This window comes from Strix uralensis, chromosome 4 (assembly GCF_047716275.1).
Source record: "Strix uralensis isolate ZFMK-TIS-50842 chromosome 4, bStrUra1, whole genome shotgun sequence".
In the NCBI taxonomy this organism is placed as follows: domain Eukaryota; kingdom Metazoa; phylum Chordata; class Aves; order Strigiformes; family Strigidae; genus Strix; species Strix uralensis.
The window spans coordinates 123,160,529-123,232,139 of NC_133975.1; the positions used below are offsets into that span (position 1 = coordinate 123,160,529).

The window sequence follows — 71,611 nt, forward strand, 5'->3', positions numbered from 1 at the left end:
CTGACAGAGCTGGAAACATTTCCAAGCTCTGGCAGACTTAGAAATCTACGCCATCTGGATAAGAGATAGGGGCAGGGAGCCACACATTACCTGTACCCCCAGTTTGGCTCACAGACGTGTATCCCACCACTGAATGGGATACCTGGATGAATATTCCTTCCTGAGTTTGTAACCAGTTCCTTATCCATGGCAAGTGCCAGCAAGCATGGCTTTGCTGTGTACCTGGAAGAGTACCAGGCAGACCGAGGAGTAAGAGATTTATAGGAAAGCCAGAGCACTGAATCAGTACAAAATTATGTCCTGTTAGTTCATGCTTTGAGTGTGCCTGAATACATCAGCGCCAGAACTACAGTGCCTTAAAAATCCATTACATGGGAAACACGGCCATTAATCCTAAATGGCAATCACGTGTATTAGGTACAAATTTGGGGGTGAGGGGATGGAGACTTTAGCCTCTTCTTTAACTGCAGTGGACGATTGCTCTGGAAGCTCTTAACCTCTTTGAAATCATGTTTGATAGCAATCATTGTTGCTGGGGAAATAAACATGATGGCACATGAAGAAAACACCTCTCTCAAATGGGAGTAGGCAAGAGGAGCAGATAAGCCCTTATGTAACAAAGGACTCTCTCGCTCTCCAAGTGTCATCTCTAACAAAACAAAATGTAAGGCAGAGTGACTGAAAACACCTTAGAAAAATTGACTGTGCTTAGCTACATTATATAATAGGACATCAGCAAGTCTTTATCTAAATTATAGTCTGAGGCATTTCACCCATTCTGTGTCTCTAGGCTTCATAAGTTGGTTTTTTTTTTTTCTTCTTCCCTTTACAACTGAAAATGTGTGTCTAAATCCTCGTGTGTGTATGCACCATTATTGACTTACAAACACTAGATTGCTCCCCAGTGTTCTTTCTTAATCTCCTGTGGTTCAGGGAACACTAAAACACAAAGATTATCGTGCATTTGATATTACAGATAATATCTTCATCTTTGAGGTTCTTAACTCTCCCGGGGCCCCTTCCTCAGGAAAATTCAACCGCTGCCACCGCTTTGCGACTCAAAACCAAAAAGCACTTTTCTTCTTACAGCGTTCTGACCTTCGCTGTAAGCATTGCAAAGGGTTGAAGCGAAGAAACAAAAGATCAGGAATCCTTCTGCACAGTACATGCTCTTAACCTCCACCATTGCTGGCAACAAGTCCTGCTTTAATCCAAGCAAGGACAAACACCAGCTCTCGTCATCAGACCTTGGGACAACAATTCCCGCAGCTGTGCAGTAATGACATTCTCAGCATGGCAGATCTCTATCTAAAGCTCTGCTAATTGGTAGGAAGAGGAATGTCTGCACAAACATTCGTGTCTCAGACATTCCCGAGCTCTACTGCAGCCCTGACTTCATGTCATAAGCCCCAAATAAATGTTTCAGTCCTCCTGAGGGACAGGGCACAACCATAGGTAAAATATCAGAAACCTGACATGGATCCCAGGACAGCAAGAAAAAAGAGACCAGATGAGAAAGACTTTGATCCAAATATTTGGACTAGATAGTCATCATAGATCCCTTCCAACTGAAATATTCGATTCGATTAGATTAGATATTAGTGTAGGTAGTAAGAACACAGAGCAATACAAGCTAAGAGTGATTTGGAAGTAGCCTGTTCCACTGAAAAAGTTGCTTTTTAAGCACAATCCAGCCAGGGCAACAATTCCCCTAAGCTTCAAAGCCCCATCTTCCAGCTGCAGTGATGTTTCTTTCCATCCCTTTTACTGTGGGACTGAGCAACCAAGGACAAGCATAAAGGTGCTGTTGAACAAAAAATAGACTTGCCATCAGCAATTCTGCCTGAACCAAAGCGAAGAAGTGGCCAGCTGTGGATTACAAGAGAAAAAGTGGCTCATGGTGTAACCAAAGAAGCTAGTCCATGTGGTGGACTTCTATTTACACATTTCTGATCTAATTGACAGTGACAGCACCAAACAGAAATGGCAATTCAGACAGACATTGAACAGCACCTTCAGTGATCACACCCCCTCCAGGCAGGCAGATGAAGAACCCAGGGAGAGTTCAGCCTGCTTTTCAAGGTTGCAAGGTTTAAAGGTGCAAAGCACACTGCAGATACAGGTCCAGAGAAGAAAATCAGCTCCTGCATCCCCTCAGCCACATCATGTGTGCTTCCAGCTCTGGACACACATGCACAATGTGGCTTTATCCCAACAAAGAAGCATTTGTGTGTTCACTGTTCACCCCCGCACTCATATCTACTTTGGTCAAAAGGATTTTGGTGAAAATGTGGGGCATTTACACAGAATTTCATTTTCTCTTCTCGTCTTGTCTTTGCTGAGCTTTGCTCCTCACTTCTACATGATGGTGAGAGCCTTTATAGCCCAGCAGTTATAATTTATCTTCCGTAAGTAACTTTTAGGGTTACGTGTACTGCCCCACTCATGTTCAGGTCAGAAAGCATGATTGACAAGTTTCAAGCATTAGGGTAAAGATGAGTAAAACAGTGACACGAAGAGGAAGAGGGAGAGCTGCAGGTAACATATCTCCCCAGCCTCCCTGCTACCCATGTTTATATGGACATAGCTGATAAATGGGTTAAAGGATCCACTGGACAACTGCCCCAGCACACACAGTCACCATGTGGAAGAGAGGTCACAAACCTGATGCTGAAAATACCCAAAATGGGCTTATGCATGAGGCAGCATGAGGGGAAGCCCCACAGGTCCCATCATGGCCAGGAGCAAGGTGTCTTGCCTGCCTTCTGCACGGCCAACCCTGCTCATGTGCCAGGGCTGCCCCAGGATGAAAAGGGAACAGACAAAGGCAAAGAAGAAGAAAAATGAACTCAAGTATAAAAGATTTGTTTTTCCTGTTCCTCTTCACACACCGAAGTAGCAAAAACTTGCAGAGAAGGGAAAAAGTCTAAACTAAAAACAGCAGCAGCAGCAGCAAAAGACAATTACTATCTCCTAAATAACAAATAGCTCTTTCAAAATCAGGTTTATACCCTCAGAGAAAGATTCCAGGGGACACATCCGTTTTTCCTGCTGTGTAGATTTGTAAAACAAATTAGGTACCCACCTGAGTATTGCATAAGACACCAATTATAAACATTTATTTTGAGTAAAAGAAAAACTGATGAGCCATGCTGTGCCATCCCTGAACGATGCAGGCTTCTTCCATTTCTCTCCTCTTCCACTAAAAACAGAGGAGTGTTTTATGAGCAAACAGTAAAACCTCAGGTCTCATTTTCCAATTTGAAGTCTCAGAGATGCTCAGCACTGTGTTCTTACCCTGTAACTATCCTCCAGTCTCCTGTAATCACACTCAATGGTCTAAGCTCAGCTTTCACTGGCTTGCAGCAGCCCTTTGCAAAACATTTTAGCATGATTTTTATATCGGCTATCCCCGTCTCCCCCACCCGTGATTTTCTCTGCCAGGTTTTCTCTCTGGATGGTGAAGCTGAGTGGCTCTGCCTGAAACCAGAACCAAGTCTGGCCCCTAACACCTATAGGGGACAGCACTTCTGACCCACGAAGGGAAACAAACTTTTCCACCAAACTCTCCCCACTTGGCTGATATTTAGCTTAACCCCGGTTTCAGTGCTCATCTATAGAGCTGACGTGTTTTACCAAAGGAACAGGCATCCCTCCCCTCCTTTCACAGATGTTGATGGTGAAGCACTTAAATTGCTGAGACCGAGGCGCAGGGTCCCTTGGGTCTCTGGCCGCCTGGGCAGCCTGTCCCCAGCGTCCGCGATTCCCCACTCCCTTCCCAGCCCCGGGCCGTGCGTTCAAGCCCCCGTGGCTGGGCGGAGAGGGACCCCACCGGGGCAAGGAGCAGCTCGGGCTGTAAAACGCCTCTCGCCGGGGCGGGAGGCAGCGCTTGGCTCCAGGATGCTCACAGGCGACAGGAAGAAGGGGGCACCCTGGGGGACACCTCCCGGGGGGTCGGATCAGGACCCCTCGGTGCGGGGGGGGACGCAGCAGGTTGGCGCCGGGGAGGCTCTGCCCGGACCTCGGCCAGAGCGAGCCCGGGGGAGGGCAGCGGGGCCGCCGTCGGGGATACCCCCGGCTGGGCAGGACCTCCCTCCCGGCCGGGAGAAACTTCCCCGGCGGGGCCGGGCTGGACCCCCCGCCCCGCCGCCCCGCCCGCGCTCCGCCCCGGAACCGGGCGCGGCTCCCGCGGGCGGGCAGAGGCCGGCGGCTGCGGGCGCCGGCGGAGGGTCCCTGCCCGCCCCGCCGCAGGGTCCCTGCCCGCCGCGCCGCCCCCCGCCCGCAGGAGGCCGCCGCGGTAAGGCCGAGCCCCGCCGGGGGCGATCGCGGGAACGGGGGGGGCGCCTCTCGGTGGGGAGAAGTTGGGCGGAATCACCACCACCACCTTCCTCCGCCCCTCCCGGGGTTGCAGCCCGGCTGGGCATCCCCCCCCCGGCTCTCCCCCGGTCCCGGCCGGTGAGACGAGGCTGGTGGCGAGGGAGGAAAGACCGCGGCTGGCTCCGCGGGCTGCTCGGAGCGGCGGGGGGATTGCAGGTGCAGCGGGGGGGGGGGGGAGGCGTAGGTGGGACCTGGGCTGGGCTGCAGGTGTGACAGTGACCCCCGCTGCCGGTTGGAACTACGTCGGATCGGCGGGAGCCGGCCCGGACTGCAGCTGGTGCAACAGTGCAGGGCAGAGGTGGGACGAGGGCCAGGCGGCGAGGGCATCCCTGGAACGGCCAGGTGGGAGCTGGCCCGGACGGCAGCTGCGAAGATGCCGCTTACGGGCTGGACGCGGCTCGGATCGCAGGTGCGGCGACGCGCGTGGAGGTGCGACCTGGTCCAGATTGCCAGCGCGACGGTGTGACGCGTAGGGGCGACGTGGTCCAGATGGCAGGTGTGACGGTGCGATGTGCAGGCAGACCGTGGTCCGGCTGTGCCTGGGTGTGACAGCGCATCTGCTAGCGTATAGCGTACGGCTGCTGCGTCTGCGCGCGGCGCTGGGCCGGTTTCAGGCTTTTATTTTGAAAGATGCTGTTATCCAGTGGTTTTTGGACGAGGTCTTCCAAGTTCTGCTTGGGTTTATTCACATACTTCTCTTGTGCCTCGTCCTCCCTTTTGCTCAATAGCTCTGCGATGATGAAGTGGCTTCTTGCAACATCAGCACCAGGAGCTGAATTCCAGAGCTTGGGGGTGGGGAAGGGGTGCTCGCGTACACTGATCTTAGAAGTACCCCCAGACGGTGTTCATGGTCCTTCCTCCCTGTACTAGATCAGCATTGTGAACTGTTGGTCGTTTTTCCCAGATTCCTAAGACTGAGGAATTTCTCTGAGTAAACATGCTGCAGGCTGCGAAACACGTCAGGCTGCAAGGAAACTTCTGGCCTAAGTCAGTTGAAAAGAAAATTTGGAGTCAGCAGAGTTACAGTAAGGTTGCAATCGTCCTACTGAACTTGCTCAGAATTTGGGCTGTCTGGCTACTATCTCATTTATCTTCGATCCACTTAAGCTTGTTTTTCCACTACACACAGGGACAGTGGCTGCCAAAACTGGAGGGTGAGGGGGGATTGCAGGAACCTATGAGGATATGTGATTTTTTTTTTGTCCTGTTATAAGTTAATAATCCCATTCTAGGCTATCATCCAAGATTTTTGCTTCAAAAATGCAAGCAGTGTACAAGACCCATTGTATAAAAGATAATCTAAATGTAGGACAGGAAGGGACCTGGCAGGTCAGCAAATCTAAACTCTGAATGATATTACGCCTTACTGCACACCACTGTAATTCATTTGTTCCCAGTCTCCCGGGAAGGGGAAGTTTCAGAACTTTGTTGAACTGATATTAGAAATTTATTTTCCTAGTATATGCATGTCTCTTACTTTGTCCCAGTATATCCATGTCTCTTACTTTGTATGTGCATTATGATTGCTTAGTTCTCCCAGTCTGATGCTTTTCTCTCTTATCAGTATAGAAGTAGGAGTTGCATGCTTTTCTCTTCACTGTGCAATGCCAAACAAGCTAGAACTTGCTGTCTGCTTTCATGAAGCAGACTCCAGCTTCTGCTGATCCCCAGCAGTCCTGCACTGGGCTTCTCACTCTTTGACTTCCCCGTGGATGAGCAGAGCTTCAAGGCTCAGAGGTCCATCTGGTGCCTCTCGTTCTTTGACACCTCATCTAGAAATAAATACCTCACCTGGTAGGTACTGCAATTAACCTCCTCCTCAGGCTCCTCCTGTCCTGTAATGGGGGTGGGAAACTGGGATTTTCATCTCCAGGTGTCCATCTGACTTCTGTTTTCTGTTCTCAGCTCTGATCTTATTCCGGCCCTTTTATTAATCCCATTTTTATCACATATCCCCATGCTCTGTGTTGGTGTGGTGTTCTCCCAGCTTTCCCCTACTCGCTCTGTCGTGAAGGGAGATGTTAAGTAGGATGGAGTCTCCCTCGCTTTCAGTAGTGACCCCTGCCAAACTCAGACTGACTCCTTCCATGAGACTGGCTGTCAGATCCTTTTAGGTCTGTGCCCTATTTATTACAAAATTTCGTCTTTTGTGTCTTAACTCCTGGTTTCACTGACCTGCGTAGCAAGTGGCTGCACTTCAGATGTGTTGGAAGCTGAACTCTACTCCTTTCTTGTGCGCTAGGTGTGCCGGATAGGTTTCCCAGAGCAACTGAGTAGAAAATTGTTCTTATCAAAGCAAAGTAAGTTGCATTTTGTCCCTCCTTCCCCCCGTTTACTTCCATGTCTTCAATAATATTTTTTTTTCTGCGACAATTATTCTGTTGATGAGGGATTCTTAATCCCACCATTGTACCATAACCAGTCATGAGTAGAAGATGGGTGTAATTCGGCAATGGGTAGCAACACAATGCCACAGATTAGGCAGCGAACAATGTTCATAGAGCTGAAACAGTTGGGGGAACTTCAGACAAACTCAGTGCTCGTATCTGAGCTCAGATTTAACTCCCAGTTGAATATCCTTGCTCTTAATATTTGCTATAAGGTCTATCAATAATGATTCAGAGGAAATACCACCCACTGAATCAACAAAGTCAACTCATAGGATCACACAGTGGCACTGAACTAATCCAGCTCTGCTCGATGCAAAATACCGCAGTCGATAGGTGCAAACAAACATATCACAAGGAGTTATCCCTGTTCCAGTCGTTAACATTGTAATTGCTTTTTATCTAACTAGGTGAAAAATAGCCAAACATATTGCAGAAGCTAGATAGAGCCCTGTAGTGTGATACGCCCAGCGTTCAGTGCAGGAGGGAGGCTCGAGAATGCCTGTGTGCTTCTGACCTAATATATTATAATCCCTTTGGTATTATCCACCAAACTCAAGTTTATTCCAGTGTTTCTCAGCATTGCGTGTGCAGCAGTTTATCATACAGTGCTTGTAAGCGTTGTGCTGCAGAGGCTGCCTTCATCTCCCAGTGGCCAGAAAAAGCATTGAGAGCGCCTAGTGCTGCAACAGAGCGGGCAAACAATCTGTATTTTAATTATAAAGAGGGCTCTTGGGTCCCATGCTGTCAACCGAGATGCTAAGACCAAATTGGGAGAAGGGAAAAAGTTATGTCAGATTTTGAGCCTTGGCTTTCTCCTTCTAACAGAGGGCAGCATCGTGCTGGTAGGTCTGGTGTGGAGTTGTCATGGCATTCCAGTGGTTCCAGTTCTGCAAGCATGCTGTATGAAGTGGAGCAAAGCGCAAGACAGGAATGCTTCAAAAAAGGGTTTATGCTACATTTGTGTGACTTCTCAGTACCACTTAGATCCTTGTCAAGGGCAAGTATTGTCTAGTTCCTTTTTCCTAGGAAAAAATAACTAGTGAGCAACGGCCAAGCCTTATGATTGCTACTAGATTTCATCAATGGTAGACTAGAAGCTGATTTTATGGAACTGAATGTGGAAAAAAATAGGAAGAGGGTGTGTGGGGTTCATGAGCCCCTGAGTCATAGCCTGACATCTACAAGAGTGGCTGCAGTTAAAAGTAAGCAGTTGTATGATGTGGCAAATGAACATTTGTTGCTGTTTTGTCAACCTAGCCTTTCACATCTGTGGAAAGCATCAGGAGAGGGTCTAACAGCATGATGGTTTTTCTGTTTGATGTAATGAACAGGAATTGTTCACAGATTCAGCTGTTTCTACTAGTTTGATACCTGAGCTGACATTTCGAAGTGCCGGGAATGCTGAAGCCACAGATCAATGAAAATCTGAAGCAAGCGTTTGCAAAAAGCTCTGTAGCATTGATGGTGTATTTCAAGGTGCTCTGAGAAACCTCCTGAGCTGATAAAGGAGACAGGACAAAGCCAGAAGGAGGAGTGAGAGCCAGTGGATGAAGTCCTCATCCCAGCATTGGAGTCACTCAGCCGATTCTCCAAAATGTTTAAATACCCTAAAAGTAACAGCTCACTTCAGAGGAGACATTGCTCCAGCACTACGTCCAGTAAAAAAAGTAAAGGCAAATGAAGAGCTGCCAAATTTTGTAGTTGGTAGGGCGCAATGTTGAACTTGGCATTGTTATAGTAGGTGTCACCAGGTGGTGCTATTTTGCATTGACTTTGCATTTGTTTTTCTTTCCATGACCATTATTTTGCCTTGGCTGAGATGTATATGGTATTAATTTGGGGGAATGTTTAAGGGCAGAGAGGGAATTTGCTCTTTGTGTTGCTGCTCCATTAGAGTCTGTTGTGCAGGTGTCCTTGGTCAATCCTTGGTGCTGGGAGAACTTTCCCAAAAGGGACATGAGAGAAACTCCAGTTGATAGGTTTCATAGCTGCTCACAGGATACTCACAGGTTCAGTAACACTGATTTCTCCCCAAATCTGACTTACAAAGCCTTCTGTTGCCACTGCTGCTCCCAAGTTTATGGTTAATGCCGATGCAGGACATCACTAATGGCAGCAGGCCACCTCGGGACTGCGTGGGTCTCCAGTTTTCCAGCTGGGAGAGCTGAGTCATGTTTTAATGAGCGAGGACAGGAGAGGAATTTGGAGATCACTCCAGGAAAGTGTGGGAAAGGAGGCACACTGCAACCATAAAACCTCTAAATTTAGTTGTAGTTTAAAATGGAAAATATTGGTGATTTTGCCCCTGTGGAGGTCAAATGAATTTGGAGACTCACAGGTCTGCTCCGCTCCTGCCTGCTCTCCTCGGGGAGTCGGAGCTGCCTGACCCCCCTTGCCCCCCAGCAGGGCCAGTGCCCCACAGGGGGATGTGCCAGCCCCTCCCCATCCTAGTGGCTGCACAGGGAGCTGGTCCCTTGCTGGATACACAGCTTGTCCCCAGCCTGCCCCAGCAGGCGAAGGGGATGAAGGAGGGAAGCGGCAGTAGCAGAGCCCTTTCCTCTCTCCAGATTGATGAATGAGGATGGCATCACTTCTATTTATTTATTTATAACCGTGGTGAGCAGCTCTGTTTGTGTCAGTGTAGCTAAGGAATAACTTTGTTACCCTCCACTCTGTCAGTTAAATTGCATTATCTTTAATAAGGCAGCTATCTCCATGCTGCTTCTGTTGTGCTGGTTTCCCCTATCTGGGAACTGTCTACTCCTCGTCTGTTCTGCTTTTCTGTTAAGTCATTGCACGGCGTTCGCTGAAAGCAGTGAGCTAAGCGTTAGTGTTATTTTCTGACAGAGGCCCCAGGTGGAAACAAGTTCCCATAGTACAAGGTAGCAGCTTTTTGCGAGCGATGGTTTTCTTCCCACAGCCTGCCAAGAAACCAAGCCGTGGCACATCAGCTCTCTCCACCACCTGGCCCAGGTGAAGGTAGTTCACCTAAATAAAAGGATGGTCCCTGCTGCCAAAGAGTTTACTCTGAGGAGTGGGTGCAGCCCCTCACGGGCTGGGTGTGCAACCCAGGGGGGCTGCGGGAGGAGAGGCAAAGCCACACAGCCCCCCTGTACCATTAGTTTTGCACTGGCCTGACTTCCAGCCGCAGTGCTGCCCAACACCAGGCTCATCCCCTCCAGTGCAGCTGGTCCCTCAGGGGCATGGGGTGGCGCGGGGGGGTTCCAGGGTCTGGCTTTGGGGGTTTGGCCCCTTTGCTGCTCACAGCTGTGTACCCTGGGCGGCTGCCTCTACTGTGTTGGCTGTGTGAGTAAGCCTCCCTCCCGCCCCAGAAACAGCCACAATCTCCTCCTTTGTGAGTTTGTAGCTCAGAAAAGGCTGATTCATTCTCTGAAGCAGATTAATTACTTCTGCTATTTTAAAAAAAAAAAAAAAAAAAAAGAAGAAGAAGAATCCTTTAGAGTTCGTCGGCTTAACTTTCAGCTGCGTGTACAATGCAGTAAAGCAAATGTGCTCTGAGCCAGAGCAAAAAAGTTTGCATGGAAAAAAGAAACTATGGGTTGCAATATTTACCTGGTGCTTCAGCAGTGGGCTCTGCAATATAGGAAGTATTCATGAACATGTCTTGTTCTTGACTTCTATGACAAGTGGTGCAAATTTGAGCCTGTCATGAAGGTGAATTGGGAAACAAATATTTTTATTCCCTGATATGTTTTATAACTTGTTTCCCTTCTGGTTTACATCATGCTGATGTGGCACCCTGCTCCCCGATTAGCTTGCATCCGAAGCCTGGCTGAGCTGCTCCATTTCTTCCTCGGAAGGCTGCTTTCCAGCCTGCTTGGCTCTGTTCGCTTGTTTATGCACTGATGGGCTGTAGTTCCACATTTCAGAACAAGCTGTCCAATATTCATGAGTTATTTTGTATTTACCAAGTCCTGAGGCTTCTTTTATAAGCTGGGGGATAAATTCTGGGTTTTGTTATTTCCATTGCTGGAAATGGACTGAATCTCCACAACCATTACCAAGCCCTTAAATATGGCCTCTATTTATCTAGAAGAAAGGTAGGGGAAAGAACTATCACAAAGCTAAATTGATTTACAAGTCTGTAATCCCCAAACCCCTGTTCTGGTAGGCAAGTGCTGAAGCAAGCCATATGTGTAGAGATGAATCACTTATAAAATTATATCCTAATATTGGTTGTATATTTATTTATCAGATAAATATAGTGATTTTCCTCTTGAAGATCAATGACAGCCACATGCTCAGCTGGTATAAAGCACTGCAGCTCTTTGGACTATGAAAACCTGAGGATATGACTGAACAACTCATTTCTTTGCAAAGAGAAAAACAATACCAACTACCTGTTTCTAAAGTAATTTAAATTATTATGCAGGAAAAACTAAGAGATGAAAGTGATGGTGTAAGATATCCTGCATGTAAGTTAGGCCTATATATAGTGAGGCCATTTTGCCCCAGCATGAAAATTTCCCATCATAAGCCTCCAAAGCACTGAGCTATATTAAAATCCCTTCACATTAATTCCACAACTGAGTTAGAACTGAAAAGATAATATCTAGGAGGACAACTTTAGGTCTTCTCGAAACAGCTGGACCAAGTACTGTGGCAAAGTGAAGGGTTAAGCCAGTCAGTGTTGTAGGATTACTGTGTTATAAAATAAGGACTTCAAACTTTTTCATCCAACAGTAGAGAAAATATTCAGAAGACGTCTTTGGAGTGGATTAGTTTTGAAATCATGCTAAGCCACTCTTCAGCAAGAATTTATTTTAAACAGCTCAAATGCTTAACTTCTTGAATTAGCAGCTGAGCACGTTCTCTAGTTACTCTTAGTAATGTTCATATTCAGACAAACTCACAGAAGAGTATCTGGCAGTATCTGGGTCTGTTCTTAACATGTGCAGTATGTACTTTGCCTGGGCCATTAGGAATCCTAGCTATGGTCAGCCTTATCTGAACAAAAATGTTCGGGATGTTTGGTTTTGGGCTGTTCACCAGGTGAGATGCCAGCCACCATGATTCATCAGCAGTTGAATGGAAAAGCTGATCTCGACAGGAGGGAGTCACGTTTGCACCCTATTTGGAGAACAGCTGGAAAAACGCTGCTTCCTTATGCACTATTCTGGTGTCTCAGTAGCTGTTTTCAGTGGGAATGTCCATAAGTGTTAATATGGATCTGGGTAGCTCTTTGGCTTTAGTGGTGATGACAGCCCTTTCCCCTGTGATCCTCCTGCATCATACTGGTTTTTAGGGAAGAGCTATTCCCTGCCTGAAGATCTTAATCCTTGTGCAAGTGGGAAGAGTGTGTGCCTGTGCCAGAGGAGCATGACTAAAACCTGCACAGGACCTGCCTGCCTCTCTCCCTCTGGGGCAGGGCTTGAAAGGTCTTTTTTTTGTAATTACATCTTCTCACTACTGCAGCACCAGTGTGTGTGCAAGGGAGCAGAGTTCAGCCGCCTTGGTAGCCTTCATCCTGGCAATTCCTAAGCGGTTCCCCTGCAGCCCTTAGCATGGGTGTAATATATGTATGGAGGATAAATAAACTAAATAAGTATCAGGCTCTTTACTCAGCCTGTGCTTAGGAGCACATACATCCTTTAGAGACCCTTGCATGGGTCTATGCCCTTTGCTTTGGGTAGAAGTCCTGGTGCAGTTTGGGATTTGGGCAGAAAATTTTTGTCATTGCCTGTCCAAAGAAAACACCAAGTTCCCCAGGGTTAATGGTTTAATCTCCCGGGGTGGAAGCACCCTCCCCAAAACAGGATGTTTTTTTGTTGCAGAAGCTTCCTAAAAGAGCTGTGGAGCAAATATTTCGGATGTTTAAAGCAGATCGACCCCATTAAATACAAAGTTCCCGGAAATACGCATGTGCTGGCAGTAGCAGAGTCCTTTATTTTCATTATCTGAAGTATCCATCAGATAAAGAGTACTTCAGAAGGCTTTTTTTTTTTCTCCTTACAGCATCATCTAAAGTGAATGTATTCAGCAGAAAAGCAGTCAGAGAGTTGGTCTGTGACAAGAGGGCTGGAGGGGTGTCAGTCTCCAAGAAGGGCAGAGAAATTCAGTGACCAGAAGGGCCAGCAGTCAGCTTTGCAGCTCCTGTCTTGCTCCCATGACTTCCTGAGGATGCTCAGATGTCTCTGCTCCCCAAGGAGGGAGCAAACTGGCTGCTTTCACTGTGCTCTCCCAGTACTTGTGAAGGTCATCACTGGCCCACCTCACCTGCTCCCCAGCAGCTCCTCTGGCATCTCCTGCTGTTTCCATGGCACAGGGTCAGCCTGCAAAAGCCAGACGCCTTCCCTTCCTTGTGGGCTGCGGGAAGAATGGGCTCTTCTCCTAAATTTGTATGTCTTCACCTGGCTAACCCCCTTTTCAGTGCCCTTTCAGCACTTTCTTTGACATTGGTTCTTCTGGTTGCTTAACACAGAGTTCAGTTCTCAAATGGATGAAGGTGTGTTGTTGAATTATCCATATTTCTTTCCGGTACCCTATTTTTTCCCCTATAAACATGGTTGTCTTCACTGTCTCCATAGGAGCCGCAGTACCCAACAAGCCAGTCACAGAGATGCAGAGGCAAATATTACACCTGTAATTCTTGAATGCTGTCTGTGCTGATGTTTAGTAATTTAGTAGCGGGTGATGCTAGGCATTTTAGGCAAGATCACCTAAAAAGAGCCATTGCAGCAGACCTCTGGCTGGCATCTCTCCCTGCCAGCAAAAATGAGCTGGGTGTCTCCTTTCCAAAATCCTTGACACAACTTAGAAGAAAAGCCACTGGCACAGGAGCTGATTTGTCACATAAACATAGAGCAGCAAGAAGACACTGATTGCTGTAATTAGGAATAATCTAATTCCTAAGGGCAAATGGGGTGTATTTATTTCTGTTTAATTGGATTCCTGCATTTTGTGGACCCACCATGTGGGCAGGGGAGCCACCGTACCACGATCCGGAGGCAGCAGAGCGATACTGGAGCTGGAGAGGGTCTTGGCTCTTCTTTACCTAATGTGGGACTAAACTCTTAGTTCTTGATTTAATCTGTCTGGTTTTGATGTAATTACTATTCAGAGGCCCACCAAATCATCTGCTAGAAAATCAGGGTAAAATTGGATTGATTTGCTAGGGGGAAACCATTAGCCCTCTCCCTGAGCAACCTGAAGGCAAAGTTGCTGGGATCAAAGCTCGGACGTGAGGGGATGGATCCATTAAAGGTTTTATGTCCTTAACACCCTACATCCTTGTGGTTTGGGGGCAAATCTTTGCTCCCCAGGACAGCACTCTGCTCTCCTGGGAGATAAGCCTTCAAACTCCCAACCAGCACCGCTCTCCAAGCACATCAGCGTGGGGCTGCTGCTGCTTCCTCCAGAGGAAGAGGAGGCCAGTGGTGCCGAGGAAACCCTCAGTCCCCAGGCAGTGCCCAGAGCGTTCAGTCAGAGACACAACCCCACGCATGGACTCTTTCTGGATGTGCCATGAAAAGCAAACGCCTTTGCTGGGGCTGAGTTACGGACATTCGGGTGGATGGACCTTGGCTGGGGGCTGAGCTTGGCGGGGTGCAGAAGCATCTGTCTGTCCATGAGCTGCTCCCACACAGGCTGGTGTTAGAGCGCGGCGAGGGCGCGGGCAGCTGCCTGCAGCAGCCGGGCAGGGTTGCAAACACCTGGAAGCAGCACAAGTGATGCATGAGCTGGGAGCAGGAGCTGGCATCCAAACCCCCTCATTTTTCTCAGTTACTGCCCATTGCTGCTGCTGTTCACGTGCCGTGGGGCCTGCAGAGGGACACTGCAGCCCTAGAGCTGGGTTTTGCACTTTTTAGCTCATTTTCTCTGCTTCTGCTTATTTTTTATGTGGACACAAACATTTCTGGCATATCTCATAGGTCCAGGCTTCAGATGAAGCCTGATGGGAGCTGATAGCCCTTTAAATTTCTTCATGGTTGCAAGGACAAGATTTTGCAACACCAACAATCCTTTCTTTGCATGATTTTTTTTTTCTCATAACTTCTTATTTTTTCCCTGAAACCTGCTGTGAGCCCCATCCTGCTCCCAAGAACCAGATTAGTGACTAATCTTTTGAGGACTTGCAGATTACACTTCAGGAGTGCATGTACTGTAAAGTGACATTCATTTGCAGTTGTAAAACCCATCGTGAATTAACATTTGTCTTGAATTGTATAAACATACCCTCAGAGTGCTTCCTACGGCAGGATGGGGAGCTGTGCAGAGTCATTTCCCTGGATGTTGAATTGTTATGATGAAACTGCCTTAATTAGAAAGCACGTGGACAAGTTCATCTTGTAAAGGCTAGCTGAATTTGGACCAAAGAGACAACAGATCAGTGTATTTCTGATATTGGTGAAGCTGTGCTTGTGGGTTGAGTTTCCCCACTAAGGCAGGAAAACTCTTGTGGGCTCCAGCTTTTGATCTAGGGCGTTCGACTCAGTGTAGAGACCACACAAAGTAAGAAAAAAACAGCATTTGAAGCCTAACCGCTACCCTGAGCCAGGCAGGAGGTCTCTGCTAAAATGGGCCATGTTGAAATATTCACAATTTAATAATAACTGGCTTTCAGTTAACACCTCCCAAGAGGCGAAATGGATGCATTTTACAACTGTGGCTCACAAACTAGTTTCCATGTGAAATCTCAACTAGAAAGGCACAGAGACATTTTCTGTTAAAAAGAGTCTTTAAAGTCTTCAGAACCTGCTCAGCCCATAAATGTTGGGCTGGACCGAAGCTCAGCGGGACCTTAGGGGTGCCGTGGTGAGAGCAGGATTCTTGTCATTGAGCCCCTGACCAAAGGGACACCGCCTGAGCCTCTGACCTTTGCTGTGCCGCCCCTCTCCTAGCTGCCCATCCTGGGGTGGGCAGCCTTGGGTCAGACTTCCTTGTATATCCAGCTGTCCTGGCTCTCCCAGCATTTCAGAGACCTCTGAGATCTTGCAGTGTTTAAAGCCCCAGTGCTACAAAGACAGAAGACCCTGCGCAGCTGATGCAAAGTGCACAGGACTGTCCCTGCCGCCTGCCACCCCCACGCTCTCCATCCCACCCAGCCTGGCTATACTTCTTCCTCTTTTTTTCTTTTCTTTTTTTTTTTTTTTTTTTTCCCTTTCCTTTGCCAGATCATTTCCCTGCTTTGATCATTTCCCTGCTCTGAGTCACCCCATGCCAGGACTGCTTTCTCGTGCTGACGGATGGAAGTGCATGGAGACATGTGCAGTTCGGTGCAAGCCTTCCTCCTTCCCTGGAGCCCATGGAGAAGTGTCACCCAGCATAGAGTGAATGAGGCGGATGAGAAATGACACGCAAATGCCTTCCCTGGAGGCTACAGAAAAGTCACTTCCTTGCACCTTTCGGAAGACTGGCATTTACATACTATTAGACACCGATATTCTGTTGAACTTTCTTAGAGCGTGTGATTTGCAGACACGCTCGTTTGGGGATTTAGACTTTATTGACTGAAGGTTTCTTGGCAGAGAAGGGGAAATGAGCTGGCTGGGGAAGCGAGGGCTCGCACAGCCAGTCAAGAAGGATCCTTCCGTGTGAGAGAGACAAGGGAATAATTTGGCTTCAGCTCTGAGGTAGGAATTCTTCCCTCTGCCTGTTTTCTCTGTCCTCTTGGCATCTTGTGGAGGTGTTTAAAAACAAAACAAAAAAGCAGTAAAGGTTTTTGGCTCTCATAATATCTGTTTGTGTGACAGCTTCCCACTGAACAGGAGCTGGGAGAGTCTTAGAAAGTTACCACTGTACTGTCCATGTTGCTGGGTAACAGTTTCTGCTTCTCACATGACCCCCAAATTTTAATAATAAATTGCATCCCAAAATGCTGAATGATGCTGGAATCACTGGTAGGTGGAGGTGCTGCCTCTACCCAAGCACTGGGGCAGGGAGCGTGGGGAGCCTCCAGACCCACCTTACACCCTGTCAGGACTTTTGTGGGATTCCCGACCTGAGTCCAGTTCACTTCTGGCTGGGGTTGGGACACCTCGCTGGCTCCCATGGGTCTGCTAACGTCAGCAGGGAGGAAGCGCTGGTGAGACCAGGGTGAAGTGTTTGCAGCCCCACCACCTGGCATCCCTCCAACCTGAAATCTGCCGTGCCTCCGAGGGCCTGTGGTAGCATACGAGGCTGCTTCAGGGCTCACATTCGCTGTGGAAAGCTTTTGAATTGGGTCGGCTGACTTGGCACTCAAACAGGGAAGGCTGGTGCCTTGCTCCTGGCCAGGTCTCCCCAGTGGCAGTGGCCATTTCCAAAGCAAAGGTCTGACAGCTGCACCAACCTGGTTTAAATCTGGTTTACCAAGTTAAGGTAAATTGGTTACTGAGTGTCTTCAGACAGTGTTACTGTTGTAACGAAGAGTGTTTTTAAACCCATTTAAAGCTAAGCTAGTGCAACCTTTAAATATAAATAAGGCTTTAGATGCCACTGAAGATCCTAACATAAACATTCTTGAGCATCTTGCTTGAGCTCGATTTGTATGTGGTACCTGTAGCAGCCTGATGATTGATTTACTTACTTATTTACTGGCCAGGAAGAAGGCACTGGTGATTATTTTTGCTGGTGTGGTTAATCCTGGTGTAACCCCACCACTATGAATACATATTGAACGGACACATTTACCCCTTGTACAAGACATCACACGAGATCATAGTTTATATTTGCCCAGGAGAGAGAATGTGCTGGCACACAGCATCCTAATAGTGGTGGATGGGACTGAATCAGGACAATGTGTTTTTCCTTTCTTTGTAAAAGAATAAGCTAATAAGCTATACTGGCAAAATACATATACATTTATACCAGTATGGCCATGGTCCTTCTTGTCTATGCACTGAAGTCCTTTTCTGGGAGTTTGCTGCCAGAAGAAGCTGTTGCCAGCCCTGTGCCACCCCCAGCCAGTGCGGGGATGGCACAGCTGCTGCCCGCCAGCCGCAGCGGGCTGCGTGGCCGTGCTCCCTCATTTGCTAAAGACAAAACCCTCCCTGTATCGGTGCGGTGCCTCTGAAGACACGGCCGACTCGGGCTGCTTTGTGAGAGCTCCTGCTTGCCTCACACATGGGCTGTGCCAAAGCAAAGCATAGTATGCCAGAGACTTCATTAACTTCTTCAGTAATGCAGAGCAAGATTGGGCACTCATTCCAAGACCTTTTAATTTTTTAAGCATAAATCACTCATTCTGCCCTCTGATACAGGTGAGAATCAAGAATACATAGATCTAAAGTTGACTGAGACGACTGGTTATGGCAGAAAAAGGATGAAGCAGCAGTTGGTTTGCATGCTGAGGCAGTCTGTTGGGCAAACTATGTTTGCACCCCTCCATTTCCCACCATACCCTTACCATCAGCTCCTCTGGGAGACTAAGTATGCTGCCGGTTCCTACTGATGCTAATGGGCCCACACCAAGGGGTCAGGTTGGTTTCTAAAAGAGAGATTTGTGGGCCCCCCCCCCGCTTCTTTTGGTGCATGGGAGGGCGATTTCGTTAGCCTGTACATACACAAGCTGTTCAGACGCTGCACAGGCACACACAGTAGTACAAATGAAAGCAAGAGGAGAGGAGGAACAAACCCATCATGCTTCTTGAAGTGGTTTTAGAAAGCAGAAAGCCAGGATGTTGTTTCTTTTTAGTGACTGAGCAGTCTGACATGTTTCAAAATACAAAGGCTCGACATATTCCCAGCGGCAGAGTGAAAACTGGAACTATCCAGAAGCAAAACCTATCATTAGCAGTCAGCCATGCAGAACAGGCTCCTGAGCGCCAGGAACAGGCACGGAAGGGAGGAGGGGCTGAGCAGCAAAAAAGAGCTTTTCTTGAGGGCCGGTGGTGTGCTCCAGCAGCCTTGTGGAGGGAAGTGGAGGGCTGTAAGGGCAGCACGTGGGGTTGGGATGCTCTCAGACTTCTTCAAAGGGCAGCAAGGGGCTGCTGTTCCCCCTCACACCCCCCATCCTGCAGCATGGGCAGGAGGTCTGCTCTCAAAAAATCGGAATGGTTTTGACCTGTAATTTTTCTCCCTTTTGTTTTCAATCAATTTTACTTAGCTGCCCTGATAAATCTGATTTTACATGTCCTCCCAGGTCCTTGCTGTGATCCATGTCATCCTGGTGGCATGCAATAATTTAGACTGAAAGCTGTGCTGTGCAGCTCTGTTCTCCACAACTTTACACGATGGAGAAAGTATTGACATGCCCTGATTTATCTCCCACAGATGTCATCTCCCTAGGAGCTGACTTGAAGGACAGAGGGGGACAGAAAACTGAATCTGGGAAGCAGCTGATTCAAAAAGAAAGGAGGAAATTTTATGAGCTGGGTTGGATGGATGCAAGGAACATCACAGCTTTACAAACGCAATGATCCAAAAAGTTAGCACCATGAACCGCGATGTTGCTGTGGCTGGATGCAAGAAAACAAGCCTTTATGATGCCTTTATGTTTCCCAAAGGAATCTCTTCAAATTAAGAGTATATTTGCATTGATGTTTCTTTAGTTGTCATTCCCCATCAGGCCTAACCAACCTCTGAGGGTGAGAAGCAAGATGAGGAGAGGATTGCATTTATCACGGTGAATGCCGTGGGTGTCCCCACGGCAGCATGCACAGATGTGCCATCAGAATGTGCCCTAGGGAGCAGCACACAGCACTGATGCCGAGCCTATAGCTGGGGAGGGTAGACCATGGGTGCTGCAGGCATGGTCGGACACAGAGGCTGGGGACCTTGCTTCCACCATTGCATCCTCCTCTATGGCCCGTGCAGCAAAAAGCAAAGCTCCCCATGCCCTTCTACTGGCAGGAGGTGAGAGGTGAGATGTATTCAGCCTTTTAAGTCTAGTGCCTTGTCTCTTTTTGTCAGGGAACTTTCCTTCCCTCAGCCAGCACAGTCTAAATGGCCTCTGTGAGACAGCCAGATAGATATGTTCCATTCTAATCCCTTATCTGTCTCATTCTGCTGAGATCATTTACCTGCTAATAAGCTCCTGTGGTCAGAGATAAAGGGCAAAACTACCAGCCCTTTAAGGATGTTTCTGCGTGGCTTTGGAACACTGTGCTTCATGGAAAATATGGAAAGATGTTGCATTCATAATATATCACTCATATCTGTGTTTGTAAACAGATTTATCACACCATCTGCAGAATCGTACTGCAGTCTCCTCCATAGTTATTTCCTTTCCATTTATATAGTATAGCTCCTCTTTATTTTATTCCCTTTTTACAATTAGATATATTAGCCGTCTTTTTTAATTCCCTACGAAAAGAGTGCATATTCTGTGGGAAAGAATATTTAATCAATCCAATTTGTTCAGTTTAGTGCATAAAAACACAAGTCGGTACTGTTTAGAGAGGTACCTGCCTGGGTTTGTTTCTCATCTCTTCACATCTGTGCGGAGCAGGTGGGGAGGAAAGGATAATTCAGAACAAATCCGCTGGTAAACAGGATACTCTGTCGGTATTTCCTGCCTCCTGTTGTACTGATTGAGCTTAATTTTCAGAAATCAGCTAAACCTAAGGTCAATAATGCTATTATAATTTCTCTGACTTTCTGTAGCCGATACGATATATAACGAAGTATTTGTACAACTGGGAGCAAAAAGCCAGCCCACTTATCTGGTTTGATAAGAAACATTCAGTCATATGCAAATTTAAAAAATTATTTGCTGAGTATGAAAAGAAGTCACACTGAGAGAGAGGGAAGCTTGCGGTTGGCAGCCACTTCTGCAGCCCCTTCTACAGCACGAGCCTCAGCACAGCTCTGGGCAGGGCAGAGCCCGGGCATGAGCCGGCAGGGCCATCCTCCTCCAACAGCTGCTCCTGCAGGCTTTCCCACCCGGTGGGACCACGAGGCTCTTCCGTGCACACACAGGGCCCAAAACCGGATCCTCTGCTTGGTGCACACTTTCATTTTGGGGAGAAGAAAGAGTCTGGGTTACAGCAGAGCCCAGAGGAGGGAGTCCCACCCAGTGAGCCAGGGCTCGGCCCCCACTGCCAGCACTTGGGTTTGTGCCCATCCCCTGTGCAGAAGGAAAAAATCCAGGACAGTTGATTCCTCCTCCCAGGTAGGAGGCTGAGGGATCTTGGGTCTTTGGGGGAGCCACCAAAGAACGGGGATGGGCAGGATGAGCTGTGCTCCACTCCAATTGGATGGTCCTCAGCACTGCCCCAGGCTGAAGGTCTGGCCTTGACCCCAGGCACTGGAAGAGGTCTGATGGGCTTGATGCACAGCACAGGGCAGGATTTGACCGCAGCTCCTTAGGAGCGCCTCTCCAGCCCCATGCATGTAAATTTGATTCCACGAGAGGTGTAGGACGCTGCCCTATCAACAGGGCTGTGACCCTGAGGCAGGACACTTTCACTTCTTTCCCTCCAGGGAGGGAGGATTTCTTTTCTCCTTTACATTGAGCCTAACCCAAATTCCTGGGCTTGGGTACAGAGGAGTGACTGGGGATGACTAACTCCAACAAGAATTTTACCAAGAGTGAGTCAGGGCTCTGGGCTGCAGACAGTGATGACAAGTCTTAGAAACTCAAGCCTTTACTTTGGCAAGAAGGTTTGTTTTTGGGGTTTTCAGTTTTTTTATATGGTCCTTTTTTCAGCTGTACAGTGTGTTTTCAGATGGTATATTCGCAACTTCACGTTTTTCGATCATGACCATCAGTTTTTCAGATAAGAGCTGTGAACAACTGGGCACTTGGCCAGCTCTTTTCCCAGTGAAGCAAAGGGAAACTCTGTAAGAGAGTTTCTCCAGAGCTCTCTGAAAGGATTTTCTGTGACCATATCCTGCTAATTCCACCACCCCCCTAACCCTTACTCAACACAGCCTTTGATGCTGTGAGCTGAGTGCCCCGCCAGAGAGTCCCATCAGCACCTTTTCCCAGGGGAGCTGTTCAAGCTCTCTCGAATATCTCATCCCATCACACTTTGCATCTTTCCAAGAGGCATGTTTAGACCTATAATGCCATGCCTACAACAAATTAGTGAGCAAACTTTTTGGCTGTGTATTTGCCAAGGGGTGACTGCCAAAATGAGATTTTGGGGTAAAGCAGAAGCCATGCGGCTCAGCTGCAGCGAAGCAGCCAGGACCTTTCTCAACAGTGCAGTCCCCAGGAGAAATCACAAGGCAGGCTTTAAAATAATGAGGTTATTACTAACTGTGGTAAATGGTCCATCCTTTATCTTGGCTTTCTGGAAAATAAGGCCTTTCAGAGATTTCTCGGGTTAGATTTTTCAAGCCTTTTCCTACACGCTGCAGGGCTAGAAACCCTTGTGCTGGAGCTGATAAGGGAAACCAAGACTCTCCTATAATCCCTTCAGTTCCCCAAGTGCTGGGTTTTGGGTGCCAAGTGCCCCCAGGTTATTTTGAGCCCCATGCAGGCTCACCAGCCCAGGGTAACAGAGGTCCCAGTGGCACGACAGGGAGGGGAGGTAGTGTTAGTGGCTGGCTTTGGATCCAGCAGGTTTATCCCCCTTTTGTGGGACAAACTGTCCTCTGTGGGAGCAATTCAGCTTTAAAACGATTGCATTCAGCTTTAAAATGATTGCATTCAGCTTTAAAAAAGGACTTGTATTGTATAACTTAATTGATGTGAGTCTGAAAAATAATAATCCTGCCTAAAAACATAAAATTGGGCACCAAGAGTTAATTAGACTTGGTTTTGCTGTCTCTCTGTGCTGAATAATCTCCTCACCCTCCTTGCTGCTAACAGCGTGGCTGAGACAAGCCATGTCCTCCAGGGAGATGGGCCTTGAAGAGATGCTCCCCATCTCCGAAAAGACACACTGCTGTTTTCACAGCCTCCCGCTGCCATCCCTTTGCTTGCAACCTGTTGGGCTCTCACATTATCACATGCAAGCACCATGTTTTGCAAACATATTTGCTATTACAGCAGACAGGAAGAGATTAAGTGAGTGCTATGAAACTAACCTCCGCATCAGTCAAAAGAAACAAAAGCAAAAAATAACAGGGTAATCGGATGCTCTTATGAGCAGGATATGCTCAAAATTATTTCTCCATCCCATTACAAATGCTTAGAAACTGCACAGCCTCTCCAGCGCAGTGAGATTTTAAAGTGGTTTAATGGGAATAAGGAGTTCAGAGCTGATAATGCCGCCTCCAACCTTATCCTTTTGCTGCATGAAAATAGGTAGTGGCTGTTGACTGGTGTAAATTGGCTAATTTTAAATCTGTATTTGCTGACTTAGATGTGCTAAGAGTGTCTCTACAGAGTTTTCAGGGCCTGAATGTAATGTATGTGGTTAAGGAGGGGATATATTGAGTTTCTTCAGCAGAGGACTGGTTCCAGTGTGTGCTCTATGTGCTGGAGAGCTGGAGACCTGCTGCAGTTGAGCTTTACATCCTGATCACTAGGAGAAAAAACAGGGCTGCCGGAGAGTTGTTGGTCAGTCCAGACAAACTTCTCACTTTGTTTTTTCTTTTCCTTCAGGACAAACTGTTCACGATGTCAATCAAAAAGGAGGGTGCCCACAAGAAGTGGGCTGCCCTGAAGGAGAAACTTGGACCCCAGGAGACCGACCACTCGGAGGCCAACCTGGAAAATGCAGAGCCGGAGCTGTGCATCCGTCTCCTGCAAATGCCATCGGTGGTGAACTACTCCGGGCTGAAGAAGCGGCTGGAGAACAGCGATGATGCCTGGATGGTCCAGTTCCTGGAGCTGTGTGGGCTGGACCTCCTCCTGGAGGCTCTGGACAGGCTGTCCGGGCGAGGAGTGGCCAGGATTTCTGATGCCTTGCTTCAGCTCACCTGCATTAACTGTGTGCGAGCGGTCATGAACTCCCACAAAGGCATCGAATACATTGTGAGCAATGAGGGCTACGTCAGAAAACTCTTCCAAGGTGAGAAAACGTCTTCCTGCATCATCCATCACAGACAGCATGGCGGGGGGGACTTTCCTGTTGATTATCCTCCTGTCCTGCACCAGGTTTCTTGCAACTTGTTGGTCACAACTGATTAATGAGATTGTTTTCTTCTTTAAAATGATAATACTGCTTTGAAATCACATTGCCTTTGCCACCCAATGCTATTTCCACACAAATATCTTCATAGTTTACTGAAAAGTCAGGGATAAACCCAGCCTTAGCTGTACACAGGCATGAGAAGTCCTTGACCCTTCAGTTGTCAGCAGACATTTGCTATTTAGCCTTTGTGAGCCCCAAGGGCAGAGGGAGAGGAATTGACAGGGCCTGAAGACTTGTAGCCTGTTAAAAGGAGGAAAGGTGGCATGGTTTAGGCTCGAGAGAGCCTGTTCTCTGCCCTGCTCAGTCTGTTCCTTCTAGAAAATGATATGTAATACCACTCACTTTCTTCTGCCATTCACTTGGCTTGGCGTTAGGTATGAAACTTGTCAGGGCATCTCCTAGGTCTTATTGTATAGCACCTAATGATGGTGATGCTGAGAGGATAACTTCTGTGCTGCTTCACAGAACTGAGATCACAGCTGTGCCCAGAAACCCTTATCAATAGCTCTTTAAAATATATTTAGTCTGAAAGGTAGCTTGGTCCCCTCTTCAGTTTTGACGATCTCTTCCTTCCTCTCCACCCTATATTTTCTTAACCAGTGTGAAATATAGAGCTGGCGTTTTTGTGCTGTGAAAAACACGGGGGTTCCCTGGACTTTTCAGCAGTCAAGCTTCTTTGTGCACTAGTAAAGGAAAAATAAGATGGACTAATCCTCCCAACTCCAAGGGCTCACAAAGAAAGAATAGTGGTAAAAAGGGAATACGTGGGGACTCGTTAGAACAATTTGCCTGCTTGATATGCATACTGGGTGTTTCTGCACTAAAAATAAGACTCATTAATTGAGGAAAATGGTTCATCTGCTGTTCTAGAAAATACCCATATGTGAAAATGGGAAATAAAATATGTGATTACGGGTGCTGAGATCTTGGCTGCTGTTGCAGTGCACCACTGGTACATGGGAGAACTGAACACCTACAAGAAGCACCAAAATACCAATAGTGTACCTGAACTAGCATTTACTGTTCTCACTAGAAGTTACTATCAGATATTGCTATTGGGATATTTTTCTTCCCATCTTCCACGTACTGTATCCACTCCTTCAGTCTTTTTTCTACTACTGGTCATAAGCCATGTAGCAGAAGACACTGAGATTCAGAAATTAATTTCATCATAAATTCTTTTTTGTTTTGTTTTGGTTTTTCTCCAGCACTTGACACAACTAATGTCATGGTCAAAAAGCAAGTATTTGAGCTCTTGGCTGCACTGTGCATTTACTCATCAGATGGCCACGCTTTGGCTTTGGATGCCCTGGACCATTACAAGGCAAGTGTTGGGCTGCAGCAGGAGGTACAGCTCTGCTCTTATCCGTGCAGGTAGATCCATGTACCACAGAAAAAGACTGAGAATTAAGGTCATTTCACATCATTTTTGTAAGAGAGGCAGGGATTTATAAGGTGAAAACTGTAGGAAATTTGGCGTGGTTGGTGGAAGTCCACGGTGCTGCTCAGTGACTTGTCTGGACAGATGACTGCCAACCACAAGGTCCTTTCTGGCAGGAAAAGCACTGCCAGATTAGCAAAATAGATAGTGCTGCATCCATGGGTTTCACGAGCCACAAGCCCAGGTAGGTGCATCCATTATTAGAAAGCGTAAAGGGATCCAAGAGGAGTTTCACTGACTTTTTCTGCTGACCAGACCCCGCTCCGTGATGGAGGAGTGCTGCTTTTACCTGTATCTTCCTGTCTTGTGCACAGCAGGATAAACTGAGAGGTTTTAAGATGCTAATTCTATTTGAGAGCCTGCACCAAAGTGGTAGATGTTTCTGAACTGTCTGAACAGAAATATCCCTTGTGTTAACAGAGTGTGAAGAACCAGCAGTATCGATTCAGCGTCATAATGAATGAGCTCTCCAACACAGATAATGTGCCGTACATGGTGACACTGCTGAGTGCTATCAACGCCATCATACTGGGGAAAGAAGAGCTAAGAACAAGGACACAAATCAGAAACGAGTTCATAGGTAAGGGTGTTTGTGGCACCTAACTTTCTCTGGAGAAAATCAGTTGCCAAGCAGTTTTATTTTCAGGTGTATCCATAAGGTGACTAAAGAGGGCTGGGGAGCAAAACTGCAAATATTCAAGGCAGACTCCTTTAATATTTGTCTTCTGGCCTCTGTTTTCTTCAACAACCTTTCTGTAACCAGATTTTTTTAACTTTGCTGCTTCCCCATAGCTTTGATCTTTTCTGGAATCCCAGCAGCATTGTATCACTTGAGCTTCTTCAATACTATAATTCTTTGATTCTATAACCAACGCATCTTATGTAACCACATTTCCATATATTGCAACTCCTCATAAGAGTAGGTAAGGTTTCTTTGCCCTGTGTCTACTCAGCTGAGCCACAGAAGCTGTCCTGTGATTCAGAAATAGTTTCCAACTGCTTGAATACTGGGATCCTAGGTACCATTGTTAGAATTCACCTCACGTAATGCGTGCATCTGAGCTGGTGGGCCTGGGCTCCATTTCTCCCTGTGGAGAGCAAGGGATATTTGACCACACCATTCACCTGACTGATTTTAGATGTCTAATTTGGAAGGAGGTGACTCATGCTGCAGAAGTGCCTGTGTCCCTCAGTAACTCCAGGGGGATGCTGCAGTGGTTCACGTAGCTGCTAACATGTGTACCGTGGGTCTCTTCATTTACCATGTGACCCTACTCACTTTGGCAGATCCATCTGAAGATATTTTCCCTTTTTCTCTCTGCAAAAAGTGTTTATGAGCATAACGTTATATAAAGATCATAATAGATCAGTACCAAGTAGGTCATAATACCAATATATCTTTTTTTTGTTCTCCCAGGGCTTCAGCTGTTGGATATTTTAGACAAGCTACGGTAAGGATCACTGTTTAAATTTTCTTTTGTAAATGAGATTTACAGTAACATAGTTGTGGAAACTAAATACTTACCAGCCTTCAGCTGTGTGAAGTGAAGTGTACTCGGGTGGAGTGGACCATGCTTGTGTGCACCCATTACATGGGAAACAGAGACCTTAGGCCAGTGTTAAGATGCTTTTGCCTGCCACAGTGTCACAGGGACAGCTGTTGGTGCAGATGGCATGGACAGAGGCTCTGGCACAGATGGAGCAAGGCTCAGCAATGTCCTCATTGAGGCTGCATTTCAGACTGAATCTGAAGCAGTGCTGTGGGCTCACTGAGCAGCTTGCTGTATTCAAAACCCCTTCACTGATGGTGTTGGTCCCAGAAGCATCCAGCTAAATTAATTTACTAAAGAGTATCTGGACATACCTGTCTTTGCAGTTTCTTAATTTAAAAATTATGTTGTCAGAAACACCCGTGATAAATTCTAGAATGCGTTATGTGAGTTGCAGTTACCCATGTAACTGGAATTACTTCATCCAACTCCATAAAAATTAGGGATGAGAAGATCTTTCAATAATGCCAGCTAGCAAGGGTAGAGTTCCTGCACTGAGTGGTCTCCAGAGTGCTGAAAAAGTTGGCCTTAGAGTGTTTGGGGGTTTTTTAATCCAATTTTGAGTAACAGAGAAGGAAGTTTTTCAAATAGAAATGTCATTAGAATATTTTCAATTTGTCTTGACTTTAAAAAAAAAAAAAAAGAAGGTGGCCCAGTTTCAAAAAGGTGGAAATGCCACTCTGTTGTTACAGCTCCAAGGAGAAGTCCATACAAAGCATACACTGGGCCAGGTTATGCCAAGAAAAGTCCCATTCATTTGGATGTGTTGACTGTAGAGAGAGGTACATTCAGTTCAAGAAACACACTGATGGCATTTGATCCTTTATAAATAAGGTAGGGGTGGGTACTTTCAACATCAACTGTCTGAGTCTGAGAGGCAGAGATAAAAGCCATTCAAACAAAAACGATCATCTGAAAATCAGTGAAGGGCTCTCCAGTGAAAATGAATGCTGTAATATTGCAGAGACATAGAGGAGGAGGATCTGCTTATCCAGTGTGATACATTTGAGGAGTTCAAGATAGAAGATGATGAGGAATTATTAAAGATATGTGATGGGATAAACATGAACGATCATCACGAGGTCTTTTCATCTCTCTTCAATAAAGTAAGTAGGCCCTCATGTGGGGCACAAAGTCATGCAATGGCAAAGTTAACACCCTTTGCTTGGAACCAGCCTTGCTGTGATGGAAAGCTGCTCTGTCTTCCAGGTGAGCCGCTCTCCAGTCTCCATCCAGCTGCTGTCCATCCTCCAGAGCCTGCTCCACTTGGAACCATCTCATCACTCCAGCCTCCTGCTGTGGGAGTCCTTGGATGCAGTAGTTAACAGAGCCCTTTTGCTCGCAAATGACAGTAAGAATATCTATCCAGCCTTGCTCTCTCCTCTTGTCTTCCCTTGTCCCACCAACAAAAATCCTTCCCAAATGCACAGGAAATAAACTATGGGACTTGCTAAGAGCTGAACAGAAGCTGGGACAGAGCTGCACGTCCTGCATAGGGTCAAGTCTTGATGCAAAGCCCCAGCCATGTGGATGTCAGGGGGAGCTGGTCACGTTTAGCAGTGGGCTTAGGATTCACAGTCTTGCTTTGATGGTTAAGACCTGAGCTTTGGGTCATGGCAGTGAGTGGGAATCTCTCCTCATTGGCATCCGGCCACTGGTGCTAGCTAGTCTTGCTGGCAGGCATGCTCAAAGAGTGTTTGTGGGCCAGGACCATGGGAAGGAAATTGCCTGGAAGCTAAAAGTGCAGTTGTGTAAAGTGACACCAGGGAGTGACTCTGGCTCCAGATCTGCCGCTTGGTGAGGGTTGAATAGCATGAACAACCTTTGGGCCCCATCCCCTCCTCTGACTGTGACTTGTTTCTCTAGTCCAAGGGAACACAGTTGAAGAAGTCATCGAGAGGCTGCTGTCTATCAAGAAACATCCAAACAAACAAAAGCGAGCTGAAAAATGTCTGTCTGGGAATGCAAACGGAGGCGTCGAGGCTGAGCTAGAGCCATGTGTACATGCAGCTCGGAGCTTGGCAGGATCATCAAACCCCTCCTCCAAGGCACCAGCAACTCCCTCAGGGCCACCCACCAATGAAAAGATCTCATCCTCCCAGCTCACAGCCTGCTTTGCTTCGCCAGAGACATCTAACCCTCCACCCAACACTGCTCCTGCCCCAATACCTCCACCCCCACCACCTCCACCCCCACCCTCTGGCATGGCAACTGTGACCCCCACGTCCCCCATGATGAATGCACCTCCAGCTCCTCCGCTACCTGGCATCCCTCCACCCCCACCCCCACCCCCATTGCCTGGTATGGGGGGTATCCCTCCACCTCCACCCCCGTTGCCCGGCATGGGGGGCATCCCTCCACCCCCACCTCCACCCCCATTGCCTGGCATGGGGGGCATCCCTCCCCCTCCACCCCCATTGCCTGGCATGGGGGGCATCCCTCCCCCTCCACCCCCATTGCCTGGCATGGGGGGCATCCCTCCCCCTCCACCCCCATTGCCTGGCATGGGGGGCATCCCTCCCCCTCCACCCCCATTGCCTGGCATGGGAGGCATCCCTCCACCCCCACCCCTCCTGCCTGGCATGGCAGGAGATCATATAGAAGCCATGGTGGCCTCCCAATCCAGCTACCTTCTTGGCTCGGGCAGGCCTCCCCACAAGACGGTGAAGACGCCAACATTGAGAATGAAGAAGCTGAACTGGCAGAAGCTGCCCTCCAATGTCGTGAGAGGTGGGTGATTCTGGCATAAATTTACTGCTGCTTTAGGAGTCACACAGAGGAAAAAACACTGTCTTTGAGTTTGTTTAATGTAGTTGACTCCATTTAGATACAGAACTTTCCTGATTTCCTTTACAGTTGACCTGCAGAGCTTAAATAAATAAAAGTAGCATGAAACTACTATTATATAATAACCATTCCAACTAAATCGGTAGTTTGGAATAGCTTGTTTATAGCTAAAATACTTCAACATTAAAAGAAGCAGGAGGGATGGGAATATTTCCATAATCCGTGATGACACACATTAGGATTGAGTTCTCAAGAGGCTCTGATCTGGGTTCCCCAGACTTTTGTTCCCCAGTTCATCTATACTTCTATCTGGGTATATTAAAGTAATGAGTAAGAGTGCAGGTAAGGATTACATCACAGTTCAAGAAGGACATTGAAAGAATTGGAGAGCCATGAGAATCATTGACTTGTCTCTTGATTTTTGGGTTACATTTCCCTCTCCTAGTGGATCCAAAGAGAAGCATCAAATGTGAGAAGAAGCCAAGACAGCCAACGTCAGCTTTGTCCTAGATAAGCAAGGCATACACTGCATGGAAGTTGGCATAGGTTAAGTCTAAATAAGGCGTGTTTTCAATCACAGGAGCAGCTAATTGTTGGGATTATTTCAGTAGAGACTTCTACAGACACATTTGGGCATTTGTTTTTGGTTTTTTTTTTTAAATTTTTAAGGAAGTGCAGTGGGAATTAATTCAAACAGTCCTACAGCCAGCATTATACAAGGAGGCTTGATTATAAAATGAAAAATGGAGGAAGACCACAGTCAGAAAATGTCCAGGTTGTGTCCTCAGCTAGCATGCAAGGAAGCAAATAAGACATCAGCCATGGGACTAGAAAAGAAATGGTCAAAGTTCTTCTCATGCTGATCCAGTTTGCCTACTGTGGAGGAGAATGCAGTTTTATAGGGAGGGCTCTGTGTGCCCAGTGCTGCATCACTGCACCAGCACATCTTCGGGTAAAGCACCATGTCTAATTACCCTTCAGTACCTGTGGGACTTGCCCCTCCTCAATAATTAGCATTTATCGAGAACTAATATGTCTCTTCTTATTTCATTCATCTTCTGAGAAGTGTCCTTTCTAGCAACTCACATTGCCCCAAAAGCCAGCAGCTTTCAGCTGTCCCTGTAGCCAGTCTGAACACCTTGTCTTTTTTCAGAAAGTCACTCAATGTGGGCTTCAGTGAGCAGCAGCAGCGAGGAAACTATAGAGCCCAATTACACAAGCATAGAGCAGCTGTTTTGCTTTCCACAACCAACCCCCAAGGAGAAAACGGCTGCACCAGTGAAAGCAGAACCGAAGGAGGTGAGGAGATCCCTCTCATTCTTTCGAATAAAGATCACTGCAGACAGCTCATCTAATATGAGATATCTTCTTTTTCTTTAATGAAGATCACATTTTTGGACTCCAAGAAAAGTCTCAATTTGAACATATTTTTGAAGCAATTTAAATGGTAAGATATGGCTAATTTTTGTGACAGTTGACAAAACTTTGCACAGGTTTTGCATAGCATCTGGAAGGTCCTCATGAAGTCTATTCTAGCCAGTGTTGCTTTGGTGATCTGTGTTACTGAAACATCTGAACATTTACCAGTTTGTCCCACATTGTCTTTAAAATATTGAGTTTAGGCGTTTAATTATGTTTTTACATAGGACATCCCCCTATGTTATCAAAGGCATTACATCTCCACCGTACAGATAAAGTTGTGGTGCAAACTCTTAGGGTGACTTAGGCTGTGAGACACCTCTGGAAGTCAAATCCCTCCTCAAAACAGGGCCAATGGAGAAGTTAAGAATTACATTTTCTTTTAAGGTAATCAAATACCCAGAGGCAGAGATCTGACTTGCAGGATTGATCTGTGGCCTTGAGTCCTTTGACCAGAGCCAGAAACAAAATTTGGGGCATAGCAGGGATCCAGGTCCTGATTCTGAGTTAATCATGAGGACATATCTTTCCTTTTGGATTCCTGTGGCTCTGACTATGGAAAGCACGGAGTGTTTGCACAGGTACATGTGTCAATAGTGTGTGACTGTGGAAGAAGGGTCTTTGGTTGATGCTTGACTCTGCTCCTCCTCCCTGCAGCTCCAATGAAGAGGTGGCTGCCATGGTCCAGAATGGGGACCGAACCAAATTCGATGTTGAGGTTCTGAAGCAGTTGCTGAAGCTTCTGCCTGAAAAGCATGAGGTCAGGAGGGAAAATGGTCCCCTTAGTTCACAGAGCTGAACACGCAGTGCAGTCCTGCAGTCTTGATTCTTTATTTCTCATTAGATAGAAAACCTGAAAACCTTCAAAGAAGAGAAATCAAAGCTAGCAAACGCAGATCAGTTTTATCTTCTCCTCCTTCAGATTCCCAGGTAAGGGTGTTGGTCATGAATTTCAGCCCAATCTTTTTCTTGGTTTGCCTCTGGGGAGTTCAAGTTTCCTTATAGGATCCCCACAGACCGACACTGATGGATATAGCTGGTGGATTCCCCCTTGCACCTTAGAGCCATCCCTTTCCCCGTTACCCCTAGATGAAGGGCTGTTGCTGCTCCAGCACCTCCTCTCCCTCTGAAGCAGCAGAAGCTGGCCCAGATCCAGGGTCAGACCTGCCCAAGGAGGCCCCATAACTTACTGAAAGGCAGTGCCAAATGCAGTGCTGAGAAGGGGGAACCCATATCTCACACAGTGGTCAGTCTTTTCTTTGCTGATCACAGTGCATCAGCAGACACTGGTCCCCAAAGCAAGCGGCAGCCCCTCGCCTCCCTCTACAAGCCACAGACACTGGTTTGATGTGGATGTGGTTGACAGTGATTTTGTGGGGTTGCCAGACTTAATGGTGATGTGGGAAGAGGGCTGCTGTGCTGGCCAAGATCACAGTGCCTTTAAACTTTGAATCTCCATCCTTAGCTACCAGCTGCGCATTGAATGTATGCTGATCTGTGAAGAGACCACTGTTGTGCTAGACATGATTCAGCCAAAAGCTGAAGCCATCCGGAGAGCCTGTGAAGGTAAATGACCTGACCTTATTTCTGGATCATTTATGACAAGAAGTTTTAAACCCCCCAAAATTCCCCTGGAGCTCTGCAATGATACTACTCAGCCCCAAAAAAACTCCCCTGTGGTCCATTCACTGGTTCACTGCAGAATACAGGACGCAGCTTTAGGTATCTCCACTGATGGTCAAAGCCCTTAATAGAACCAGAGATCATTTTCCCTCACCCTTAGCCCTCTTCTTCTGCAGCAGATGTATTCCTCTGAAACACATTCAATGGTGAAGCATTGGAAGCTCGTCAGCCCTTTCAAAGGAGCTGAATTTAGACTGTGGAGCTGGGCCCGTTACAGCTAATTCATCCAGCATTATGTGCCACATTAAGATCTTCACATGGCAATTTCTCTGCTGCCAGAAAAGCACACCCCAAACTTCCCCCAGAAAGTAGCGATGCATCAGTTTTTCCCTGCCTACAAATGGAACCAGAAGATAATGTTTGTTATTTTGGACTATAAATTGCAGATATTCCAATTTTGTGAGTATATGGAGAGATTATGCAATAGATTTTGGCTTCCCATGGCAGAAACCTCTGGTCCCACTCTGCTGAGAGCAGGATGCTCTTCTTGTCATTGTCAAGTGCTGCCTGTCCTACAGAGCCGCTTCCCCCAACTCCTGCTGGGAGTTTCTCCAGCTGACATTAGAGCTGCCTGCTGGGATGAATTGAAGCTTCCCCAAAAAAGTTTCTTCCCAGCAGCCCAGTTGTCCTTTTGGAGCTGTTCCTGCCTCAAAGCCGAGTGCTTCAGAAAGCACACCACTGCAGCACCCTGTCGTAAGAGCAAGGACAAGGACTGTGCCCTTCATGCCCTGATAATCACCTCCACCATGCATGACCAAGAACAGGACAAGCGTGTCTGGTTTTAGCAGCTGGCAGATAATCGCAGAACTGTCAGAACTGGCCTCACTGCACAGTTGAATGGAGTCTGCAAGATTAATATTGCAGCCCAGTTACCCCCGCCCACACTAGGGTAAATCAGGGTACTTCTAAGGAAGGCAACGAGTTGATGGCTATTAGTGAGGAGGGTTTAACTCCAAATTATTTTCCATTAGGAATGAGAGACCAGATGTAAAGAAAGGAAGGAACATAAGCCAACAAAAGCTTTTACAACTTGTGGAATTGAGTATATGTAAAGTCAGTTTCTCTGCAGGTTGGGCCATTGGGCTGCAAAGTGGAAATATCAGATTTGGTTGGGTGGAACTCAGCATCCCAATTTCAGTGCAGTTTAGGAAATGTTCTGGTGTAACAGAGACTTTTGTTTAAAACTCCTATATGTTTTTCAGATCTTCTGAACAGTCATCGCCTGCCACTCTTTTGTCAACTGATTCTCAAAGTTGGAAACTTTCTGAACTACGTAAGGACTTCTTTTGTCCTCCCTCTGTTACAGTATGGGGATGATCTTATTTAGGGTTGTAATTTGGGTGGACACAGGAGTTACACCTTCTTTCTTTCTATCTTGTAGGGAAGTCACACAGGCGATGCCGATGGGTTTAAAATCAGCACTTTACTCAAACTAACAGAAACCAAAGCAAACCAAACCCGCATTACGCTGCTCCACCATATTCTGGAGGTACCACTGCCAAATCCTCGGCGATAGGGAAGAGGGAGGATTTTATCACAGAGGAACCATTTCTCCTACTCTACTTTCAGTTAATGCCACACGCTCGTATTCATATCCTCCCTGGCTAGCCACAGTGTGTCACAAGTTGAGAGCATTCAAAGCACGTGGGCTGGTGGAGGCTGCTTGTGGGTACTACTCAGGAAGCTCCTTATTTTAACACTTGTTCTGCTTTCCTCCAGCATCTTTCCCCGCAATGGCTGGAACTTCCTTTTTCATATTTGTGCAATCTGTGCACAAATTGTGCAGCACATCATCAGCTGCAAACCACAGAGCACATGGCTACCAAAGCTATCCTGGCGGGTCTGTACCCATTCAGCCCTTCTGCCTTTCCACAACCTCTCCCTTTTCCAGCAGACTATGCTTGACCTTTTCATGCTCCTTTCCAAACCCCCATGGCTTTCTTATTCCCTGCAATACTGTTTTTTTCCTTTTTTCTCCATGGTCTGCTCGCCACCTTTATTTATCAAGGTCCCTCCGTTCCCGTTATGCATGTTTAAGGACTGCTTTAGCTGTCTATATCTTCAGCAAGCACAGCCATGAAGGTAAATTATGCAAATAAGATTCAAGCCCTCCTGATACACTCCAGGGACCACAGAAGGTGTCAGACTGCATCAAACCACAGTCCTGCCTTCTCCATTAGTCAAGAGTGGGTGTCTCAGAAGAGGGTAGAATACGACCTCAGTGGGAGTCCAGCTTTGCTTTGAATTATGAGTATTTCTCAACATTCAGCCCTCTGTATGTCTCTAGCCCAGGAGCAATGCCTTTCCTCTCTGAACACGCTGTCCTGTTTTGAATGCAGCTTGGTTCTGAGAGGCAAAGCAAACTGCAGAGGCAGGGCAGCAGCAGGATGCGGTGCATTCGTCCTTCCCAGGCACTTCTGCCCATGTCTCTTCCCCCCAGCTTCCTCTCTCAGGTCCTGCCACACAGCAAATAACACTTCTTTTTCTCTTCCGCTTCAGGAAGTAGAAAACAGCCACACGGACCTACTGGAACTGCCAGAGGATCTTGAATATGTTTCAAAAGCAGCAGGGTAAGATTGTGTGTCACTTCCTTCAAATTAAAACAAAAATAAATCCCATACACATCAACAATGTACCAGAAATTAGGACACATGCAGCTGGTATAGCACATTAACAAGATGGCATCTTATTTAGTTTTAACCGAAAGATTTGGTTGATGAATGTTGAAACCCCTTTAATATATAATAGTTCTACTACAGCTGGCAACACTTAGGGCTGAAATTTGCAGAGTATTCAGTTAATGCTGCCTCCCAGGCCCTTCCAAAATCTGCGCTGCCTTTGTGGTAGCAGGAGATTGTGAAGGCCAGCTACCCAGAAGCATTTCTGAAGCATCTTCAACCAGGGAAAGTGAGCTAACACTGAGCTCTGATCATGGAGAACAGCCCTTTGAGTGGGTGGACTTTTTCTGGCATCCATCTAGTCAATACACAAAGTTCTAGGTAGTCCTGGCAGCCTTTTCATAAGTGCTGTGGAGGGAAGCTGTTTTCCATGAGCTCAGACTGTACAGAGAGTTCAGAGCTCAGGTTTCAGTTCAGTGAAGTGGTGGGAAGCAGAGGGACAACCAAACCACCAGCTCAGACTTGTCCGCTCTTTGGTCAGTGCAAGATGCTGGAGTGTCAACTAATGGGGAGGTTCTGTGTGATTTCAGAATTAATCTTGATATTATACGCACGGAGTCCAGTACCAATTTAAAGAAGTTGCTGGAGCTCCAGCGAAAAGTCTTATCATCAAATGACGATGTGAAACAACAGTATGAGAAACCCATCCAGGTCAGTAATGGAGCTCTATTATATCTCCCCCGTTACACACACACAGGCAGTGCACAGTACATGTGCAGCTGAGGAGGCTCATGAAAGTGTGAAAAATACTGCCACAAGACATGCTCTCAGATTTGAAATAGGCTGCCACACAACCCATCAGTGTCTATTTGCCAGCTCCGCCCCACCTTTGGTGAGGCCATTTCTTAAGACCCCTGCCCCAGCTGTTCTCTCCACTCTGTTGTGTGACTCCTCACTTTGAGTGAAGATGTTCACCCTCTGTGTGGATCACCAGAGTAAAGGCCTTCTCTTGGGATTAAGCTTTGCATTGAGTTTTCCATGTTTTGCTCAAGCCACCCCTGTAAACTGGCACAGCACAGTTGTCAGGAGCAAAGATCATCTGCAAATCTTAGTTTCTTCCCACCTTATAAACTGATGCAGTTAAATGCCAGGGCCTAGAGTCCTGCTTCAAGCTCTTACACTGACATCCTTTTTTCTTTAAGTGCATTTCACTCATTGTCCTCTGGATCATGTTTTACTGTATATATTAAATGCATTTCAGGATAGTATTGATGCCTCCAGAAAGCTGGAAGAAGAATTTGAAACCATTGAAAGGAAGAGAGAAGAACTTGCAAATTATCTCTGTGAAGACCCAAGCAAGTTGTCACTAGAGGACATATTTAGCACCATGAAGACCTTCAGAGATCTCTTCATCCGAGCCCTGAAGGTTGGTGTCTGCACACATGATGCTGGGCATCTCTAGTACTGGTGCTCTGACAGACAGGGGTGGGATGGGCACCCAAATCCCATGAGGGGAAGATGCTAGTTACAGCCTCCTCCTTTTGGCACTTGGCATGAGGTCACCTGGTGAAAAGGTGTCTGATCCTTACTCCACTGCATCCTCATGCAGTGCTGGTGCTCCTGGCCTGGCCCAGACCCTGGTGATTTGTGATTTTGGTGCAGCTTCAGCTTCAGAGTCACAAAGATGCTTTGGAGTCAAGTGTGTAAGTTTTAGAGGAAGGGGCTTATAAAACTTAACCCTTTGCTCCAACCTGAGCAAACAGACTCAGAAGGGGGGTGTGTAGTAAAAAAAACCACCAGTTTGGAGGAAATTGTGGCTTCAGTATATTCCACTTTTGCCTCAGGTCAAGGTAAGGCAGAAGATATGCACACTGGTAGGTAGCTGTGTTAGGCAGATCACCGCTGCCACCTCCTACTGGGTTGTGGCAGAGTCCCGGACAAGCCAGTGGTCTCCCTCTCACCCTCCTGTCAAGACAGTCTTTATTTCCCATGCCCATTTTATTTATTGCATGCAGTAAGGCCAGAATTTCTCTTCCTCCTTTGCAACCATCTGCAGATCTTCTTTCTCTTCATCAGCTTTTCTGGCAGACATTTAGCCAACCTTCTCATGCCCCTGTTACCTCACTGCAGGAAAACAAGGACAGAAAGGAGCAAGCTGCCAAAGCAGAGAAGAGGAAGAAACAGCTGGAAGAGGAAGAGGGGAAGAGACAGAAGGGAGAAAATGGAAAAGTCAGTGAGTACCTAAAAGGGCTTCAAAAAAGAGATGGAGCCTATAGGAGTTCTTTGCTGGTCCTGCTTTAATGAAGCAGTAGTGGTAATTTATTTTTGGAGTTTCCAGGTGCTGACTGACTAAAAGCTTTTAGGTGTCTTACAGCCATAGCTAAGAATTGACTTCACAGTTGCAGCTGGGCAGAGAAGTTAATTTTAGGTTTGCTGGCTGAACAGCAGAGGAAAAAAAAATCAAATTGAAACATTTCAGTTAACTTTTTCAGTTTCTAATCATAACTTCTGAATCCTAAATCTAACAAGAAACATTTGACTTCTTCCCCCTCCAAAATCCCCATAGACACTTGAATAGTCTGTCTTTACCACAGACTATGGACATCCCAAAAATCTTGCAGATAAGTCTGCTTTTCTCTGGATGAAAATGAAAGGCACGACTGAAAAGTACAATTGGAAGAAGCTGAGAGGAAAGAAAAATCAAGATTATTTTCCTTCCATCCTCCCTCTCCCCCACCAATAAAGGGCCCTCACTGACACAGATAGCAAACAGGAGGTGTTTCAAGGTCATGGTACAACCAGGCATAAGTCCAGGCAGAGCTGGTGCCACTGGTGCCAGACTGTAGCACCCAGACTTTGGGGTCAACCCTTTGACTTCAGCCAGGACATGCTGCCGCGGGGGCACAGAGCATGGGATGCTCCCAGGTCTGGCATCAGGGCATTGCTTTTGCCCAGTGGTTGCTTGTAGCGGGACAGCAGTACCCACCTCAAGCAATAGCATCGCTGCAAAGTCTCCTTCTGCCCCATCTCATGGGCAGATTTAACACCCATCTCTCTCTCTCTCTATCCCAGTTAAGAAGGGGGTGGTGAAGCAGGAGGAGGTGTGCATCATCGATGCACTGCTAGCCGACATAAGGAAAGGGTTCACGCTGAGAAAGACAAAGAACAGACATGAGTCGGATGCAATTCCTAAAACCTTGCCTGCGGAGAGCCTGGAGGAAAGCCAGTCTGGTAAGGACACAGACCCAACTGTACCTATAGCTATTCATTCCCATCTGCTTCTGAGCCTGAGCCAAGCACACAAGTAAGAAACCTTTGCATTTGAATTTGGGGCATTTTATTTAAGGAGGCTTTTGCAGCCAGTGCCATGGAGAAGAGGAGCAGAGAGCCCTGAGCTGTCGCCAGCCAGGTCTGTCCCAGAATTAGCAGCAATTTGGAGCAGCATGGCCTTGCACCCATGCTGATAAACCCTCTGAGAGGCACAGCCCACAAGTCAGCTAGAGAACCACGCTGATGAAGCGCTGGTGTCATCCCCACACGAGTCCCCTGCGTGCTATTGAGTCTCAGTAGCACAGCTTGTCACTGCATTAGAGACTGCTGTGCTTTGTCTTAGTCTACATTTGGGAGTCTAAAGAAGCACTTAAAATAAGATTAGAAAACCCTATTTGCAGAAGGACCCAAGTCCTTTAAGTGCTTGTTAGGAGACAGCCCATGGGTTTAACTTTTTTTTGGTCTCTTGACCTTGGTGTCAATGCATGTTAGATAAGTCCAAGGACACTGGCCTACCATAAAGCCTGACTTGTGCACTGTGGCTCTCCTGAACCTGCTCTGCAAGAGCAGGATTAGGATGGCTGATGGACAGTTTTGAAGTCCTCATGCAGCCAAGCCAGCAGTCCCACCTGGTTCAGGTCCTCGCAGATGGGTTCCCTCTTCCTGCCGTAGGCTTTCGGGCACCCTTGCGAGTCCAGGGGTTCCATGGAAATTAGCCAATTGGCAGCAAAGACATATGCTGAGCTGGAGCCTTGGAGTCCAACTGGGGTGACCACATGGGGTATAAGAAGGGGAGGTATAGGGAGGGTAGAATGGTGCTGCCTCTACATAGCTGCTTTAGGGTCAGTGCACCCTCCACAGGCAGCTGCTAGCTTGTAACCTCCCCCAGTGGCAGAAGCACCTTGCTTGATCCCAGGTACAGCTCTGCAGCAGCCACAGCTGATTGCATGTTTTTTGTTTAAAGGAAAGAGCATTAAGCATCCACAAGCAGCAGGAAAGCAGATTGATGATGAGACGAAGCAAAACAACAGTCATCCCTCAGAAAGCACTCCTCCCTCAACCCCTGCCCTGATGGAGATGGGTAGAGATGTTACAGATGCCTCGGCTTCAAACCAGGCATTATCTAAAAACAATGCTGGAGGAAATTTGCCACCAGACTCCCAGATGGAAAGCCCCTCAGTAAGCTTGATGGAAGCTGATCGGGGTGATCAGCCCATGTCAGGTAGCAGGATGGAGCAGGCAGACAGCTGGACAAGCCTCCAACTGAGCACAAAGAGTGGCTCTATTGCCTTCTCTGCTGCTAACATAGGCACGGGAATAAGATTTGTGAGCAGCAGTTCAGGCACTGCTCTGAGAGACCAACTCAACGGCTCCATCTCAGAAGGCCAGGACAAGGAATGCCCAGCTGATGGCTTGGAGAGCTCCAGGCTGTCGGAGGAGCCAGAAACCCAGCTGGGCGAGACAAGGGTTGACCCTGGCAGCACTCAGTCCACTCCCTGTGATGAGGCTCATCAGGCATATTCAAAAGAGATGGCAAAGGAAAATGAAGACCCTGGTACAGACTCGCTGTTGGACACCTCTCAAGAGAAATCCTTCTCGGAGGAGCCAGCCACCGACTCTTCTTGTTCAGCAACGCTCCCCCCAGGGCAAACTCACACTGACAGGGAAAAACAGAGGCCATCTGGGAAACGGAGGAAGAAGAAGAGGCATAGCAAAAGCTACTCAGGTACCTATTTCATATATAGTCCTTGGGGACTGAGTTAAACTGGGGAGGCTTCCTCATATATTTGTATATATCTCTTCCTCCCCACTTCGAGGTCCAATGCCCTCTGCCCCTAGAGCCATGCTGTTGCATGAAGCTGTTATTTTTTTAAACCTGAGAGAGATTTAAAAAGAAAAACACAAGCATAGTTCATTCTCTTGACATTTATAAGTAGTTTATAAAGAGGTGATGATGAATCAATAATTAAAAAGCCCATTACACATACGCAGTAAAAATGGCAATAAGCACATCTGTCAACTGTGCTAAAGACAGCTACAAGGCATGGTTATGTGCAAACAAGAGCTCCATTAGACTCCAGAGCTGTGATTAAGAGCAGTTAATACTGGGTACTTAATCAGCGATCGCCCCCTCTCAACTACTTATAAACACATAAAGGCAGCAACATCAGTGCTGCCGTGGGGTGGTTTGGTTTTTTCTCTCCTAAGCCTCGTTGCAAGAGCACTTTGCCTGCAAGTGACTTGACAGCCTGCCCCAGGGGTACATTAGGTGGCTCCTGAACATCAGGCTCTCAAGCCATCGCTGCAGGGTGAGGGGATAAAGTCAACAATTTAAAAAGAGCATCTTGCTGATGCTTCCACGAAAGATCGTATTTGGCTGGCAGAATTGGTGCCTCGCACTGGGCTGCCCCGCCGGTGCCGGGAGAGAGCTTGGTCACTGGAGGCATGGAGCCACCCAGGTCTTTGCCTCATGGCGAACATCTACAGCCGTTCCCAAACCTGGGAAGTGCATCCAGGTCCCTCAGACTCTACCGATCCGAAGCCACCCTTGGGTGGGTACTTTAGTCCCAAATTAGAGGTGCCTTATAGGGGAGACACATAGCTCTGTCAGCCTTTAGAACATGGGCATGTACTGTCCAAAGCCTGTTTTCTGCAAGATCCTGGGGACAAACAAATGGGCAGGAAAGTGGTGGAAGTCTCTTTTTATCAATGTTTAATTTTTTTCCTTCCGAGAAAGGTGGAGAAGAAAGGAAAGGAGAGTTTGAATACTGCTGAGGAAGACGGCATGGGTTGAGCATCTACCACAGAGGGACTTACCCTTATAATACCAGCATGCCCTGGGGCTGTAGTTATTTATGTTTCTAAACATGCTACTTTTCCCTAGTTAAAAAAGAAGCCATAAACCAGAAGTGATTTCCCAGAACAGTGGTTCCCAAACTTGCTTCCCAGGAGGCAGCAGGAGGATCTGCAGCAACAGGAGTACCCCACGCTCCCAGCCATGGCAATGCTTTTCCTGATATCTGAAATTAGTACTTCTGCCTTAAGGAACTGACCCCCCAAAAAGCCACGGGGCTCCCTGGGTATCCAGGGATGGCATCTTAGGAACCTCTCTGCTACTAGAAAATGTTTTCATCGTAAAAAGTTGCATTTGCCTTACCATGATCAGATATATTTAGTGTCTCTCTTTTGTTTAAAAGCAGAGGTTGAGACTGATACTGGAGCTAATAAAACAAAAAAAGGTTGTGTGATACAATGAGGTATGTAAACTCGCAAAGGTGTTTCTATGTGAACTAACCCCAGCATTGGGACTTTACAGACCTAATCAGTATTCAGCATATCAGCTAAGCTTTTTGTCTTTGTGTCTAATCACAAATACATGTAAAATAAATTTGTTGCTCTGATTTTTAGTCTCCAGGGTGTTGATCTTATGTTGAATGGAGTCAGTGCTGATCTCCCCTCGACACAGGGTCGCAGCCCACATGTCTGTCCTCTGTGTCGGCAGCAGCCAAACCTTCCCTGCAGTTAATTAAAAGTCATTATTCTAACCAAGTGAATCCAGCTTCATGTGATAAATAAAGCCCTTGCTTTTATCCAATTATTTTCTCAAAAAACGTAAAAATGCAATTTCAGGACCTACCTCCTGTGAAGAACAACGTTTGCTTTGCTTGCAGGTAGCCACTTCCTACAGCACTGTTTAAATATAGGTATCTGGAAAAGGGAATAAAACACTGAACCTGGGGAGAAGTACTAGTTGGGGCAAGATACCAGCTCAAACTCAAAGCCAAATTCGATTCCAGAGTTGCACACAGAGTAGTCCATTGGAGCAAACAGATTGTACATACTTCTTAAGTGCATTCATGTGGCTTTCTGGGATGGGGACAGGGCAGTGTTGTAATTTGGGTTTTGTCTGCCCAAAAAATAGTACAGGTAAACCCAATTTCTAGTGAAACTGTGTACCAAGTTCCCTGCATCCTTCGCTGATGCTGGCAACATACAGTTGCCCCTCAAAAGAAAACTTAAGGAGTTTCAGGACGAGACTTTCATTTGCAAAATTTTGCCTGTTTTTACAGCAAGTGGAAAGAAAATCAAGAAAAAGAAATAATCAAAATACCTGCTGTACTGAAATTGCATAGTTACGCATTGTCCTTTCCATGCTGATGAGCATCTCTTATGAACTCAATCAATAATAATCAATAATCTCTCTCTCATTTCCTGAAAGTAATGTATTTATTCTCCAGCATCCCCAGTGCCCAGGGCTGGGAGCCCAGCTGGGAGCCCTGCTCCCACACAGCTCAGTAGCCCCAGCCCCTGGGGTGGTAGAACAGAGAAATCGCTGCAGGATTTCCACACAGGGTTGATTTTGTTCCTGCACCTGGAGCATCCCTGCTAGCAAGAGAAAATGAGATATAAATTGGGTAGTTACAGTCCTGACTACTCCTGCCCTCCTCTTGGCCCTTTCCATGCTGTACCACATGATTACATCAAGTGGAAAAGGGAAGTAGCTCTGTTGGTTTAAAAGTCCTAAGGAAGATTTACTGTAAGAGCAGAAAATAGTAGCAGCAAAGCATAGGTAAGAAGTATGTCAGGACCAGTGGTTGTGCTGTACAACAGCTAAAACGATGAGTTAAGCATAACTTGGATTATGTATTTTTTAAGCACAGGGATTCTAGCATGCAGGCTTCAAAAAAGTAATATTTGAAAAAAATAGAAACACAGACAGCTTTGAATTCCCCTTAGAAGACACAGGAAAGCAATATGGAGGAATGCATGGAAAAACAGTACCTTTATGAAGTGACAGAGCCAGGCAGGAGCTTTCAATGCATCCTCAAAATGCAGTGCCTGGCACAGTCGCATGGCACCAGCAGTGCCTGGCTGTGCTTCGGTGCCGGGAGGCCAGAGACAAGCTGCACCTTGAAACCTGCAGTTCTCTTTTTCCTCCGCTCCCATCTTTATGTCACTTGGAAAGGTTAGAAGAAACAAAAATCCGTTTGCTTCTCTTAGTGTCCAGCCCCAGTGCTTCCTCACCCAAATGCAGCTCAGTTCCATCCCTCTTGATATGACAGACTCAGCAAGCCTACAGTGCTCCTCATCAATATTTTTACCTAGCACGTTCCACCTAATTTTTTTTTCTTTTATTTATTGTCCCAAGTGCACATGGTCTGTTCAGGTCACAGCACCAGTTCTCTTTTGGTTCAGGATATTCCTCTCTCTGGTGGATTTGCCGGATGTGGAAGTTTCTGGGTCTCAGTGAAGCCGCAGAAACCTTCTTCCTTCTAGTGCAGATCCAGCCACAGGGATCAAGACTCGATTCCCTTATCAGTTTTTAGAGCTTCTGTAACGGCAGCAGAGTGACCGGAACAGCCTGTGACTCTATGAAATAACATTTCAGAGCAGTAAAAGACTGTTGTAATCAGCTACTGAGCTCTTGCCTCACCTTGACTATATCTTGTTGTGCAGCAATTTCTGTATTAATGTTAATGTTCTTTAAATGTCAGCTTTTACACCCAAAGAGTGGTATCCCACATTATATCCATGTTCCTGAAATAAACGGTCTAGATGGTTTTCCTGGAGAATCAAGGCACTGGTGGTCACACTGTGCTTGTGTGCACCCAGGTAATGTCTGAACTCATTTCCAACCAAATCTGTAAAGAGCTTGAAGAAGGACCATTTAACAAAAGCTGACAGTCTGTTTGACTGAGAAGGGACTGTACAAATGCCTGAACTCAGGGGAGGTCCTCTTTGAGTTCCCTTGTCTTAGACCCTAGAGAACTGCTATAGACAGATGTTCATGTCTGTTTGTGCAGCTCTCTTTTTCCTCTCCTCCCATCTTTATGTCACTTGGAAAGGTTAGGGGAAACAAAAGTATTGAAAGCACAAGTCCATAAGCAACCAGGCTTTGACAGCTTCTCTGCTCACAAATCTACTTGATTTAATCCCTAGAAAATAAAAGAACAAACCAAACTGGGAACATAGGCCAGTGCTCAAAGACCGCAGCCTAGTGAGGAGGGAGGGAAGGGGCAGAAGGGGGATGCAGCAGCTACAGCATGCACATGGCACAGTGGGACATCAGCCTCCCCCAGCAAAGACAGCAGGGTTTGAGAGGGAAGGTTTTCCTTTTTTTTTAAATTATTTTCCTTTAATTCTAGTGCTTCACCTCCCCTTCTGCAGACTCTGTGGGCAGTTTTCTAATGGACCACAAGAATGTAATCAAGCTAATGCTCATCTTTCTATATGGCCTTTGCTTTCACGTCTGTCATTAGAAATGGTACTTGCTTTGGTTATGGAGTGAGACAGGCTCTTAAAAATGCCAGTGTGCCACCCCATCCTTCTGACAGTCCTGCTAAATCCTCTAGATTTACTAAGTTCAGCAATTTAATATCTAGAAGTATATTCCAATATTCTGCTTGGAAAATGCAAGACTGAAGCTGTTGGACTGAACTAGTGCCCAGATCAAAAGCAAAGTTGCCCAAACTCTCGAACATCAGGATCAGTTCTGGAAACATGAGTTTTTTATTAAGTACATAAAGATTTAGCCCTACCTGGGTTTAGGTTATCTGAAACTGGTTTCCCTAGTAGCACCCCAAGCATTAGATGCACACACATGCAAAATCATACCGCTTTCATTTTATAGCTGCAAATAATTTGCATTCCCCCCTCCTCCTGCAGGTGTCACGGCAAGGCAGAAGAAATAACAGAGACCCAGTGAACCGCTCTCACATCCCCAGAGTGCTGCCAGCTTCTCAGAAGCCGGGTTCTGCATTGCCGAAACGCCACCTCTGCCCTACCAGGACACACCGCTTCTCCTCGCGCAGCCTTCCACTCCCCTCCCCATGACCCAAGGAGCCTCCCTGGAGACTTTGGCCCCCTTGGCCCATGCCTTATGCCAGGGGCCCACAGGGATGGGGGCCAGTTCTGTGCATGGCAGCGTGCAAGGGTCAGGCCTCTCATCCGCTGTCCTGGAAGCCAAATCTTTTAACCTGCTCTTAAGCCAAACTCCTCTTGAAACAGCTGCTGAGTGTGGCCCAAGAAAGGACTGCAGTGTTTAGCCCTCAGAGAAATTTTTAAAATAGCAGTGCCTCAACTAAATTAAGGGTATAAATTAAGCAGTGGCTGTACCATCACAGGTGGAAGCATGTTAACTCCCTCTTCTCATCGCCCACTGATGATTTATATTGGACCAGGTCCAAGACCCGGATCAGACAAATGTATTTTTACTCTCAGTCATTTAAAGCAAGGGAAATCGGTTACAGGGAAAAAAAAGAAAAAAAAAAAAAAAGTATGTATTTTAGTAAGCATATGGCCATATAAACAGTGTCTGGTTCCTAAATGACACTTATGAGCAATTAAGTTGAAGCACGTCAGTAGTCTTGCAGTAGTCTTCTTGCACACACAGATGCATCCATCAGCTTTTGGAGAATTCTCTTATTAAAGCAACAAAAAGAGGTTTTCCAGTTGGACACATTTTCAGCTCACCCTTTAGTAAATCTTTGGGTTTGAATGCCATTGTCAGCTGCTTGCACTCAAAAGTTTGTGTTCAAGCTGCAGAACGTGTAGATTCATGTTACTTTTGCTTTAAGACTGGGAATGTGCAGTATTGTGTTTTCAAAATTCAGAGCTTTATTTCTCAAGTTTTGTAATAACATTGTATCATAGTTTTGTACATAGCTGTCCATTTAAAATGATTTATGTTTGTTGAATCTGTGGTGTGATACTATGCTGAAACATGAATCAAGTTGAAGAGCTGGGTACATTTAAGAACAATGCCTTTATATGGTAACTCACTGTGGCTAGACTAATGTTCAGGCTAAAGCTTATTTTGCTTTGCTTAATAGGACTTGTCCTTGTAATACTGAAAACTTTGCTGGACTGTTAGAAGTTAAACCAAGAATTAAATCACTGTTTTATTTTAACCAAAGCATTGCTATGAGCATGTTGAGAATCGGTTAACAAAAGCAAAGATGAGTTGAGAGCAGACATGTGGGCAGCTTCAGTTCAGGAGACCCTGCAGAGTGGCACAGCCCTGCTGCAGCTGAAATCCTGTTCCTGGCTAGCAGAAACAGGCAGAGGCCCACAGTTTCCTGCAGAACCACGTAACCTGCCCCAGGTTTGTCTTTCAGGACTGTCTCTATCCCATTTACAGGTTTCTCCTTTTTATTTCCTCTTTTCCAGTCTCAGAGCACATCACCTAAGCATCATCCTTTTGCTCTTAATCTATTTTATCTGCTCTCAGATTGGATTCTAGGCTACAAAAATCTGAGTATCAAATGTGTTTTCCCAGCAGCTTTGCAACCTCCGTGTTTCCAGCAAGAGCCTGCAGCTTAGGTGAGCAGTGAGCAGCCAGCCTCCTCCTCACCACCCCACTGTTTTATCAGTAGGAACAACATCATTTGGAGATTCAGAACTCAGGAACAAACAGGCTTTCTGGGTGTTACCTAGGGAACCTTACCTGCAGATGCCCCACAGGCTGTTCTCTTCAGATGCTGCAGCAGGAACCCACTTCTCCGTCTGGGTCTTTCAGCTACCCCCATTTCCACCTAGAAAGAGCAGCTCTTTTCACACAGCCAGAGGTTTTATTGCTCTGCAATCCTACCTTGGCCTTCCAAGAGAGAGCATTTGGCATTATCTTTCCACTGCCCTCAAAAGTTTACTGAGAAATGGGTTATTTTGAATCACTGCTGGTTCTTTGTTCCATAGTCATCTGTGAGAACTATATTAAATTATGTATACAATCACATCCCAATAGGCACGCTGAAGCACACCATTTATAATTTATTACTCCAGAGCAGCTCTGCTTCCATTACAGTGATTATTTAAGAAGAACAGGGGACAGAATCAGAGCAGGTCAAAGAAAGATGTTCAACTGGGACGTGCAGTTTTGCTCCATTTGTGACCTAGAAATAAAGCTCATGATCCTGAGGATTTTTTCAGTGTCATAAGGCCAAATTAATTGCTGATAAAAACAACATCACTTGCAGCTACTTCAACAGGTCTGTGGTCATTTAATCCAACAACGAGTTTGAACCTTAAAAAAGAATTCTTGTGATATATTGCAGTGATTGCACACGGAGTTCAGTATGTAAACCAGGCTGTGACACCACAAGTTTCTAGCTGCCAAATAACTGCATATTCCTTAATTAATCACTGGCTATATGATACAATGAAGCTATGGAAGAAATCAGCAGAAATCTTTTCCAAGTATTTCACATCAGAATTCAGATATGTTTAATGGGATGGATTTTCAGGGTTTTTTTGGTTTTTTAATTTCAAAACTGAAAATATTTCAAAGTTAAGAATAAAATAAGTACTTGACAAGTTTCCTTTCTGTTGTGGGGATGGGGAAGACCTTTGATTCACCAGAATTTGTCCATCAAACTTCTCTATTTTTCACATAGTTTATAAAGCACGTAAGCATATAATTTTTGTATATGCTTAGTAATAATTACCCATTGTTTTCTCTCAAAGAAACAGAGATGTATAAATGGAGCTGTTAGGTGTTGGAAATGTGAGAAAAGCAAAACAGTGAGAAATCTGCAAAACACATATTTCCTTGACACAGGGTGCCCAGAGCAAGCACAGGACGGGATGGAGGTCCAGTGATTTGTGTTTGTCATGGCGCCAAGGAGGAATGCGAAGCGGGGCGTAGGCTGCGCGGTCCCATTCTTGCATTTCAAGGACAGATTTATCTCCTGCTCTTTGCAGTAGCCTGATGGCCTTGTTCCCCATCCTCCCTTTTTTTTTCTCACAAAACCCAGCTGCACTCCTCACATCAAGCCACCCTTGTTTCTCGTCGTCCCTTTTCTCCCACAAAAACCAGCTGTACCCCGGCACCAAAGAATGTACTGTGTCCTTACTCAGAAGATAACGGCTTGACTACAGTCCCACCCACTCACACATACAAACTAAGATAAATACTACCTCAAGTTTCTACCTGACTTGGAGGGACGATAATCTGACACCAAATCGGAGGGACAGATCGACGGGTTTGTGCTCTCGCCCCCCCCAGAAGGACACCTTTTGGTAAGATTTCCTTGGCTATGCCGAGTGTATACCCGGGAACTGTGTGTGTGTGATTGCAATCGTTTTTCTTTTGTGTAGTGCTATATAGCCAACCTGCAGTTTGTGCATTTATTGTAGGCAATCTTAAAGAATCTGTAGATGTTGCATGAAAATAAACCGTACTATTAGTGAATCTGACTGCTTCTCTTGAATGCAACCAGACTTACAGTGTATGGGCTGTTTGGGCTGGGTCAGACCTATAGTTACAGCCCCAGTTGGCATACCTATTAAGGGATAAGTCCAGCCGCCCCTAGCCCCTCTAATCTCTGAGGACCGGCTAGAACGCAAGGGGATTTATCTCTTACCAGATTTATTCTCACCCTAAATGCAACATTAAATTGGCATCACAGACAGGATTGCCATGGATAAACTGCTGCAGGATCATAAGTGTGCTCCCTCCCTGGCAGGGGTGGAATGGGCCCAGAAATTTTTGGAAGGATGAGGATAAAGTCGTAGAGTGAATACTGCAGTGTAAGAACCAACGAAAAATAAAACTAGGAAAAGGTAAAGGAATTATTTGTGCCGTCTTGGGGGCTTGTTTGTCATGCACGCAACAGGAAATCAAAAAGTCACCCCCACTCAGACAGATTGCAAATGTAGAATATGAGTCTATGGAATCAGAAAAAAAAGGTGCTTAAAGCATCACTGGCTTTTGAGAGAGAGACACAGGGAAAATTGGAAAAACAAATAGATGAACTTTAAGTAAAACAGAACTGCTGGAAAAGTTATTGGCTGAGGCTGGGAAGCGAGAGGAACGGCTGCAGGAAAGGTTCGATAAATTACTTGATCAGGCATATTCCAATTTCAATTCAGTCCAACACATTGGCAAAGTAGCCCGCTGTGATGATACTGAGACTTGGGACAATTGGTGTGATGACAGTGATTTAGGAGAAGACACTGACTTTATTTCCGAGTCTATAAATGTTCAGCCAGTAACTAAGACTGAGTTAATTAATGATGGAGATGGGGAGCCACAGACTTCCACCCGTACCATACCTTGGTCCCCTGCGGAAATAGCTAAATTACAAGAAAAATATTCTAGACGCCCAGATGAGACAGAAACAGAGTATGTGTGGGGAGTTTCCCTCACGGGTGGAGATCGGGTCCTGTTGAGTGAGGAAGAGGCAGAAGGCTACTGGGGACCTGGAGTTTTCCTAACTACCAGTCCAGGCAATCATAATTATTCAATAACTACTCAAGCTGCTTATTGGGCTGGTGGCATAGACCTGCAGGAGAGGGGAGATCCTCTCAGGATTATAACTTCAGGATTCTCAGATCTGGCAGCCTCTGTGCAAAAAGCAATGTATGAGAGGAATGTATTACATCGATCCCCCATGCTGGCTCCTGTTGATCCGGCTAGATTGACCCCTCTCATTCGTGGCCTTCCAGACAGTTTGAAAATATATGTATCAAATGCCCAAGATTGTATTCAGGCACATCAGGCTATGAATGCTGTGGCTGCAGCAGCCCAGCCCCCTAGAAAGCAACTTCACATACCTACTTGGAGTGAATTTGTTCAGGAATTGGTGAGCTATGGGCGCCGCATGGGGTGGATTGGACTGACCTCAGGGAAACCCCCTGTGGGTCCCCGGCGAGTCCGTCAAATTCAGGCTAATACACATAGGTCAGGCTTTAAGAGGCAATCCGATCCAGATCGGAATGCTTTATGGAGACAAGCTCTAACCTTAGGAGCACTGTGCTGTCTTTTAAATGGCATGACTACAGCTGACCTCCGAGCTCTGGTCCAAGTATTAAAACAAAAATCAGAACTAAATAAATCTAGCCACCAGACTGAACGCAGGTCCGCGCCTGCCAGAGCTATACCTTCAGCCCCACAGCAGGACTTGATTGATTTAAAAGTTTCCCCAGCAAAAAACATGCATCCCCGGGAAGGACAGTGAGTCACCCTCCCCGGCAGGTTTTAGCTTTACAGTGGCTCTTGAACAAACATCAAGACCCTATTATTAGTATCTCGATTGGCCCAAGGAAAATTTGTGTAGATTTTCTTATTGACACAGGTGCACAAGTGTCAGTAATTAATAAAGCAACTGCAAAATATTTCAATGTGAAGCCTTGCCGTTGCAAAGAAGCTATTTCAGGAATTGATGGCATCATAAAGAAATGTCCCACTGCAAAAATTACTCTGTGGCTTCCCGGGGAAAAAAGACTGACCCGAACTGAAGTGCTAGTAGGAGCTGCCAGCAATAACATTTTGGGATTCGACCTATTGTATGGCAGAGTGTGGAAACTCCCTGATGGAACAGTGTGGAGTTTTGCAGGGCGAGGTGAACTTAAAAGTATCAATTTGTTAGAAATAGCTATACCTCTGCCCCATCAAAAATTACTAATGTCGAATAATACCCCCTGCCATCAGCTACACACTCTGATATTGACAGGGTGGTTCCAGACCTAGAAAAAAGAGATATTATTACCCGCACTCATTCCCCCTACAACTCTCCAGTGTGGCCAGGGAAAAAAACAAACGGACAGTGGAGACTTACCGTCGATTACAGACAACTGAATGCTAACACTGCTTCGCTGACAGCAGCTGTGCCAAATATAGCAGAATTAGTGCTCAGATACAGGGAGCATCTCATTCCTGGATGGCAACCCTAGATATTAAAGATATGTTTTTCATGATCCCACTTTGGGAACAAGATAAGGATCAGTTTGCATTTACTTGGAAAGGAATACAGTACACCTTTAACAGGTTACCTCAGGGGTACAAACATTCCCCCACCATTGCTCACAATGCCTTGGCGAAAATTTTAGCAGACATCTCTCATCTGCCAAGTGTTACAGTGTATCAATACATTGATGATATACTAATAGGAGGGGAAAACCCTGACAAAGTCAGGCATGCCATGGAAAATATACAGCAAAGATTGACAGCTCTGGAACTGCACATTCCACCATTCAAATGTCAAGGGCCAGCACAAGAGGTTAAATTCCTAGGAGTCTGGTGGATTAAAGGAGCCGCCTCTGTTCCCCCTGACACCATAGAAAAAATAGAAAAACGACAGAATCCTGCTGTTACGGAGGCTCCCAAATAAGCAACCAACCACCAATATAAAAAAATAAAAAATTTATTATTAATAACACAGCCAACCAGCTCTCTGTAAATTACAGGTTCGAATGTCTGTGAGAGGAGAACAGAGCAACTTTCTAGGGTTTAACGGCAACCCAAAATGCTTCACAAAGAATTCTATGGGGTTTAAGGACAACCCAAAATGCAGAACAAAGCCTCACTCCCTAGGGTTTAATGGCAACCCAAAACACTTTATCACTCACCTGATAAGTGAGGACTCTCAACCTTGAGGGCCTGCTCAGGGCAGTGTCCCGACCCAAGGCACCTCGAGGAGTTTCCTTGGGCAGCATCCCGACCCAAGGGGAGAGTCCTCGACCGCAGCGTGCTGCTCCAGGGGACGAGCTCAAAATGGCTCCCCCAGGGGACTCCATTTAGACCCAGGCCAAATCTGACCTGTAGTCAATAGCGGCTCCCATTGGCCAAAGGTCCCAACTACCGTGAGACCTTTAGAACAAAGACAGCCAGAAGCTGCCACACTTCAGCATCCAAGAAGCTCTGCTTTCATTAAGCGGATGCACCTGCCACAATCCACCCCATGACTACAGTCATGATTCAGCTGGTTTCCTTGAAATGGTGGTGCAGTCACCTCTTGCCTCCAAGGTTAAAAGGGAGTGCGGTCCTGGTGAGTCTCCATACTCGTTGTGGATTGTCATCCCTAGATGATTATACAATCAAATCTTAAACAACCAACCCTCCAACCATACAATATATTACAAGCAAAATTGAAGGAAGCTGATTAACCATTCTAACAAGGAAAATTCAAACATATCCAATTAATCAATCAATCACCAAGTCCAATCACATTTTTCTGAATACTGTCAATTTCACAAAATTCATTCGCCACCACGTTTTCATCCAAGTCTTGATTGTCCATATGGATCTCCATGGCCAAGCAGATTGTCGAAGTCATCTGTTTCTCCAAGATCCTAACAAAAAAACAGAACTAGGCCTCGGATCAGAACCCGGGCATCAGGTTAAAAATCAGGGATTATCCATCGGGCACTGATTCGGTGGGTTTTTCCACCTTTATCTAAGGCCTCCCAGGTATGTAAACCCCTAGATTTTACCAGGGTCATAGGCACAATGCCAACTGAGGGCGACCATGACAGGCTGGCCTGCATATATTTTCAGGGGGAACTGGCTCTTATGATTGTCAAATATAGGAGCATCACCACCTGATAATCCCATGGGACAAAATGCTCGTATTTTTGGGCTCCCATAATGTCACCAGCGGTTATTATCAATAAAAACCGCTTGTGCCAACCTTATGTCCCAGTTAGGTCATGAAACATTGGCATGTCTCTTGATCAAGCCATTAATTCGCTCAACCATGCCAATAACTTGAGGGTGATATGGTGTATGAAACACCCACTTGATGCCTTATGTGCCCACTCCTGGACCACCCCGGCAGTAAAGTGGCTCCTGTCTGCCATGTGTGGCAATAATGATCTAAATGCACACAGGGCTTCCTCGCAGTGAGAAACTGCCGGACTCCCACAGGGTGGGGGGAGTTTGAGCAACACTAGGGGGCTTTTTTGCTCGTGCCAGCATAATTTCAATTTTTTTTCCTAATAAGCGCCTTTCTCTCTTTCTTGTAATAATTCTGTCTTTAAAGGATCAATTTCCAACCTCTTCTCTAAGGCATCTCTCTCCACTGCTACAAAATAATCCTGCACCTGAATCAAGCAGGCACCTAATATGGCGCACATTTTTCCTTCACTTCCGCTTATCCACCAACTTCCCCGGCTTTGTTCCGACTTTCTCACAACTTCCACCAGATCAAACCACCTCTCTTTCGCCCATTGTATCTCTGGGGGAGAAGGGGCACAACTATATTTCTGTAATAATTCCTCTACCAACATCCTGCCGACTACGCCAATTGTTACGGAGGCTCTCAAATAAACAACCAACCACCAAAAATAAAAAAAATTAAAAATTTATTATTCTAGCTCTCTGTAAATTACAGGTTCAAATGTCTGTGAGAGGAGAACAGAACAACTTCCTAGGGTTTAACGGCAACCCAAAACGCTTCACAAAGAACTCTATGGAGTTTAATGCAACCCAAAACGCAGAACAAAGCCCCACTCCCTAGGGTTTAATGGCAACCCAAAACACTTTATCACTCACCTGATAAGTGAGGGCTCTCAACCTTGAGGGCCTGCTCAGGGCAGCGTCCCGACCCGAGGCACCTCGAGGAGTTTCCTTGGGCAGCGTCCTGACCCAAGGGGAGAGTCCTTGACCGCAGCGTGCTGCTCCAGGGAACGAGCTCAAAATGGCTCCCCCAGGGGACTCCATTTAGACCCAGGCCAAATCTGACCTGTAGTCAATAGCAGCTCCCATTGGCCAAAGGTCCCAACTACCGTGAGACCTTTAGAACAAAGACAGCCAGAAGCTGTCACACTTCAGCATCCAAGAAGCTCTGCTTTCATTAGGCGGATGCACCTGCCACACCCGCTAGTAAAAAAGAATTACAACAAGTTTTAGGGACTTTAGGTTACTGGCATAAACACATCCCTGGCTTCTCTATTATTGCCCGTCCTTTGTACAACCTACTCAAAAAGGGCAGATCATGGGAGTGGACTGAACAACATGAGATTGCATTAGATTTACTGATTAAAGAATTAAGTCTTTTCCAGCAATTAGGCCCTGTACACCCAGGTGATTCAATCCACGTAGAATGGGGATTTAGTGAACATGGCTCCCATTGCAATCTTTGGCAACAAGGACCAGAAGGACCAGAGAGGCCATTAGAATTTAGCTCTTGCTCCTTCAGTGATACTGAAACCAGGTATTCAGATCTCGAAAAGGGTCTGTTATCACTGGTATGAACCCTGAATCGAGTAGAGCAGATCAGATGGGAACAAAGTGTAATTATCAGGGGACCTTTCCACCTCTTAGATGGAATCCGAAAAGGCACAGCGCCACTCACTGCCATTGCTCAGAAACCAAGAGTCTGTAAGTGGTATGCTTACTTGGAAAGCATTAATGAAATCATGCCTATTACAGTGGGTAACATCAAAATATCTAAACTCCAAAAAGATATAGATAGCAATCTGCTATTTCAAACCCCCCAAGCAGACCATCTCCCATTAAGGAGGCACCTCCATTAAAGGAGGACGCCGACCTTAAAGGGGTATGGTTCACTGATGCCTCATCCTACAGACAAAATAACAAGTGGAATTACAAGGCAGTGGCACTGAATGTGGCTGCAGGAGACAGGCTAAGTGAAACAGGCAGAGGGAGTGCACAAGTAGGAGAACTCAGGGCAGTCCTACTAGAAACACATCAGGGTGCCGATCATATTTATACTGACTCATACGCAGTCTTTAAAGGAGCAACAGAGTGGATAGGCATCTGGGCAGTTAACAATTGGCAAGTGAATAGAGTCCCAGTCTGGCAGACTGGCAGCTGGAAACAATTGTTAGAAATAGGAGAACAGCGAATATTACATACTGGATGGGTGAAAGGACATGATCCAGCAACATCAATAGCTGCTCGATTTAATTAGCAAGTCAATAGCCTTACCCGGTTGCGACAAGTGGACGTCGTGAATGATGATCATGAATGGGAACATTTACTCGAGTGGCTACACATAAAATGAGGCCACATAGGATGAACCGATCTATATTAGGAAGGTATAGCCTGAGGATGGCCTGTTTCTGTAAAATTATGTGAGCAAAGAGTAACTGCCTGTTCACACTGTCACTTACAGCTCAGTAAAGATCACCTGGTTAAAGCACCTCCCTTACACATCCGGGTTGGGAAAACGCTGTGGCACACCTGGCAAATAGATTATGTAGGCCCTCTACGACCCTCAGGAGGGAAAAAATATATCCTGGTGGGAGTAGAAGTTATTTCAGGAATTACCATGGCCACAGCTGTCTCTGCTGCCACTGGAGAAAATACAGTCGATAGTCTGAGAGAATGGTTTAGTACCTTACCCCTTCCAGAAGAGATTCAAAGTGATAATGGAACTCACTTTTCTGCTGCAACAGTACAAGAATGGGCAAAAGAAGAGGGTATCACTCTGGGTATTTCACACTCCATATTATCCCCAGGCTAACTCCTTGAGAGAACAAATGGCCTGGTCAAACGATTTGCTAAAACCCATGAGACTGGATGGCATTTAGGACTCTCTAATGCCATCTATCAATTAAACAATAGATGGAGTGGAAATGACTGTCCCAAGATGAGAGCTTTTTGTGTTTCTGCTACAACTATAGCACCACAGGTGCATAAGATACCTGGAGAATATCCTGTGGGTTTCCACACAGGACAAACTGTGTTAGTCAAGCTACCACAGATTGGAATGGTAGCAATGGTACTAACCACTCCAAAGAATCTCTATGCTTGGGAAGCAAAGGACAGCTCTGGGAAAATCCATCAAATCAATACCAGATGGATCATGCCCTCTTTTTAACCCACTGTGCGCCGGCTAAATATAAGCCGAGCGATTCTTCCTTCTGTTTTCTGCAGGTTGCCAGTACCCCGGACTGAACAATTGCACCTGGAACGAAGGACTCTCCTATGCTGATCTCAAGTATCCCCAAGGACTATTGATTTTTATGATTGGTGTGATTCTGTTTCTGATTTGTGTACTTGCTTGTAAACCAAATGTTTTTGGGGATGTGACCCTTGGTTGTGAACAAGGGTGCCAACTGCAAGCTAACTGTTCAGTGGATTAGTTAGATAACGCTTGCAATTAGGATTAGCAAACACGACACTTATAACCGGTATTTGTAAGATATGCTTTAGTTTAACATGCTTTTGTGTATTAGGGATATGGATGACCTCCCCCCTGGAACCAAAAGAGTACTCAGAATAAGAATAAACAAACTGCACCTATCCAAACCACCGCATGGGACTAGACTTAATGCTAATACATCTGTCACGTCCCGCTCAGATGAGGGAGACACGTGACTCAGATTCGCGAATCCCCAGTGGAGCGGACAACAAGTCTCCAAGTCCAAACATTTATTAACTACCTGCAATGTACTAAATGAACACACAATAATTGGCTAAGTATATAGCAAGTTGTGGCAAGCAATACAATATGCCTTGCTTTTCTTAATGGGAAAGGGAAAAGAGGGAGATAGAGGGAATGGGGAAATACAGATCACTGGTCTGGGTTTCTGCGCTGATCCCGCCGGCGAGGGTTCCAGGAGGTACAGGAGGCATCCATCTTTTTCACTTGCATCCATCTTCTTCGCTTCACTGCACTCTCCAGGGGGCCCCCTTTCTTCCCCCACCTTGATTTATACACACTTTCCTTGGGTCCGTCCCCTAGGTCGACCCACATACCTACGTATCCCATGTACAGGGAGGGGTAAGGTGTTTCATGGGATGATGTAATTAGCATGATCATGTTAGCCTTCGTTAGCATATTGAGGGATGTTAACTTTAATATGCATTTCGTGGATAATGAAGCAAAGTTCATTCACTGGACAGACGGCCCTTGAAATTTGACCAGGTGCACCAGAGCAGAACTGTCCTGTCTCCACAGGGCTCCCCCCTCCAGCTGCATCTTGTGTTATTCGGGCAGCCTTATCAGCTTCGACCTCCACAGAATTCACCCTGTGACTCATAGTTTTGTCTTGCGAGTGTTTGAGGCATTTCTTCAATCAGCCTCAACTTTTGCTTTCTCAGGCTGTTTTTCTTAGTTTCTCACAGGCCTGGTTTCTTGTCTCTCACAACATCAAAATGGACTCTGTGGTTATTTGAACCTCTCCAGTACTGACTGCTGTGTTTACATCCCTAATGTTACACAAGACCTTAACATCCAGTTAACGAAGATACAACAAGTAGCAGAAAACACCCACAAGCTACGAGAATCCAGGAATGACAGCTGGCTTTCAAAATTGTTCAGTTCATTTGGACTTGGTGTTACCGGTTGGATCCAAAATTTGATACAGCATATATTAACTTTCATTGTGCTTATAGTTGTCTTAGGCATAGCAACAAGTTGCATAAAATCAACCATAATGAAAACTGTTAATATAAGAATGATTCAATTAACTAACTATATCCCTTTAGAGGAGGACAACCCAATCAACATCCCTGGTCCTGACGACCATAATTAGAGATCATGTTCAATTGTGTGGGTGTGACTGTAGTCACAGGGTGGAAGTGTTAGGTGTTGGAAATGCGAGAAAAGCAAAACAGTGAGAAATCTGCAAAACACATTTCCTTGACACAGGGTGCCCAGAGCAAGCACAGGACGGGATGGAGGTCCAGTGATTTGTGTTTGTCATGGCGCCAAGGAGGAATGCGAAGCGGGGCGTAGGCTGCGCAGTCCCATTCTTGCATTTCAAGGACAGATTTATCTCCTGCTCTTTGCAGTAGCCTGATGGCCTTGTTCCCCATCCTCCCTTTTTTTTTCTCACAAAACCCAGCTGCACTCCTCACATCAAGCCACCCTTGTTTCTCATCGTCCCTTTTCTCCCACAAAAACCAGCTGTACCCCGGCACCAAAGAATGTACTGTGTCCTTACTCAGAAGATAACGGCTTGACTACAGTCCCACCCACTCACACATACAAACTAAGATAAATACTACCTCAAGTTTCTACCTGACTTGGAGGGACGATAATCTGACACCAAATCAGAGGGACAGATCGATGGGTTTGTGCTCTCACTCCCCCCAGAAGGACACCTTTTGATAAGATTTCTTTGGCTATGCCGAGTGTATACCCGGGAACTGTGTGTGTGTGATTGCAATCGTTTTTCTTTTGTGTAGTGCTATATAGCCAACCTGCAGTTTGTGCATTTATCGTAGGCAATCTTAAAGAATCTGTAGATATTGCATGAAAATAAACCGTACTATTAGTGAATCTGACTGCTTCTCTTGAATGCAACCAGACTTGCAGTGTATGGGCTGTTTGGGCTGGGTCAGACTTAGAGTGACGGCCACTAATCCGCACTATTCATGAATCTGACGGCTTCTTTTGAGCGCAACCGGACCTACAGCATACAGGCTGTTTGTGTGTCCAGGTCAGATCTATAGTTACAGCCCCAATTGGCGCACCTATTAAGGGATAAATCCAACCACCCCTAGCCCCTCTAATCTCTGAGGACCGGCTAGAACGCAAGGGGGTTTATCTCTTACCAAATTTATTCTCACCCTAAATGCAACAGGAGCTATATCTAGTACATGAGCACCACCACAGCATTGCACTTTACTTAGAGCATGGCTGAAATCTCTGTCCAAATTATGTGAGTATCTTTCAGTTTCAGTGTGTTGTTTGGTCCTCTCCTGCATTCAGTAGAGTACAGGGGACTGAGAAATACCTTCTGTTCTGGTTAGAGAGAGGAAAAATTGAAAGAAAAGAAAAATGCATGAGCCCATTTAAGCAAAATTAACCAGTTTTAATTCTGTCTAAACATAAAGCCTGGATCTAGAGCTTCATATTTCCGGTTTTCTGTACATGGTGGTCAACTGATACAACGTAAAATCTTACCAATACTGAAAGTCAGCACTGTACCAATCCTAGCTCCCTCTATCTATGTGGTAATAGTCACAGCCATGAAATATGGGTGAACATGCTAATCAATGGGTTATGTTCACCTAGCGTATCTGAAAGCAAATAGTCATAAGCCAACTCCATCACAAAACACATTTGTTTGGTCACCTCACAATCCAGCTGTGGGCAGGATAAGACAGCTAGCTTTGCCATGTGTAGGAGTGTGACTATGGAGGGTTAAGAATGGGGCAGTGATAGTGAAGGGACCTCTCTGGGTGTTTGCAAATACTACACAGTGACAATCTTGCAGAATAACCCCATTGTTTGCAGGATTTGCAATGGAAATGAAAGTCCATAGTACAGAAAAAAGGTTTCCAACTCCTTAATGTAGAGCAGGTACCAGACCTTAAATACCAGTGGAGAATTGGATCATTGCAAGTTAATCAGCGCATTCATCCCTGTAAGTGTAACTCATCCCTTTGCCCCTGCTGTGCCAGCACTTCATTGACATGAGGGACTCTCTCACTCTCTCTTTAATGCAGCACAAACAGCCAGAGCTGGCTGTGACAGTCCACACACGGGCAGGTGACAGTGACAATTCACTCTCCACAGGGGAACAGGGTTTCCTGAGGCAAAGCCCAGGGGTGCCGCGGCGAGGCAAGGCAGGACTCGGTGTCCAGAGGCAGCCAAAGGCCAGGGCCACTGGCGATGCGGACTAGGCCTTGGCATTGCTGGGGCAATCGCAACCGCCCGACACCGACAGCAGCCGTGGAAGCACCCGCGACCCCAGCATTGGACATGAATGAGGTCGTCAGCCAGCCAGGTCAAGAGGCTGCTGCCTCAATGGGGCACGCTCACCCCACAGAGCTAAAATGAGCATTTCTACAGCAAAAGCCCCTGAGATGCCCGATGTGTCCACCCAGATGGAACTGATAAGGAAAGGGACCTCACTACAGATGGTAGATTGCAACGAGTGCCCAGACCTTTCTCCTGGTGAAAGGGAAGTACCTGCAAAAGATGTGCACAGGTCGATGATCTGTTGCATCAGGTGGCTGAGTTGCAGGAAGCAGTTAAAAGGCTGTGCAGTATTAGAGGGGCTGAGAAGGAGATAGATAGGTGGTTTCAGAACCACACTTCTGTGGCGGACACCACAGAGAATGAAGCACCTTGGACTCTGGTGACCCACAAAAGCAGGACTCTGCTTCAGTCCCCACCCTCCAGCATTACAACCAAAAACAGATATGAAGCTTTAACACCCATGAGCAAGGTCTGCAAGGAGAAACTGTACCAGCATCATACAGCAGATACCACAAAAGGAAGCGACAAGTGCTCATATTGGGCGACTCTCTGTTAGGGGGCACTGAGGCACCCATCTGACAGCCTGACAGGGAATCATGAGAGCTATGCTGCCTTCCAGAGCTAAGGTGCAAGATGTTGCCGAGAGGGTGCCATAACTTGTTGTCATGGTTTGAGCCCAGAGGGCAACTGAGCACCACACAGCCACTCGCTCACTCCTTTCCCCTCAGGAATGGAAAGGAGAAATAAAGCAAAAGGCTCGAGAATCGAGATAAAGACAGGGAGGGATGATACCCGTTGAGAACTACAAGGCCATTGCCAGGGCATGCAGAGATGCAGTTTAGAAAATCATAAAGCTCAGCTCGAATTGAAATTGGCCAGAGATGTCAAAAACTACAAGAAGGTGTTCTTCAGGTATGTAAACAGCAAGCAGAAACCGAAGGAAGACATTGGCTCACTGTTAAGCAAGAAAGGTGAATTAGCCACCAACAATGCTGAAAAAGCAGAGGTTCTCGATACTTTCTTCACCTCTATGAATCTCTGTTCAGCAAGAACCACATACGAGAGAAGCAGAGTTGTTCAGAAAAGATAGGAGTAGTAGGAGTCCAGAAACCCTTTCAGGTCTGTATGTTTGGTGAAATGGTATATCATACACTCAGAAGAATATGCCTCAGGAGTAGTGACTACATTCACCATAGCAGCAGTCTACAAACCCATCCTGAATCACAGACAAAAGGTTTGCTTTTCTAAAATCCTTAATTAGAGAGATCCCAGGGAGAACAGGAGGACAGAAGGGTTTTTCTCCTTCCAGGTACTTTTAACTGCTCTACTTTGCTTGTAGAGGTCTAAAGGACAGAGGAGAGACCCTGATCTCCACAAGGCATGTTCTGTGATACGTACAGCTGCCTCCAGAGGTCTGGGTGCAGACCACAGCATAACTGCATGTAGATCAAATCATATAGATCAAATGACAGCCAACATGTTAATCTCTTCAATCCAAAGATTAAAGCTATTACATCCTGTCACTAATCCCTTCAACTATACAAACCTCAGTTAAAGTAGCTGCTGAAATTCCTTTTCATTTTGAAGAGTTCATCCCTACTCCTGACTAAGCCCTGTTAGTCCTACAACCCACCTTCTTCCAGCCTCCTACCTTTCACAGCCCATCCCTGTACTTTACACACACCTTCGCGTGGTTCCTTGGTTGAACTGCCTCACCGCTCTGCTGCAGGGCACAAGGACCAGCAAAAGGGTCTTAGCAGCAATTTCCCCCAATATATGTCACCCACAGCTGCTGCTGCTGGTCCAGCCTCCATCTGCAGCAGATCCCAAGGCTCCTGCCTTCTCACCCGCTGCCAAAAACCACAGCCAGTACCTTTAGAGGGCTTTCTCATTAACTCCATCACTAGAACCAAGCCTACAGGCATTAAGCACATAGACTTCACAGCCACACTCTGGCCAGCAGCAGAGGCAGCTACACAGTGAAAAGTGAGCGCTTTTACTCTGTTTCCAACTGCCTCCAGCTTTTTGATATAAGAAAACAGAGGCACAGTCATAGCTGGATCTTAATAAGGGAGAGGTAACTTGCTAGATTGCAAAGACTAAACAGGTTTTTTGAGAGCCAGAGCACTGAAATGGAATTCTGGGGATTTGGGTTACTGGAGTCACTCTTCTTCTGACACTGGCTTCCTGAGTGGCTGTGGAAAAGACATTTCTCTGTGCCTCAGTTTCCACATCTGTAAAATGGGTTCAATGGCATCCTTTGCAATATTTTGACAGCTGTTGGTGAAAAATACCACAAAAGAAATATTGTTAGTAATAAGCAAAAAAATATTTATTCTTATCTTTTCCTCTTTTTTGACATCATAACACGTTTGCAGCCATGTTAGTGTCAAAATAAAAGGTGAGGGTAACTTTCAAAGAACTAGTGTTCCCCTAAGACCTCTCTGAACCCAGATTGCAGAAAACCCTTGGAAACCACTAGGATTGTATCTGAAAGGAAGAGGATGACCTTTATAGCAACAAGATTGCTTGTGCAAGAAAGGATTAAGATCTCTAATTTCTTCTTATTTTTATCCTTGTAAGAATCATAAACATCAAGAATAATTTAAACCTGTTGAAAAGTCAACAGTAAAGAATATCACACCGGGAGCTTCTTAACACAAGCAGGTCCCTGAATCCAAACTATAGCAAGTGTAGCCCATTGGGAGATCACAAACAATAGCGTTGTACTAGTTAGGGACCATCTATCTGCATAACCAAGTGACTAACCCTCTCCCTGGTTGGGTATAAATCCTGTAGCTCACTTCCCACCATTTGGTAAGCAGTACATCTTCTTACCCTCAAAAATAGCTTGCATTCCAGTTATTGACTCTTGTGTTTATGCTTTTGATGGTTACCTTGGAAGTGTATGGGGCACAGCTTTTAAACAACTTCCCCCCCTTAAAAAACCTATTTAGGAATAACAAGGATAAAGGGCAGGTTTTCTGAAACATTCATTGAAGTCCCTGTTTCCAGCATAATAATGATCAATAAATGAACTTCTAGCTATAAAGAATATCAAGTTTTGCAAAATAACATAGCCCTGAATCAGCCCATTGGCAACACTAGAAATGAAAAAATGGGAGTGCTTACATGGCCCAAGACACAGAGGAAAGATGGTTTTTGGACCTAACTTAAAAATCTAAACCTTATGCCATCAAAATACAACTTCTTTTTCTAAGCTAATGAGAAGTATGTCTGTTTTTAGCATGTCAGTTAGCAGATAGAAATTAAAACCTGCATTGCGGCAGTCCTCAAACATCAGTAGCCTTCCCAATAAAACAAAAGGTAGAATAGCAGAGCACTGAAAACAGCTTCACAGTTAATAGCAAGTTAATTGATTTTAACTGGATCATCAGAGTTGGGCTGGTGTATTGAGTCAATCTCTGTTCCCTGCCCTGCCTAAAGAGTGCCAGCCAGCTACTGAGTTACTGGAGCTCTCTGCAGTATGCTAGTCCTTGTCTGGTTGCATTGAGATGTGTGTGTATATATGTATATATTTACCAGAGGTGGATTTTTGCACTTTCTAAGGAGAAATTTCATGCAGAGATTTTTTTTTAAATATACCCCCAAGATCATTTGAACAGTATCAGCAATGTAAGTTACAGCTGCCTTGAAGATATACCAAAGCTTTAATCTTCCTAAGAGCATGGATTTCTCTACACAGTCTCAAAAGTATAATCTTTGGAGGTACATTATTATAAGCCTATTTATCATTCAAAGCATATTAGCAGTTTCTTCTGTAGTATTTCACGTTTATTAGCATTTTTTAAAAACAAGACTTTCCTTTACACAAACCCTGTAGCAATTTAGATTAACACTCTGATTAAAAAAAAAAAGCTTCCTAATTAATAGTCTTTTACTGATTCCTCCAATAGCTCAATTAAAATAAACAAGCAGCAGAATTTTAACATAATTATTTCTAATAAGATTTTTTTTTTAATCAGCTCATTTTACTCCTAATATTTCTAGCAGAAAGTGGCTTATTTCTCATTGGGCTCTTTCATAGTGCTGAATTGCTCACTTGTCCTGCTAGGGTAATTACAGACATCTGTACAAGTTTAGCACAAAGATTGTGAAGTCCTAAAGGGGATACATTAAGTTGTTTACATAAATTAAATGTAAGCCTACTTTACCTTTGGGAAAGTGTTACTGCTTATTTGTGCAAAAAAATATTTATGGAAACCAACAGCAAATTAATTCAAGTAAACAGCAAACACAGTTAATACTCATTCTCTGTTGTAGGCCTTTGGCTTAGCTATTTTAACTGTTCCCACTTTGTATGTAAATCAAGTGTTATCTTCTGGTTGATTTAACATTTAATGTTTTTAATGTAAGTCATTCTAAGATTAAAACCACAAAAGTTTTATTGCTTCCTTTTGCCTTGGATCCACTGGTTCACAATTTTACTGAGGCTGTTGTAAGAGCTGGACACTATCATCAGTATGAAGCACTAGGTTTCAAAGACAAACTGTTTCAAATTATAGGAGATGATTTAGAGGTATACTATGGACCAGAGATGAATCAGTTGTAGGTTTTAATGAAGCTTCCTTAAAGAGTTTTGTCTAAGTCATTACTTAAAATTGCTATGTCAGGAAGAAAACGGTTATTCCAAGTATTAATCTAGTCCTTTGGGAACATAAACATGGTGTACGTACCAGATAAGTCTCTAATCTTGCACTGAACATAAAAATGAAAGTACCCATCCAGTTGACTCCCTTAAAGCTGCTGATGCCACTAATGTGTGTTTTGTTAAAGACTTGTGTAAGGTCTGGCATAACAGGGGTCTTTGTTTCTGTCTTTATATACTCTCTAAAAAAGCTGCACTTACTGTGTCATTTTTGGAGTGTTGATAGTTTTCTCATTGCTCCTCATTTAACATGTGATGTTTCAATGGTTGTTGATGATCATTGCTATAGAAGCTAGCTAAAGAGAGAAATCACAAAACAGCTACAGCTGCTGAGATTAAGGATGCTCACTGACATGGACACTGTCCATCCACAAGAGATGCAAGTGTTTGCAAAAGAAAGGTTCACTCAGTCAAGCAAACAAAACCAAGTCCTGAGCCAGCAAGCAGTCTACTAACTTTGGTAGGTCCACCTCCGTGTTTAAAATTGGACATACATACAAGATGGGGACTTCTGCACAGTCTTTTGCAAGAGGCTCTGAGAGAAACTGTATAATCTCAGGGTAAATGTAAATATTTGTCCTAGATGAAAAGTTGGTTGAAGGGCAAAGTGATACCATATTATTCATTTTAATGCTTACCAATCATTTCCCTTTGTGGTCACAGGTCCCTAAGCAGCTCAGCCTGAGTCCTCCTCAGCTGTAACTTGTTTAATTTATTAGGCTATTTTGAGAGTTCCTCTCAAAATCCCCACCCTTCTGCACTCAAGGTAAGTTGTGGTAACATGGTTTCTTAGGAACAAGTGGCTGTGCTCCTGTTGTTTGAGAAGTTCCCTCTATAGAGGACCTGTAGCAACTTTTGTAGGAGGCATCCATTTACCTCTTCAGAAGAAAAATCTCACTGAATGGCTGAGTAACAAGAGGAAAAAAGCAACTAGGTAGAGATTTACTATCCTGATAGCATTTGTTCTTCCTTTCTTTATGTGTCACAACAAGAAGGTAGAAGAATCAAGAGACATCAAGAAGGAGTCTTATGGCCAGCAGTACTGCTTTGCTCTTGACTCACCCAGCTGAAACCACCATGAAATGTCACTTGTAAAGCAGATAGATATAAATATTTCTGCTGTTTACCTTAATGGGAAGGTTACTGTTATTTCTGGTTCTCTGTAGGAGTTAGCAGTAGCCAGCAGTTGTGAGGAACTTTGCTAATCCATGCACCTCCTCATTGTCTTGTAGAGCATGAAAATGAGACCAGAGCAAGCCACAGAGAACCTGCTATCAAGCGTGAAGTGCTCAAGTTGCCACAAATTAGCACCCAGAAGATCTGTTCAAAAGATGAACAAATGCATTCAGGTTGATATGGACTTGGAAGAGGAGAACCGCAGTGCAGACCTGAGTCTTTCTCCAACAGCTGGACTTTCTGGAAAGCCACAGCAATCTCCAGGGAACACATCACCTTCCCAGCAAGGTGCTTCCTCATCCTTCCAAGGACAGTCTGCCATGCCAGCTCTGCCACTGCTGCTGCCAGCCTCTACATCCCTACCCCCTGGGAATAAGGTGCCTTGTCCACCCCCTCCCCTGCCTGGCATAAATGGCCTGCCGCTCCCACCTCCCCAGCCATGCAGTAATCCCAAGTGTAATCATTTTACTTGTGGATATGGGAGGCAAACCCAGCTGAAGAAGATACCGACATTGAAGACGAAGGTGTTGCACTGGCAGAAGCTCCCCTCTGAAGTGGCAAGACGTACGTGCTTGTTTGTAACACTGGGCTGATTTGTTCATTTATTTCACATCCAAACAAAAATGCTAATGTTGGGGGTAATGTTGGGGGGCTAGGCCTTGAGTCAATAAGTTAGGTCACACAGGTGGTCCCATTACTTGCTCTTAGTCCTACAAAAAATTAATAAGCATAAATAAGTATGGAAAGCCAGGCCTTTGCCAATAAATGGATGAAATAGTAGTTTGGGGAAAGCACTGAACTGAGGCTCTGTGGCTGCTAAAATTACCTTCTCTTAACCTCTCAGTCTCTATTTGTACTTGTTAAAGTGATGTTGCGAGTCTGGACTAATTAAGGTTTGCAAAATGCTCAGAGTGTGTTGAGCAGAAAGATCTGTTGAACAGTCATGCTGTGTGGTTCCTCCTAATGAATGAACTCCTAGCACATCACCGGTGAGTATCTTCTCAGCTGAAGCTTTTACTTTTTTTTCTTGCACAACAAGAAGATGCATCAGCCAAGATCTGAGGCTGAAATCTCTTGTCAATAGGGCTGGGGAATATGTGAACGTGTAGCCTCCAACTTCATTTCATACTGACCGCAACCATGTGATTTGTGTGGGTTCCCCCCCCCCCCCCCCGAAAATAACACTAAGGTCTGTGGTTAACATGTGATCTGCCAAAGGGTTTTGCAAATCCTGTTCAACATTCAGCAAGGAGTCTGTGAACATGTTTCCATTTTTGCTGCTGCTTTTAATACTCAGTTCACACAACACATCTCATAGCCATTCTCCATTGTGCTTATCACCAAGAAAAGGGGACATCAGGGGGTAAGAACTTGCTGCTGTGATAAAATAAAAATGCATGTAAAAAATGTTTGAGCCACAGTCTGCTTTCTTGGGCAGAGATACAAATTCAGATTCATCCTCAATGTCTTCAGTGCCATTGTTGCATTCTCTCCTAAAGAAAAAGGAGGTGAGATCCTTTGTTAAAGATTCCAGTGTTGTAGACAAGTTCATGCTTTGAAGTGCCATGTGTTATTCAGATGCCTCCTGATGAACCTGGTAATAATTCTGGGCTTGGGAGCCCTTATCTCTTGAATGAAAGAAGTTTACCTGATTGGATGCAACATCCCATGTTTGGGTATCACAATTCTGCGATGTGTAGCTGGTCAACAATAGCAAAAAAGAATTTGAAGCAGCCCATTAAGTTAATCTGCTGCCTTCAGTTCAGTGAATCAAATGTGGCAGTAGTTTTCCAGGTTTAATTAGCCATCAAACCTTTAGGAGGCTTCTGCAGGAGCTGCCACTCTTAAATAATTAACATTTGTCCAGGACTAACGAGCGTTGTATTTCATTCACCCTCTGAAGTGTTTTCCCTTCCACAAATCACACTGCCTTGAAAGTGTTCCTCTGCCTCTGTGGTCCATCTTGAAGTGTTATTCTCTTCCAGAAAGCTGCTCCATGTGGGCTGTGATGGCAAGCAACAGCAAGGACCTTGTAGAGCCTGACTACAAAAGCTTGGAGCTACTTTTCTCTGTCCCACCAACAGCACCTAAAGAGAAAATGGGGCCAAACATGAAGAAAACAAAAGAGGTACTTGAACTGATTGCTTTTTGTAGAGCCTGTCAAAATTCTTGAAAGTGAAAAGCTTATTAGCTGTTTATTGTTGTGAATCAGTTATAATAAGGAAGTTTGAAATATTTTGCTATCCATTGCCTAAGATTACCTAAAAAAAGCACAGGAGACGTTTAGAGTTAAACATGTTGAGGTAACTCTGTTGAGGGACAGGTGTTCATCTGATACGCTGAGGACATGGGAATTTCAGTATTCTTATAAATTGAAATATTCTAGACAAATCAATTCCCTTCTCTATGCTTTTGCCTGTTTCTCTTTCTAAAATAAATCTAATGACCTGTACTGTTGTAAATTGCTGAATTTGATCAATGAAGATTGTTGATACTGTTATTACCAGAGAAGAATTAATCTTCCCCAACAAACAAACAAAAGCTCTAAAATATCTGTTAAAATCAAGGTAAATGTATTTCTAGCTGACTGGGGTTTTTTCTTTTCATAGATCACGTTCATAAATCCAAAGAAAACCTTAATTCTGAGTATATTTCTGAAACGAGTTAAGTGGTAAGATTTGGAGAATACCATCTGAATTACTTATTTGATGTGTCTATGTGTTTATTCAGACATTAAAGGAAATAAATGTAGCAGAAATACTTTACAACTACTATCTTTATCAAGGAGTCAGCTGTTTTTCCTTTTTTTTTTTTTTTTCAAACTGATGAGATGTGGCAGGCTCTTTCCAGACAATTAATATCATGTCTTAAACTGTTACTAAACCTAAAATAGACTGCTAATTCCTAAAGTGACAATATTCATAAATAACAGCAAAATTATGTGGAAACATATTTTCCTTTGGTATTATTGACATAAATATCAACTGCTAGCAGCAACTGTTAGTGAAGATACCTGACTGGAAGTTTCAAGTTACTTAACTGATTTTAAAGAGACATCTCGTGGGGTTCAGATCCAAAATCGTATAGAGTTTTTATGTGCAGTTTTTCTATAAATAGGAAACAGTTTCTATAATTAAACAAATGGAAATTTACCAAGTTACAGTCCTCAAAGGGAGGGGGGGAAAAACAAAAGATTCTGTACTATTTTTGCCAAAATAATATTTACTCTTAGATTCCCTGAGACTACTCCAGGGTGAAGATAGATGTTCTGCTCTCTCCCTCCTCTTTGTGCAATGGCCCATGTTATGAGGGCTTCAAAAAGAAACTCAGCCTAGAAGTTCCTTTGTGTTTAAGAATAAATCAGAACCATTCAGAGGGAATTTTTTTTTGTTTTATTTTATTCTTTTTTCATTGCAAACTGCTTCTTGGTGGGGAAGACCTGTGCACAGCCTAATCCAGATGCTATTTCCTCTCACTGCATGATTCCCTGGACAGCAGTTAGGCTCTCCTGAGAGCAACTAGTGACCGTGGGATCAGAGTTGAGCCCCACTTGCACTGGTGAGGGATGAGGCTGCTCTGCAGCTGGCTGCTGCCTCGATTAGCGCTGATGGCTGCAGGGAGCTGAGCTCTCCAGAGCCCAAACCAGAGCAGTCTGGACTCATTTCAAAGACATGTTGTCTGCCAAAGTTTCAGGCAAGGATTTTGGGTAAAAACTGCTGGGATCTTTATAAATACTTCTCAGCAGGAGGAGAGCAATTGATTTTAGCCTTGGCTTTGCTGTGAGCAGTAGAGAAATTCAAAAGTAAATCTCTTCTCAGTGACACTGGGCACCCACAGTAAAAGGAGAGCCTTCAGGGTTTGTTGTGTAAAGATGAACAAAGCCCAGAGAACACAACTAAATTATGAGGAATATTGCTTTATGCTTAAAAAAAAAAATCTCTTGCTTTTTCATATCTCCACTGTATTTCTGAGGACTAAGGCCCAAAATGTAATGGGAAGCAAGTGTAGTAAAAATTACTTCATTTACTCCGATAGTGCTAGCTGAGAGACTGGGGTCTCTTCTGACTGTCATGTTACTCCTCCCTATGCCATCGCTCCACAGCATTTCTCTATTTCCTACAGCTCCAATGAAGAGTTTGTTGCCATGATTCAGAAAGGGGATAGAACCAAGTTGGATGCTGAGATACTGAAGCAGCTACTTAAACTGCTGCCTGATGACAATGAGGTACCTATTAAGTATGATATTCTGATGGAGTTCAGTGTGGTTTGTGCTCATCTTGAAACACTTGCACTGCTGAAGCAAGAAACTATGACTGGATCCTACATTCTCCTGCATGATCTCAGTCGATGACCTTCTGAGCTAGAGTGGTGGGAAGTCTGCCCCAACAACAGTCTGGCCTCTTCACACAGAGGTTAGTCAAGAGCACATTGGGAGACTCAGCACAGTCAAACAGGCCAAGTGCTCCTCTCTATTCCTATAATAACTAGATGGATGAAGTGCATTAGCATTTGTGGACTTAAGTGGGTAAAAAGCCTTTTGGAGTAGGTTACAATAAGGAGAAAGGGAAAGGACCCATCTTGTTAAAGGGGTTGCTGGACTTCTATGCTTGCTGAACCCCTGCCTATGGATCAAGGATTCTTCCTACAAGATGCTGTACAAATGCAGATGACCTTCCAGTTAGAACAAAAGTTACATGTTTGCCCTTGCAAATGAGTTCCTATATGGACTTTATTGTTCATCTGCTTCACTCCCATTGCCTGTGCACACAGCAAGTTCAGAAAGGACAGTTTCATGCCTGTAAGAAGCAATGGGCACCAGAAATGTTTGTGTGGTTATTTTCCTGTTTTATTCCCTGTTAGATAAACAGCCTGAAATCTTACAAAGAAGAAAAATCAGCACTAGCAAATGCAGATCAGTTTTATCTCCATCTCTTGGCAGTTCCTAGGTAAGCAAAATTTTCCTTGTTCTTCAACCCATGAGTGTGGTTCTTATAAGATTTGTCTGTAAGAATTAAGGCCTCTGTTTCCAGTGCTAGAGGGATGTTCCTGATATTCAGTCATCAGGGTAAATCATCTGACGGCTATTTGTAGAGCTGGTTTGAGAAGCTTTTCCTTCCCAAAGGCCAAAAGGCTTTCAGACACCTTTGGCAAACTACAGATAAATTAACCTTGGTATGAGAAAACTGTTGACTGTTGTACAGCTACTATCTGTATGGCACGAAGTTGCAGACTGAATCCTGCCACCAGGCTGCTGACTCACTCCACCCCTGGTTTAGAAATTCCAGTCTACCAAAGAGAGCCCACAAATGCACGAGTGAATCACAGCACTGTCTCATTTTTACCAAGTCAAATGAGGTGCGCACAGAGAAATTTTTATGCTGTTCATAAAAACATGGTGATATGTTGTAATTCATAGCAATAGCCCTCCATAAATCTGATCAGTTACCATGCCACAACCAGAGAGACTTTTTTAAAAATGTCATGATGAAAATGTGGCTTTTCATTTTCTCAAATTTATAGCTAACTTTAAAAGTACTTTAGAAAATGTTTTCATGGCTCTTTCAAAACCTTAATCCATGGTGAGACATAAATATCATTAACGGACATCACTGCGAAAATATTTTGAATTTCTGTTTGGGAAGTTAAAAAGAACAACAAAAATCCTGGCTAGTGCTGCCCAGGAACTGTAAAAAGTTATGGCCTCATTATGCAAGGAAGCCACTGCCAGATGTCAGTGCAACGTTGCTTTCTGAAAGAGGAGATGATAATTGTTTCTAGGACATCTTTGGAAATATCTAAGTGTTTGATTTATTTATAATCTAGTTCTCCTGTCACAGCATTAAAGAGAACATAGCGATGC

General features: G+C 45.4%; 1 protein-coding gene across 6 annotated transcripts; it reads left to right on the forward strand.

Annotated features, from left to right (window-relative positions):
• Positions 1-4,191: 4,191 nt before the first annotated feature.
• Positions 4,192-48,694, forward strand: INF2 (inverted formin 2). Of its 6 annotated transcripts, XM_074868954.1 has the most exons (23): positions 4,192-4,297; positions 23,206-23,614; positions 24,946-25,061; positions 25,599-25,758; positions 26,596-26,629; positions 27,693-27,834; positions 27,938-28,079; positions 28,595-29,458; positions 30,669-30,814; positions 30,901-30,962; positions 31,592-31,694; positions 31,779-31,864; positions 32,400-32,500; positions 33,820-33,890; positions 33,999-34,106; positions 35,117-35,187; positions 35,826-35,946; positions 36,497-36,661; positions 37,366-37,468; positions 38,308-38,466; positions 39,470-40,231; positions 41,703-41,762; positions 45,172-48,694. In XM_074868954.1, the coding sequence occupies exons 2-22, from the start codon at positions 23,221-23,223 to the stop codon at positions 41,759-41,761; spliced, it is 3,969 nt and encodes a 1,322-aa protein (XP_074725055.1). In that variant the 5' UTR covers positions 4,192-4,297; positions 23,206-23,220; the 3' UTR covers position 41,762; positions 45,172-48,694. The 6 variants fall into 6 exon arrangements, with proteins under 6 accessions (XP_074725055.1, XP_074725056.1, XP_074725050.1 ...); XM_074868949.1 differs by lacking the exon at positions 4,192-4,297 and having other exon boundaries at positions 41,706-41,762; XM_074868952.1 differs by lacking the exons at positions 4,192-4,297; positions 41,703-41,762.
• Positions 48,695-71,611: the final 22,917 nt, after the last annotated feature.

Bases quoted from the DNA above. Each gene is read 5' to 3' on its own strand.
- INF2 (XM_074868954.1), top strand. From the start codon at position 23,221: ATGTCAATCAAAAAGGAGGGTGCCCACAAGAAGTGGGCTGCCCTGAAG. The intron at 32,501-33,819 runs GTAAATGACCTG...TATGTTTTTCAG, and splicing joins CATCCGGAGAGCCTGTGAAG to ATCTTCTGAACAGTCATCGC. The intron at 34,107-35,116 runs GTACCACTGCCA...CTTCCGCTTCAG, and splicing joins TGCTCCACCATATTCTGGAG to GAAGTAGAAAACAGCCACAC.